General features: G+C 41.6%; 1 protein-coding gene across 1 annotated transcript; it reads left to right on the top strand.

The window, feature by feature from the left end:
• Positions 1 to 29,114: 29,114 nt before the first annotated feature.
• Positions 29,115 to 54,273, top strand: ASB4 (ankyrin repeat and SOCS box containing 4). The gene is made up of 5 exons (XM_038392522.2): positions 29,115 to 29,292; positions 33,666 to 33,965; positions 41,630 to 42,120; positions 43,913 to 44,026; positions 53,477 to 54,273. The coding sequence occupies exons 1-5, from the start codon at positions 29,115 to 29,117 to the stop codon at positions 53,663 to 53,665; spliced, it is 1,272 nt and encodes a 423-aa protein (XP_038248450.1). The 3' UTR covers positions 53,666 to 54,273.
• The last annotated feature ends 1,682 nt before the right edge of the window (positions 54,274 to 55,955 follow it).

The raw sequence follows: 55,955 nt of genomic DNA, 5'->3' as shown, positions 1-55,955 counted from the left end.
TTTGAACTTTCACAATACAGACACTCCCTGACTTACGCAATAGTTCCATTCTGGAACGTCTTGCGTAACTTGAATTTTGTGTAAGTCAGAAACTTATACCCGACCATTACGCAAAAAAACAACAACAAAAAACCCTCCTATTTCTAGCTTACAGAACTTTTTCTGTAAGTGCGGATTTACGTAAGTCGGGTCTTGCGTAACCCGGGGAGCGTCTATATCAACATTTTGCTATTTGAAAATTTTTGACAGGCTTTGTAGTTGGTTGAAAAACTGGGGAGAAATTGTAAATATATTGTTGACAATTTTCCCTTCCCCCCCTCAAAATTCAAGATGTTGAGAAAAATTTTCACCAAAATTCAAATCAATTTGACCAGTTTTAATAGACACTATTTTAAAATACTCCTCATCAGTTGTAAACTGTAGCTCCATTAACTTCAGTAGAGCTTTGCTAGTTTACACCATCTGTGTTTCTGAACAAATATTTAAATTAATATAGTCCCTTTAAGTTATCTGAATAGGACAACCCAGTGATGAATTTTGCCAGATGTGATCCAAAATAAATACAGAGGAATTTCACTTGATGTTTTTAACATTTTAACAATACTTTGTGAATGTTTTCCTTTGTTTAGTAAATATTTCCTTAAAATCCTTAAATGTACCTTCATTTTGGATTGCAAGATGGCTAGAAGTAACAAACAATGGATAGCATCTCTTAAATTGCCCCAGATGTCTGAATATATGCAAGGCGACATGTTAGTGACTTCTAGGTGCATACAGCTGAGCCATTAAATTTAGTTTAGTCAGAATCTACCTGAAGATATTTTCTCAGGCCTTCTAATATATGCTGCCTGTTTCATTTCAATTTCCATCAACCTCCCCCTCCCCATCCACACCCTCCCCCTCCCCATCCACACAATATGCCTAAAACAAAAAAATAATTTTGATAATTTGGGACTCTTAGCAGGCTACTGACAACATCTGTTTCCTCACAAGCTGACACAAAAATGAGACGGCTGGAATTGCATTTGCCAATCTATTTAATGCATTTTGAAATTCTCAGATGAAAAGCATCAAAAGAACAAAGTGATATCATTATTATTTGATTGTTTTATTTCTGTAACAAACATCCACACAGAGCTATTAATGAATCACTAAGCAATAAAAAAACACTGTTGGCCCATTTTTCTGTAAAGCTTATATATGTTTTGCCTAACAGAAATGTTTGTTCTTCTTTCTTGGCCATATGAATTTTCCACACTAATCTATATTTTAAAATGGAATAGTCCATCAAATGAAGAGCAGATGGACACCCTAATTAGACAGGGATATCAGTGATTTTAAAATCCTGTGACAAAGAATACATCACTTCATCAGTGTCCCTGAGGTACAGGGTCACCTACCATTTGGCCAGGTTCTTTGACACTGCTGAGCGACTCAGTTACTAAGTTGCGCCTTTGTTCATTGAGTCATGTCTCCAGTGGAGCCTATTTACTCTAACTTCTGCAAATGAAAGTGTTTATGCCATGTATTGAAACTACTTTCATATAGTGTAAAGCCACAGTGTCCATTCCAACTCCCACAAAAGTCAATGGAAATTCTCCTATTGACTTAAAAGGGAACTGTTTCAGCCCAGATAGTAGGAAGAACCTCAAACAAGAAACATTTCTTGCTTACATATTGCATTGTAAACCCTTTATTTCAATAAATCTAATTATATCTCTTACTCAAATGAACTGAGAGTGTTGTCAAGCCAGTTTCTGATCTCATTTTCTCTTCTGTAAATCCTAAGTAAATCCTCTGACTCCAGTGAAATTACTCTGGAGTGATGTTCATGTCCCAGAGTAGAATCTAGCTCTTTTAATGCCTGGGTTGGTAGAACCTACTGTATTTGCCTGTTTGGGCAATGACACATGCTGATGAAGGTTGAAATAGTCTGTTGCTAAATCAATAATCTATATGAAATCAATAATCTATATACAATGTGTAGCATCGTTCAGAAGTTATTTGATAAAAAGATGAAAACTACAACTAGAATACTGTGCTTCAGAGAAGTGGATGGAAAGGACACATGTTTTAAAAAGAAAATATGTAAGACTTGCTGTGATAAATGAAGCAGGTGGGGAGAGCTCCCTTTTATGAACACCCAGCCAGCCAGTAGCTATAAAATCCCTCTTAGTGGCTGTTCTCTAATTGCTCTACCTATAAAGGGTTAAAAAGTCTCACTGTGGTGCATAGGTAAACAGAAGTGAGTGGACACATAGCTAAAAGAGCCAATGAGAAAGTTAAAACTTTTTAAAATTGAAAAATGACTCCCCTTTTGTCAGTCTGTGGTTGTTCTCCGGGGAGAGGCAGACAGGGCTGCAGTTATGCTGTAAGAAGCTTGGGACCAGGTATGAAAAATCCTCAGTATCATACCTAGAAACTACTCATTTGAACCCCAGGTATGTAAGTAGATCAGGAAATGTCTAGGAAGACACGATTAGGTTTATCTCTTTTTATTTCTTTATGGCTTGTGGACTCCTCTGTGCTAACCCCAGGTGCTTTTGTTTTGCTTGTCATCTTTAAACTGGACCTCAAGAAAGCTATTCTTGGTTCTTAAGCCTTGTAGTTGTTGTTTTTTAAATCTAGCAAAAGCCTAAGTTCCCAGGTTTTTTTTTATTAATCGGATTTACCTTTTTTAAGAACAGAATTGGATTTTTGTGTCTTAAGAGGTTTGTGCACATATTGTTTAATTAGCTGGTGGCAACAGCTGATTTCCTTCCCCCCCCCACCTTTCTCAGCTCTTCCCCAGAGTGGGGGTGAAAGGGCTTGAGGGTACCCCACAGGAAGAAATTCCCAAGTGCACCTTCCTGGGTTCCAACGGGTTTTGCATTTGGGTGGTGGCAGCATCTACCTATCCAAGGTCAGAGAGAAGCTGTAACCTTGCAAGTTTAATACAAGCCGGGAGTGACCAGTATTAATTTTTAGAATCCTTGCGGGCCCCCACCTTCTGTACTCGAAGTGCCCGAGTGGGGAATCAGCCTTGACACTTGCATAGTCCTTACATCTCTTATTACTAATGTCAAATGAGAATAGATCAGTTCCAAAATTATCCTGATTACTGGAACATTATGCAATACAGCAAAATTATCTTTGCTTCAGATTGTGATCTGAGACGTTTTGTTAAGAACATAAGAACAGCCATATTGGGTCATACCAAAGGTCCATCTAGTCCAGTATCCTGTCTTCCGACAATGACCAATGCCAGGTGCCCCAGAGGGAATGAACAGAACAGGTAATCATCAAGTGATCCATTCCTTGTCACCCATTCCCAGCTTCGGCAAACAGAGGCTAGGGACACCATCCCTGCCCATCCTGGCTAATAGCCATTGATAGACCTTTCCTCCATGAATTTATCTAGTTCTTTTTTTAACCTAAACCTTTTCTTTGATTATATGCAAGCGGGGCTGAATGAGGTTTCCCCTGACAGCTAGTGATGTGCTGGGGGAAGAGACTTCAGGAGCAGGCCTTGTTTGCATAGACATGCCTACTCTGCCTTGGTGCACAGCAAGATGGATCTGCTTTGCCAAAATGATCAATTTGCGCTAGTTCGGGGTTGCAAATCACTCTAGTATTTTAATGCAGGGGTAATGAAATGTTGCTGTCCTTATTGTATGAGTAAAAGGCAGCAGAACTGTGCTTAGCATGCCCTGATTGAGGGGGGTCACGCCTAAGTGAATCTCATTTGCTAAGCAGGAGGTAGGGATGCCAAATCCCAGTGATGAGGACTTGGATAGGGATGGGTGTTTCTACATGGCGGTGTGGACTCTGACAAAAGAATCCTAGACACCATTGGACGTATTCCTCTGCGGCATTTAAAGGCAGAACTGATTAGGCTCAACTGAAGGCCCTTGTTCCTGGTTGGTGATTCCTGGAACTGACATCACTCCTAGGTGGGTCCAAGGGCAAAGCCTTAGACATTGCGTGGGGATGGTGTTGCCGCACAAGACAACACAGAAACTGCACTGGCAGTGAGGTTCCCCACTACCTACTGAAATCACTAAGAGTTGGGCTAACTGGCTGGAACACAATGTCACAGAGAGACGGTGGTTAGCAGCAGCAGCAGCAGCAGCAGCAGCAAAGAATGGTGGCCAATGCCGGCAGAGAGACAGTGGCAGCAGTGAGCAAGCTGGAGAGGTGGGAGCAGCAGAGGCATTTTTCAGTGGCCCCCTAGAGGTGGGAGGTGAACACACTGTGAACTCTGGGTCTTTGCTAACCAAGGACAGCCAATGGTGTGGCATGCAACAGAGTGAGAAGGCACGTTAAGGGACATTTGTTAGTCAGATTTTCACGTCGCTGGGTGAGAAACTGAGGCAAAGTGCACTGCCCAATGCACTGTGGGGTGGATATTTGCCTGTAGTCACATGCTTTTGAATTGTGGTTGTGGTGTTAATGTTGGGTCCCCTTTTCTCCTTTGAATATGTTTTATTTTGTTATGCACTGCTTAAGTGCTTGTGAATGGGGGAAGTATTGCTTCTTAGAGGTACCACTACCCAGGGGTGATGTTTAGTTTTCCTGTATTTCTGGGAAGGGGCTCAAGCTAGTTCTATTTTGTACTGTTAAGAGAAACCCTGAGGCATTGACTCCACCTGGCAGAAGAGTTATATATATATATGTTTTGGTCATCAGATTAATAGGATTTAATATTCCAAACAATTCTGATAAGCATATTGCTATAGTACCTAGGAATACTAAAGACATGAATTACTCTGTAGTGGTATCTCAATCAAACAGATTACAAATAAAATCATATTAGAATCTCTTTCAGTTAGTCACTAGTTCCAAAAACTCAGATGATTCCCTTAAGGTAAGTGTGAGTTTATGGCGGCCCAGCTACTGCGGGCAAAAGGTGCATGAGACCCATCCTTTACACCCCTGCAGTGCGTACTGATTGCATGGGTAGCAACACAGGAGGGAAAGCAATCTCAACTGAACCACTATGTCCCCCCTCTTATATGTGAGCAGGAGGGGGAAATGTGCCAGACAGCATGGCTGTGCCCCATCCCAATCGCAGTGTGCAAAGAAGGGATTGTACCAGGGATTGTACACCACATCACGTATTAAACCCAGCACATTTTACTCTCTCATTAATCATAATCAAGTCTTGTAGATCCCAATCCTGCAAATACATGGGTTTAACTGTATCCACATGAGAAGTGAAGTTAAGCGTATAGGTGTTTGCAGGATTGTGATGTTAGTTAATAAAAGCAATTTCTGGAAGTGAATGTTTAAAGAAAAGCAACAACAACAACAAAAAACGGTGAAGTACAGAACTGCTCATAAGTGAAAGGGATGGGTATGTGTCACATACCAGGGTACAATCTGGACCGATGAATAGCTGTGTCCCCTCAGCTCTCTAACCTGGGGTGCCTTTTACATTGCTTTTCTGTGAGAAAAACCACTCCTGGTCTGCTCTCACACAGCCTCCAGCATGTAAGATACTCCCAGTTATATTGTCTGTAGTGGCTGTAGCTAGCCACTCTTGAAGTACACAGCAGAGAGACACCAGCAAACTCCCAATCTCAGACTTTCCCTAGAAATGTGTGTCTTGTACTGCCCAGCTTTCTCCTGGACAATGCAAGCTCATATAAAATCTATCATTGTATTAAGAGAAAATGATATGCACAAATCCTATTATTGTAAATGGAGTTTCCCAAACACTTCAATTCAAACACACTGGTTTAGATAAAACAATAAAACAAGTTTATAACTGCAAAGGATAGATTTTAAGAGAATATAAATAATGAGTTATAAAAGTCAGAATTGGTTACAAGAATAATAAAAGTAAAATGCAACTAATGTCTAACTTAACAAACTAGAGTGAATACAAAGCAAGGTCTCTTTCACCACATTTTAGCAGCCCTACACTGGTGGAACTTCTTTCAGTCAGAATCCCTCCTCCAGTCCAATGCTGCTTCCTTTATTCTTCAGGTGTTGTGGGAAGAGAGAAAGAGAAGAATGATTTGGGGTGCCTGTCTTCCTTTCTGATAGTTGTTTCCCTTCATTGAGAAGCATCTCCAGCTGAGGTTCAGGAGACAAAAAGTTTGTATGGACAGGAACACCAAACTGTTTCTTTTTAAGATATAGATTTTTTTGCCCATGTTCCTTTTCCTGCCAATGAATAGCCATTTAGCGGAAGATGATCCATTTGACCTTATTTACACTGGCTGAGGCATCAGCTTGCCCTTTGTCTCTGAGGAACTGGTTTGGCTGCTCCCCAGACTTGGAATATGTCTTGGTAATGCCATACAGTGGGATCTTATAACTTTGTATACAATGTTGCCACACATATTTTATCAGGACAATATTGACCAATGAGTTATGAGTTTTCAAATGATACCTCACAAAGCACACTTGTACAAAGGTTATTATAATAGTGTTCAAGGGATGAAGAGAGGGGTACAGACCATCACAGTATGGGAATTTAGTGCTCGGGAAAACTCAGAAAGATCAGAAAGAAATGTGCAGCATGATCACTCCATAGAAGAGGTTGAGGATTTGAGATTCCACAATTAGGGACATTCATCCCCTGAAAAATGTGTAGTGAAAATCAGTACAATGTACTTCATTTCTTTTCCATCACCTTATCTTTGTGGGACAGGTTTATTACTAGTAATTTCTGATCATATTGTACATTTACAACACAAGAATTAGTTATTTAAAAAGGTTTTTTTTAATGTATCATTTTACTAGTACAAAACAAAATCAGATAGAAGAGCATTAAGAAAATAGTTAGATCATCATGTATCAGTAAAAGCATTGTATGAGATTAAAAAAAAAAAACAACTTCATAATATTTTATTATCACAAATGACAGATGCAAAATTGTCCCTGGATTCACAAAATACCACAGTAAAAATGGGAAAAGTATTTAAGCAATACATATGATATGTCATGCCAAAAAACATATCCCACGGCTCAGAGTTTTAGATATACCTTTGTTTATACAGGGTAAACTCATAAATGGTTTGCCCTCTATAACACTGATAGAGAGATATGCACAGCTGTTTGCCACCCACCCCCCAGGTATTAAGATATATTCTGGGTTAATTAATAAGTAAAAAGTGATTTTATTAAATACAGAAAGTAAGATTTAAGTGATTCCCAGCAGTAACAGACAGAACAAAGAGAATTACCAAGCAAAATAAAATAAAACACTCCAGTCTAAGTCTAGTACAGTAATAAAACTGAATACAGATAAAATCTCACCTTTAGAGATGTTTCAATAAGTTTCTTTCACAGACTGGATGCCTTCCTAGTCTGGGCACAATCCTTTCCCCTGGTACAGCTCTTGTTCCAGCTCAGGTGGTAGCTAGGGGATTTCTCATGATGGCCTCCTCCTTGTTTCATAGATATATAGATACTAAGGTCAGAACGGACCATTCTGATCATCTAGTCCGACCTCCTGCACAACGCAGGCCACAGAATCTCACCCACCCATCCTACAAAAAACCTCACCTATGTCTGAGCTATTGAAGTCCTCAAATCGTGGTTTAAAGACTTCAAGGTGCAGAGAATCCTCCCTCAAGTGACCCATGCCTCATGCTACAGAGGAAGGCCCTGGAGGAAAATTCCTTCCCGACCCCAACTATGACGACCAGCTAAACCCTGAGCATATGGGCAAGATTCACCAGCCAGATACTACAGAAAATTCTTTCCTGGGTAACTCAGATCCCATCCATCTAATATCCCATCTCAGGGGATTAGGCCTATTTACCCTGAATATTTAAAGATCAATTAATTACCAAAATCACATTATCCCATCATACCATCTCCTCCATGAACTTATTGAGTAGAATCTTAAAGCCAGATAGATCTTTTGCCCCCACTGCTTCCCTTGGAAGGCTATTCCAAAACTTCACTCCTCTGATGGTTAGAAACCTTCGTTTAATTTCAAGTCTAAACTTCCTGGTGGCCAGTTTATACCCATTTGTTCTTGTGTCCACATTGGTGCTAAGCTTAAATAATTCCTCTCCCTCTCCTGTATTTATCTCTCTGATATATTTATAGAGAGCAATCATATCTCCCCTCAACCTTCTTTTAGTTAGGCTAAACAAGCCAAGCTCCTTAAGTCTTCTTTCATAAGACAAGTTTTCCATTCCTCGGATCATCTTAGTAGCCCTTCTCTGTACCTGCTCCAGTTTGAATTCATCCTTTTTAAACATGGGAGACCAGAACTGCACACAGTATTCCAGGTGAGGTCTCACTAGTGCCTTGTTCTGTTCCACCCACTTATATATCTTTTGCATAAGGTGGGAATCCTTTGTCCTTCTGTGTTCCCACCCCTCCTTCTCAATGGAAAAACACCAGGCTAAAGATGGATTCCAGTTCAGGTGACATGATCACATTTCACTGTAAGACCCCAAGCCTTCATTCCTCCCAGCCTGACCCACAGGAAGGCCTGCCTGCAAACAGCCATCTAGTCAGTTGTCCTGGTTGATGGGAGCCATCAAGATTCCAAACCACCATTAATGGCCCACACTTTGCATAATTACTATAGGCCCTCAGAGTTATATTTCATATTTCTAGTTACAGATACAAGAGTGACACATTTATACAATAGGATGACCACACTCAGTAGATTATAAGCTTTGTAATGATACCTTACAAGAGACATTTTGTATTAAGCATATTCCAGTTACATTATATTTACACTCATTAGCATATTTTTATAAAATCATATAGAGCGCGTCACACTAGCTTCCAACTAGACATCGAGCAGTTGATCGCTACCTGTTGAGCCCGACAATCTAGCCAGCTTTCTATCCACCTTATAGTCCATTCATCCAATCCATACTTTTTTAACTTGCTGGCAAGAATACTGTGGGAGACCATATCAAAAACTTTGCTAAAGTCGAGATATATCACAGGGGTTTTCAAACTGGGGGTCAGAACCCCTCTGGGGGTTGCGAGGTTATTACATGGGGGGTTGTGAGATGCCAGCCTCCACCCTAAACCCCGTTTTGCCTACAGCATTTATAATGATGTTAAATATATTTAAGAGTGTTTTTAATTTATAAGGGAGGTTGCACTCAGAGACTTGCTATGTGAAAGAGGTCACCAGTACAAAAGTTTGAGAACCACTGATATATCATGTCCACTGCTTTCCCCATATCCACAGAGCCAGTTATCTCATCATAGAAGGCAATCAGGTTGGTCAGGCATGACTTGCCCTTGGTAAATCCACGTTGACTGTTCCTGATCACCTTTGTAGCCTGACCCAAAATTGGGTATATATAATTGTAACTTGAGGATTAACAGGTTCTTGTCCCAAGATCAGGCCCAGTAAGATTATTGTAAAATTATCATATAATTTGAGAACCCCAGTGTGCACAGATGCAACACTCACACCATAGGAACTCTTTATATATATATTTATACAAATATATGATTTATTAATAATTTAGCAAAGTTATCCACACACTTAAACTCAATAAGACAGATAGAGATAATACAGAAAGTACATTTGGATGGCCATACTCACACCCTTATCTTTCTTAACCTACTTCACCATTATCTTACATACTCAACTGTTATCTTACATACCTAGCCATTATCTTTCTCATCACCGTCATCGTCCTCATCTTCCCCGGTGGCCATCATTCTGGCCCCTCCCAAGGTCTACATCTCTCTACCTCTGCTGTCCCTAGGGTGTTACTTTTATAGTAGGTTATGCTGACGCTGCCATGTCCAATGCATATTCAATAAAGGTCCTTATTTGTATTTCCTCCCCTTAAGGTGTCCATTTTCTATAGGTTGGCGTATGTATGATGTTACCCTATTAGCATACACGTCAATTTGTTGTCATGGCACCTTTATTCTGTCTGGAACCTTCTGGATGCTGGTATCAGCTATGTTCTGTGGGTGGCTGATTCTGGACAAAATTCCCCCTCTTGCATGCTACTTTCAGTTCCCTATAACTTATGAGTTACTTAAATGTATCTATGCCAAAGGTTATAGGCCTCAAGCCTCACGCCATCTGCTAAAGCTAAATCTTAGAGGATAAAAGCCTGTAGGTTCCTTGCATTACTACTAAATATAATAAAACAGAATAACAAAGCAGTGGCCCACTGGGCTGCAGGCATCCCCTTGATACGGTGACTGCTAATGAACCCTATCACATAAATTAGGGCCTCACTGTATGTTTAAAGCAGGTGCCATATATACACTAGATGACTGATGGAAGCACCACCTGCCCAATCAAGATGTGAGTATAAATGCCTGTTGGGTGTAATAAAATTGAATCTGACCATACACTCGAATTGACCATAAAAATATATTGATATCTGGTCATTGCATTACTGGCCACTACTGATATATGTCACCCTATATATATACTTGGCTAACCAGGTAGGTTACCAATGATGAAGATGATGACAGATCCCCTTAGTACCTTCCTTCTGGCCACACCGCGGTGTGTTCACCTCAAACATTACTTTTACACTGATGTACTGATCCGCTTGTTAGAGCACCAGCCCATCAGTGAAATTTTTCACATTGGGAGGTATACCACCAGAGGAGGTACATTGCTGTGATAGTTGTAGACATTATCTTCGAGGTGACATACTGAGTGGAGCTGCCAAGTGACCAAATACATCCCCATCTGGATTGGGCCCAGTTAAGGAGGTATCATAATATAATCTTAGGCCTGGTCTACACTGGGGGGGATCAATCTAAGATACAACATCAGCTACGAGAATAGCGTAGCTGAAGTCGACATATCTTAGATTGATTTAGCTCACTTACTTCGTGTCCTCGCGGCACGGGATCGACGGCAGCCGCTCCCCCATTAACTCTGCTTCTGTCTCTCACTGTGGTGGAGTTCCGGAGTCGACGGCAGAGCGATCAGGGATCAATTTATCGCATCTACACTAGACACAATAAATCGATCCCCGATAGATCGATCACTACCTGCCGATCCGGCGGGTAGTGTAGACGTGGCCTTAGTTAAATAAGAGTCTTAATTAGGGTGTAGTGTCACAGACCCCGTTTCTAAGCTGCCCTCAGTAGAGAGCAGTGGCATTCCTCAATAAGGATTAGAGCAAGCGGCTCTTCCTGTTTCATATTTAAAAATAACTTTAATACCACTATTTTGCAACTATATATATTTTTGATTAAATGTGGGACTTTTTCAACTCATAATTATGCTATATGTGTACACTGTATGCAGAAACTGGTATGTGACATATGGTTTTCATTATATCTTTGATATAAGTGTAGCCACCTCCCACCCTGGAGTTATTGATGAAAGGATGGGTCTTTTTTCCAGGTTACTACAGGTGACATGGTTACATTTGTTAGCTGAGGGTTACACCTCTACCTGGTATACCCTTTTACCGTATGTTCAGTTTTCATACATATTATGTTCCAATACATATATATACATTGATATCATTAGTTCAGGCAATAAACTTAATACTGCTTGTTTTGATTATTAATTTTCCCTAAGTTTGGTATACTGCGGACGAGATCACATAGCTTCAGGGAAGGCACCAATGTACCAAAGAGTGTCCTTGCACCAGATCAACAAAAAAGGATCCTTATATCAGGCTGCTACCATTGACTCCAGACCATGGTTACTTTAGCATAGAGAGTTCATCATTTGAAGGTTTACAACAAAGTCTATTTTGTTTGCTTTCTTCACATGGTTCAAACACTGGAGCTTGTGAGTTTGCCTTTTTGAACAAGACTGCTGCAGAGAAGGAACAACGCTGTCAGCATAGTGCTGTAAACTGGATTTGGGTCCTCTCTGAGGGTCTTGTCTTATTGCTGAGTACCTGCAAAGACATGTCTCTCCTCTGGTACAGCACAGTGAGATTTTATTATAGCATTTACTAATTTAGCAATTTAGTTTCTTTTGCTATTCCTAAACAAAAACACCAAAATATTTTACAAGGGCAAATTCAAAAATAAGAAATAGCTAAATAGTTAACAAGATTACTTTTCACTAGACATATTCACCCCCCCCCCCCCGCTGCCTTGTTGGGGTGATAACCCTGATGGTTATTTTAATACCAGGTTACGTTAGCTATATTATGAAAACTAAGCAAAATATATGGCATTATAAAGCACTATAGTTATATATAGCTATTAATCTTACATTAATAGGATGGTGGTTTGCTCAAGGAACTTTTGAATTGTAATTTGGGTTTTGCCAAATAACTAGCCACATTGCCTGACAAATTCCAAATCAAAGCTAATTTTATATATATATAAAGAGTTAGTTTCACATCAATTGTTCATTGAGACAAACATACCTATATCTTTGACCGATTTTTGCAAAGATTGAACCACCCCAGGTGTCATAGAAGGACAGACACCATGGTGCTTAGATTCTAATTTTACTACTGAAATAGTGTGAAAAAATATTTTACTATTAATTGTGCAGAAGATTATTGTTGTGACAATAACTTCCCCAACATGTGAGGAGTCAAAAAAAATTGGTATAGTTACATGACACAAAACATAAAAATAAATTCAAAAGAGTAATAAGTTCAGAAAAACTTTAAACAAGTAATTCCAACATACCACCAATGGATTAAATATTTTAATTTAGAGCAGGTCTAGGAATCCTAAGGGTTGAAATTATTAATTTGTTCTAGGTATATAGCCTTGGTTTGCCTATAACATAAGTATGATTATTAAGCCAGGAACCTGCTTTTCTTGAATCTTTAGATCCTAGATTAAAACAGAAATGGGTGAAAAAAAGAATTAAAGTAGATGTTAATATTTTTCAGGAAATATGAAGGCAAAACTGTAATTAGATTAATTCCACATTTTACATTGATGAATTAGGACCAATAATGATAAGCACGGTTTATCTTGAGGGGAAGCAAAGTTTGCTACATGTTGAAGAAACTTCAGCACTTCCTTAAAATAATGATTCCTGCATAAAGCAAAAAGATTTTATGTTGCCAGCTTTCTTGCATATTGGGTAAGTCTGAAGTTGCAACTAACCTGATACCTATTTATGGAATAATAATACACAACTGATTACTTAAATTTAGAAGGTATGTAGAATACAAACATACAAATAGCAATTACTGAATGCTTGAACTTGTCCTAAAGGCATTACCTTGCTTGATTCCATCACTTACAGTAAAGGTATTAGTAAAGGTTTTCTTTACCTTGTACATACACATTAGACATATTAGACATAACTTTTTGTTTTAAAGGAATCTTCTTCACACTCCCCCTCTACAACATCCAATTGCTTATTTCCTAAGATGAAAATGTCTGGCTTACTCAACTCCTCCTCTAGCACTGTCGCCGGAGGACTTCCCATATACGATTAGATGTTTAGGGGGTTTTAATTTTAGTTAACTTTGAGTTAGAAGCAGTTTGCTTTGCCTATTTCCCTTTTTTCTCCCAAGCACCAAGTACAAAAGCACTTCCCCTTTTTAGCAACATATTAGCTGCTGATCAAAGCCTCTATGATTTTTGCTGCTGAGAATTTCTTTGACATTACAAGTTAAAGGCACAGAAACTGTTGGCTTGGTAGATTACATGATATGGGATAAAGGCATGGTTACAAAGTCTTTATGACCTGTGGGGGAAACAAATCTTTTGGTACCTTCTGGTAAGGGTTTTCCCTGATTCCTTTAATACCTCTTAATCAACTATTTTTATATTATTATTTAATTTAGCCTTCTGGGATTTTAAACACCCTGCTTAGGTGGAAGTTGGACTTTTATTTACAGCTCTGTTCAGACAGTCCTGTTGTTTTTTATTTATCTATTCACCAACAAGTGTTAGTTGGTACATTACTTTAGATGTATGATCATATGACATATTAGACATATGACATATTAGACATATGATTATATGCTACCAGTCAGTGTGATTGAAAATAGCCTGGCTATGGTGATGTTTCATTCGTACGAAATGCATGATCTTCTATATTTGTATGTTATGACTTTGGTTGACCACAGAACTCTCAGCTGACTCCTTTACTTTTTCAACACAAGTACATTATATTAACTAACTTTCCTCTAAATCTACATAAAAACACTAACACTACACACACACACACACATTATATATATATATATATATATATATATATATATATATATATATATATATATATATATATATAGGGATGTACCTCCTTAGATAATCCCTTAACTGGTTCAACAAATTACTAAACAAGTCCCAAGAAAAACAGAGGGGAAGAGGGTTCTGCTCCCTATCTCTTCCCTCAATGGATTAACTCAGTAAACTGGCCCACTGGGCTACACCTTCCTCTCCTCCAAGTGCTTCAATATGGTTTCCTTGATGACCTGCTCCATGGTTTTTCCAGGGACTGAAGTGAGGCTGACTGGTCTGTAGTTCCCCGTGTTCTCCTTCTTTCCTTTTTTAAAGATGGGGACTATATTTTCCTTTTTCCAATCGTCTGGGGCCTTCCCTGATCGCCACGAGTTTTCAAAGATTATGGTTAATGGCTTTGCAATCCCATCAGCCAAATCTCTCAGCACCCTCGGATGCATTAGATCTGGACTGATGGACTTGTGCATGTCCAGCTTTTCTAAATAGTCCTTAACTTGTTCTTTCACCACTGAGGTCTGCTCACCTCCTCCCCATACTGTGTTGCCCAGGAGAGCAGTGTGGGAGCTGACCTTGTCTGTGAAGACCAAGGCAAAAAAAAGCATCGAGTACTTCAGCTTTTTCCACATCATCTTTTAATAGGTTTTGTGAAAAATAAACCGTTGCAGTGTACAATCTTTTTCGCTATTAGGCTGTTAATTGGAATCTATCAAAGATGTGCTACTAAAAGTTAGCATTCTCCACCTCTTGCACTTTAATCCTCAAATAAATGGATATTAGACATTCTTAAGATGCTGAAACGTCTCAAAAAGGAATATTTTCCAACCATGACATTTTGGCCCACGTGTCCTACCCCTGTTCCGGCCAGAGGAATGCAGAAGTCAGCCAAGGAGCTTGAACTTATGTGACATGAATTGGCCTCAGTCCCTTTGTCCACATCACCAAGTCACCACCACAGCTGTCCTCTTGCTGGCAGAGAAGTCAGGGACAGACTAGGCATAGGTTTTACTCTTACACTCCTTTTCCCTCAGCAAGAGTGAATCTGGCCCCATATTAAGAAAACTGAGATGCCTAATATATATGTGCAGTGAGAGGTAGAACAGGTGGGACCAAACTTTTCTATGTGAGGCAGAATTTAAGCAATATTACATGAGTTTAGATTATTTTAATTTATATTGTAGTGACTAGTATTTTGTACCCTAATAACTACCTTGAGCATGGCTCACTCTGGTTTTCCTCAGAATTGCAGGAATCTCTACAGTAGTAAAACCACATTGCTTTTGGGGGACATTACAGTGCAAAGTCTTTCCCTTCTAGTTGAAAAGAAGAACTTTCACACTTGTACCAATCTGTCTGTTCACAATCAACTCAGCTCAGCAATCAGATTGTTGTTTTCACATGTCATGAACATTTGGCAGTGTGCCACCCACTACTGTGGAAGAATGTTGAAATGTTTTGCCGTTGTTACAGCCCTGTTGTGTTTCTCTAATTCTACTTGGCAATCTTCCAGCATTGCTCCATTTGATTCAAAATGTTTCAGCCTTGGTTTTAATCTAGATGTCACTCTCCTCTTACATTTCTTCTCTACCAAAGGGAGGCTATACTGGCTCATTGCAAACTATCATTAATTTAATAGTGCATATGCTGCATTCTTATTAGCTACTAATCGGTATACTACTAGTATGCTGCATGGCTGTTAAGAAACAGCCATATACGTATTATGCAAATTAGTACTCCTCAGCCAATCAGAATACAGAGCTTTACAACACAAACATGACCACACTACTGTAAGACATTTACAGTACACCTGTACTCCAGTTGCCTCGGACAATTCAGTTTTGGCAAATTTATATTATATTCCAGGATTTTAAAAAAACTGAATAGCTTCTTGTTGTTGGTCACTCATATCTAGGGTGACCAGATAGCAAGTGTGAAAAATCGGGACAGAGGTGGGAGGTAATAGGAGCCTATATAAGAAAAAGACCTAAAAATCGGGACTGTCCCTATAAAATCGGGACATCTCGTCACCCTATTCATATCCAGAATCAGCATGTTTCTCCATTTCTCAGGTCTCCTTCCATCTGGGTTTTTCTCCAGGCTAATTTCATGTACCTATCCTGCGTGACTAATTTGCTCAGGTCCCCGCTGGACTGCTCCACTCAGCCATGATCATCACTGGCATGAAGGAGAATGAGCCCTCCTCAGAGGGAAGGTGGTACAATTTATCAAGCAGAAAAAGAACACAAGGGGAGCAGAGAACTGAAAACCAAGCTTTAGATGAAAGGCAGCTAAGTGCTACTCAGCTCAGCTGGAGTTGAGAAAATTGGTCTTTATCTTCTGAGGCTCAAAGCATGTGCAACTTCCAGTCTAATCACTGTGGCCCAGATCCTTAAAAGTATTTAGATGCTTAGGATGGGATCCATGAAGGAACTTTGGCATTGCATGCTGAAAGTCACAGCACCTAACTTTTAGGCACCTGGAAAATAACAGGAAGAACACTGTTCCACAAAGCTGAGTTAGGTGTCTAGGCCCCCTATACAATGAACAGGGAGAAACAAGCATCCGATGAAGTGAGCTGTAGCTCACGAAAGCTTATGCTCAAATAAATTTGTTAGTCTCTAAGGTGCCACAAGTACTCCTTTTCTTTTTACAAGCACCTAAGAATGCCACCCACAAAACCAGCATGCTAGGCATGGAGCTGTCTGAGTTAGCCAATGGGAGATGCCAGCTAGAGGGCTAAACATCACATCTCTCTCCACATGTAAGTCACGTGCCTCTTTACAGCCCAATCTCTGTTTAGCAATCCCTGAATGGGAACTACACACATGGAGTCAGGCAGCTTAGGTGCCTCTTGGAGGGATGAGTTTTTACCTGTCTCACTCTACTCGACAGGGCCAGAGGTAGAGAAAGTGGTGCTGATACTACAACTTTTAGCGTAGTGGTTAGAACTCTCACCTAAGATGTGGGAGACCCAGGTTCAATTCCCGCTGTCTGCCAGAGAGGGAAAAGGATTTGAACAGGGGTCTCCTACCTCTAAGGAGAGTGTACTAACCACTGAGCTATGGAATATTCTAAGGGGGGAAGGGCTCTCCCTCTGTATCTCCTGATGAAGCTGTTCCATGGTGGATAAAGAATGATTGGAGCAGGGAGACTGGAGCTGGGATCTCCACATCCCCACATGCCCCAGCCACTGAACTATAGAGTAGAGTAAAAAGCACATATAAAAACAAGAAAAAAAAAAGGCAGTCAAAAGAGTTTTGGAAAACGCTTAGGTAACAGTTCTAAACTGAAAAAGCTATTTCTGTTGTGCCTGGTTGAACCCTAATAAAGGCAAAGAAAATTCAGACGACACAGGGTTGTGTTTTTCCAATTCCTGCATTATTATTTCAATGGAAAGGCCAAGTCATGTGATCTTTATTCATTTTATCACTTAGTCAAAACTCCCGCTGACTTCTTTGAGAATAAGCCTGAGTGTGGACAGAGATAAAATTAGAGTGAAAATGGAGTTAAGGTCCTGGAGGATTTGGCCCATGGAATATAGAAAAAATTAAAACAAAGTAACAACAAAACCTACACGTAGTTCCTTATGTAAAGAGTTTCTTATGCTTCTGAAAAAGCTGCGATTGGTCACTATGGCAACTGATATGAAACGGAAATAAAATGCTTTTAATACAACAAGCTGACTTCTCCCCTCAAATTTAGAAACTGTAATCAAAACAGGCTGGAGCAAATGTGTCCTTACAATATGTACTTTTTAATATTAAAAAAAGGAAATTCAAGCCCAACCAGCATACAGAGAACTTTGAAATGTCAATGTATTTTACCATTTTAAAGATAGGATCATTCAAAAGGCAGAAAAGGTATTTTTAAAGGAATCTCTTTTAATAACCCTGACTTATGAAGAATTTAAGCTTTACATGGAAAAGGTTTCTTTCTGTTTGCCTGAAATTTGCAGTAACTTTAGGTGCTCATGAAGGCACCAGATTGACAGATCTGAACACAGAAATCCTCTCTGGGGAATTGAAGAATCAACTGAATTCAATGATTAATTGTAGTGTAGAGCATCAACTGATAGCCAATGTGAGTGCAATAGTTCACAGGTAAGTCTTGCGATCCAATCCTCATGTAAAAAGAAAAGGAGTACTTGTGGCACCTTAGAGACTAACAAATTTATTAGAGCATAAGCTTTCGTGAGCTACAGCTCACTTCATCGGATGCATTTGGTGGAAAAAACAGAGGAGAGATTTATATACACACACACAGAGAACATGAAACAATGGGTTTATCATACACACTGTAAGGAGAGTGATCACTTAAGATAAGCCATCACCCACAGCAGGGGGGGGAAGGAGGAAAACCTTCCATGGTGACAAGCAGGTAGGCTAATTCCAGCAGTTAACAAGAATATCAGAGGAACAGTGGGGGGTGGGGTGGGGGGGAGAAATACCATGGGGAAATAGTTTTACTTTGTGTAATGACTCATCCATTCCCAGTCTCTATTCAAGCCTAAGTTAATTGTATCCAGTTTGCAAATTAATTCCAATTCAGCAGTCTCTCGTTGGAGTCTGTTTTTGAAGCTTTTTTGTTGAAGTATAGCCACTCTTAGGTCTGTGATCGAGTGACCAGAGAGATTGAAGTGTTCTCCAACTGACAGCAGGATTGTCTGGCTATGTAGACTCCCTCCTCAGGCCCTTCGTTACCAGCACTCCCAGCTATCTTCGAGACACCACCGATTTCCTGAGGAAACTACAGTCCATTGGTGATCTTCCTAAAAACACCATCCTAGCCACTATGGATGTAGAAGCCCTCTACACCAACATTCCACACAAAGATGGACTACAAGCCGTCAGGAACAGTATCCCCGATACTGTCACGGCTAACCTGGTGGCAGAACTTTGTGACTTTGTCCTGACCCATAACTATTTCACATTTGGTGACAATGTATACCTTCAAATCAGCGGCACTGCGATGGGTACCCGCATGGCCCCACAGTATGCCAACATTTTTATGGCTGACTTAGAACAACGCTTCCTCAGCTCTCGTCCCCTAATGCCCCTACTCTACTTGCGCTACATTGATGACATCTTCATCATCTGGACCCATGGAAAAGAAGCTCTTGAGGAATTCCACCATGATTTCAACAATTTCCATCCCACCATCAACCTCAGCCTGGACCAGTCCACACAAGAGATCCACTTCCTGGACACTACGGTGCTAATAAGCGATGGTCACATAACCACCACCCTATATTGGAAACCTACTGACCGCTATTCCTACCTACATGCCTCTAGCTTTCATCCAGATCATACCACTCGATCCATTGTCTACAGCCAAGCGCTACGATATAACCGCATTTGCTCCAACCCCTCAGACAGAGACAAACACCTACAAGATCTCTATCATGCATTCCTACAACTACAATACCCACCTGCTGAAGTGAAGAAACAGATTGACAGAGCCAGAAGAGTACCCAGAAGTCACCTACTACAGGACAGGCCCAACAAAGAAAATAACAGAACGCCACTAGCCATCACCTTCAGCCCCCAACTAAAACCTCTCCAACGCATCATCAAGGATCTACAACCTATCCTGAAGGACGAGCCATCGCTCTCTCAGATCTTGGGAGACAGACCAGTCCTTGCTTACAGACAGCCCCCCAATCTGAAGCAAATACTTACCAGCAACCACACACCACACAACAGAACCACTAACCCAGGAACCTATCCTTGCAACAAAGCCCGTTGCCAACTCTGTCCACATATCTATTTAGGGGATACCATCATAGGGCCTAATCACATCAGCCACACTATCAGAGGCTCGTTCACCTGCGCATCTACCAATGTGATACATGCCATCATGTGCCAGCAATGCCCCTCTGCCATGTACATTGGCCAAACTGGACAGTCTCTACATAAAAGAATGAATGGACACAAATCAGACGTCAAGAATTATAACATTCAAAAACCAGTTGGAGAACACTTCAATCTCTCTGGTCACTCGATCACAGACCTAAGAGTGGCTATACTTCAACAAAAAAGCTTCAAAAACAGACTCCAACGAGAGACTGCTGAATTGGAATTAATTTGCAAACTGGATACAATTAACTTAGGCTTGAATAGAGACTGGGAATGGATGAGTCATTACACAAAGTAAAACTATTTCCCCATGGTATTTCTCCCCCCCACCCCACCCCCCACTGTTCCTCTGATATTCTTGTTAACTGCTGGAATTAGCCTACCTGCTTGTCACCATGGAAGGTTTTCCTCCTTCCCCCCCCCTGCTGTGGGTGATGGCTTATCTTAAGTGATCACTCTCCTTACAGTGTGTATGATAAACCCATTGTTTCATGTTCTCTGTGTGTGTGTATATAAATCTCTCCTCTGTTTTTTCCACCAAATGCATCCGATGAAGTGAGCTGTAGCTCACGAAAGCTTATGCTCTAATAAATTTGTTAGTCTCTAAGGTGCCACAAGTACTCCTTTTCTTTTTGCGAATACAGACTAACACGGCTGCTACTCTGAAACCAATCCTCATGTAAAACTCCCATTTCTATCGACTGTAATTTTTCCATGAGCAATGTAAGCAGGATTTGGCCTGCAGCATACCCTACTGAAACAGTACAGCGCCTAATACTACAAATTCTTATTCAGCGCAGCATTTGTCACATCATTACTTCATAGTACTTCTCACATGAGTAAACATTTGCATGATTACATCCACAGAAGTAGAATGGTAGTAATCTCAGTGAAAAGAGTCCATTTAACTACAGGCATGACCTAGGCAGGCAGTGGGACTGTTCTCTGTTAGGCATAACATGTCTATTTATTATTAGTTCATCTTCCATCCTGCCTCATCTTTTGGGAATTTCTTTCACCTGTTGTACCTTGTCATTATTCTAGATTGCGAGTTCTCTAGGGCAGGGACTATCTTGTTTACATGTTTGTACATGTACATGCCTAGAACAATGCACATTATGCACTGTTGACAGTGAGGCAGGGTCATCCAGGAGGGCAGTTTGCCCTGCCACCGCATTTGAGAAGGCCCCCAAATTGAGTGGTGCTGCAATCTGGCACACTGGGTCACAATGCTACTCACTGAAATTTGGGCTGACACAACAGAGTGCCGCCATTGTAAGTTAAAGTGAGAGTGGTTCAGTTGTGTGTACAATGTGCAAAAGTTCTGGGAAAGCCCCTGTTTCTTATATATCTTTATTAGGAAAAGTCTCTCATATACCGCTTCAGTTTTTCATAAATGTAATTTTCACAGACCAGACTAAAGTTCCTAGGAATAGCTTGTTATGAACTCCTCTTCTTCAGTCAAACTTTAAGACTCCTGTTTAAGCCACTTCTGTTATGAAAGTTGGCGTAGTGAGGCCAGGCAGCTGGTGGTTGCACTTGGGAAAAGGGATGATTGAGACATTCCCTGTTGCAGGGTCCTTTAAATATACAAGGAATTCTGTTCATCTCGTTGCTATGAGATGACACTTGTTTACGAAGAATCACCTTTTAATGGCTTCTCTCGAAATGGAGTCCTTTGCCTCGTGTAATAGAACATGATGAAAGGGTTGTAAAAGAAGTTCCAACAGTGGAATGTCACATCACAAGTTCAATTACAAGAACTCCATGATATTTTAAATAATGCAAAATGCTGTGGCAAAGCTGCAGAAAGGGGAGGGACTGCTCGTAACACAACTATTCCATAGGTAAGATTTTTATGGAGCATTCATGATATTGGCAAGAGTTTTTTGGTTCTTGCATTTATAAATGCAACACTGAGGGCTTGTCTACATTGCCCACTGGATCAACGGGCAGCAATCAATCCAGCGGGGGTCGATTTATCCCGTCTAGTCTAGATATGATAAATTGACTGCCAAGCGCTCTCCTGTCGACTCCAGTAGTCCACGGGGTAGTCGGGGAGCATCTGCTGTCGACTCACCGCAGTGAAGACGCTGCAGTAAGTAGATCTAAGTACGTCGACTTCTGCTATGTTATTCACATACTGAAATTGCATAACTTAGATCAATCCCCATTCCCCGCCCCCAGTGTAGACCAGGCTTCAGTTATCCTCTAGTATGTGGTAATGTCAATTGAAGCAAATATTCTCAACCAAGCTGAATCTAGGGGCTTCATTTCTAGGGTACATTGTTTATAACTGCTGTTTTACACAAAACAACAACAACAACAAAAACCAATCCCCCCCATTTTTCGCTTTGGAACATAAGGAAGAGATGTGGGTATTAAAATAAAGAATGAAACTCTGATTTCTCTGCAGTATGTTTGATCTTGTTCTGTATATACCTCTAAGGGAAATAAACTATTCACTGTTTCAGCTCCAATTTAAACAAGACAACTTATCTGTAAATTAAACATAATATTTCAACACTTCTCATACCCAATAGCCTCTGGGCATCTTAAAATAAATATGTAGCACCAGAAAAAACTTAATTCTCTGGAGCAGAAGTTATACAGAAACACACCAAAATAAAATGAAAACCAAATAAGCTTCAGCTAGGCCACTGCCAATCACTTCATGATTTGTCAGAGCTAGGAGACAGATGTCTCGGCACAGAACAAAGCAATAAACTTTCATTACAATATGGATCAGGCATAGCAGTGTCAGCACTCTTGATTTTATAATGTACATGTGGCTTCATACTAAGCAGATGCAGTTTTTTAAGCAGAATCTTCAAGAGCTGAAAACTCAAAGGCAGTTCTTGCTGAATGGGAACATCACTGCAGCTCGGCAACAGTTAGTGACTATATTTGATCCTGACACCAGTGCCAGATACAGGAAGAAAAGTTAAGCATGTGCATAAATGATTAAATGATTGGGGTCCCAACTTCTTTACTACTTTATTGGAATGAAGGAGAGAAATTAAACAGTGACAAAGAGAAGGCTAACTCACAACTAGACAAATAAAGAGAACAAAATGGAATAGAAGAAAATGATTCATTTCCACTTTTCCCATTCAGACCTATTCTGCAACAGAGCTAACAACTTAACTACTTCACTTTGGAGTTTGCTTTCGGCCAGAAACAAGTGTATGTGAAGTGATGTCTTGTTAGTCAAAGTATCGTCTCTGTATGTATCTTAAGTTACATCCATGTCACAGGCTGTCCTGAGCCAGTGGAGCATCTCACAAAGCAGGCTCGCCTTAACTTTAAAGTACTAAACTGATACTTAATTCAAAATGGCCACCTGGGCTTTACATTCCATAACAAACAGTCTGCTGGTCCACCCAAAAAATGGAGTCAGGTTTCTTGGCTTAAGATAGGGTAGCTAATTCCTCCTCTCTCTCAGCTACATCCAGAGCTAGCCTGTAGGAGTGGCAGCCATCCCTTTTTATTTTGTCTGCTAGGCCTTGATTGGTTTCCACCCTACCAATCCTTCCAGCAACTGGAGGATCAATTCTTATAGGTCATTCTGGGTGGCATTTCTACACAGCTCTTGAAGGTCTGAACTTGCTGTTCTTTTTCTAGAAAAGGACACCTTTTTGGGTGGAGTGTGCTCAGGCAGTAGAGGCTTTAGCAAACACCTGATACACCCTTCATAATCTATTGTACTGACAAAACCAAGTTTTTAGTTCTGTTACTATTACAGAACCAATGCAGCTGTGGAAGATTACAGTGGATTTTATTCTGTTTTGTGAATTGTCAGCAATATTTTAATTGTATATAATTGCAATGTTGTATTTTTAAATAAATCAGTCAGAAGATTGAAGAATCTTTCTTACGGGTGATGATGCAAGAGCCAGAGAGAGCTTAGCATCGTTTTAAGGTTCCAGTAGAGAATTTAGTGTTTTCAGTCTTCAAAATAGCCTTTTTATTTGCAAACAGAGTGAATCTGGTATGGAAGTAATCGAGAGAGAATAGATATGGAAGCCAATTATGCCATTTTGCTGACTTTATCGTCTCTTTAATTTCTGGCCCACATTACTGTAGTATCTGAACATCTCATAGTCTTTAATGTATTTTTCCTCACAGCACTTCGGCATCCCTATTTTATAGATGGGGAATGAGGCACAAAGAATCTAAGTGACTTGACCAAAAACACCTTCCTTACCACCCACCTTTTGGACAGCATTGGTCCGAGGTGGGTCCCTCAGCAGAGAGCAGCTACTGTGCTTCTCTGAAATGTCCTGCTAGAAGACTTTTCTACCTTAGCTGCCCTTATATACTGGTTTATACTGGCTTACAGATCTAAATGCATCTCAAAAAGTACAGAGAGTCTAAATAATAAATATGATGAAATTTTAAGTGCATCTCCAGTATGATAGCTAGAGAAAGTGCATTTCTATATTTACATTTCATCTAAGCTTCTCTTTGTATGCAATCCCTAACCAGTTCGCAAAGACCTTATCAACTTTCCATTTACCCTTTGACTATTCCACTCCATCAGATTTTGCACATATGAACAATCATAGCTGAAAATGAAAGGAGCTGTAGGCAAACAAAATCATCTCAGAAAGCTAAGAATCGGAATGACATCCTTGGAGATAGATTACATAATCAAGAGCTATCTATTACATTAAAGGTGGTGATTGAAGATCCTTTGTTCAGTACAACAGGATCATTTTAAGAATAGGTTTCAGAGTAGCAGCCGTGTTAGTCTGTATTCACAAAAAGAAAAGGAGTACTTGTGGCACCTTAGAGACTAACAAATTTATTAGAGCATAAGCTTTCGTGAGCTACAGCTCACTTCATCGGATGCATTTGCAAATGCATCCGATGAAGTGAGCTGTAGCTCACGAAAGCTTATGCTCTAATAAATTTGTTAGTCTCTAAGGTGCCACAAGTACTCCTTTTCATTTTAAGAATAGTCTGTCTATCTAGAAGGCTACAGTTTAAAACACCTCCCACACTGCTCTGATTATGTCACTCCCATTCCTTTGAGTTTCTTTACTGGCCTCCTGTCTGCTTCTGCATCAAGTGCAAACTCTTTGTCTTTACCTTCAGTGCTCTACACAACTGTGCATGTGCCCCTTGCTTCCCATTTCATTTTTAATTGGAGTGTAGACATACCCTAAGTGGCCTCCCTTTTGTCTTTGAAATCCCACTCCACAGCTCAATACCTTTACTTATCCCTGCTAATTTCTATTCTTCTGCTCTCTACTCCTTCCTTCACCCGTGGTCAAAAAAAGACAAGTAACAAGGACTCCCACTGACTTCAGTGAGCTTTGGATCCAGCCCAAAATAATCTTCTTAATTTGAAAAAAAAACCCAGCTCTAACATTTGGTTCCTGTTCCTTTTGAAATCAGTGACAAACTCCTATTGACTTCAGTGGAAGTCAGATTGGGTTTAAAAGCCTGTGTTCACATTTACCTTACTTGCAGTTGTCTTCTCTGTCTGTTCCCTCTCACCTTGGTCTGTTGTGATCATATATTGTTAGACGTTTAATTTACACTGTAGCTCTTCAGGATAGAGATCTGGTTTTCCTACAGAGTGCAGTGTATCTGTAAAATACCAGTCAGACCTACAGTGCTATGGATCCAAACCATAATAATAATAGTAATAATAATAATAATGTTGGGCTATTGTTTGGTGTCATCATTTTCAAAATATTTGCAGCATTCGGGCTCATCAGACATCAGTCTTGACTTTCAAAATCAAACTGCCACCTGGTGGTACAATTTGAGAGAAGTCTGTAGAAAATTAGATCTATAGAGATCTGGGATTTTTTGCCCCTCCCAGGGGTCTTCAGAGTTTCACCTTTTCTTTCCAAACTAAAAAATACAAGATACACTACTCCACATTTGGAGATAAAGTTTTATTATGATTATTTGTCAATCCAAAAGATAGGGCGATTTCTAACAAAACTTTACTCATACAAGTAAAATCACATTGAATCCAGTTGGATTAATCATATAACCAAGAGATTGTAGGACCAGGCCCATACACACATATAACATAACCTTATAATTAAGGCTACGATTATGTCATGGAAGTCACAGAATCCGTGACTTCCAGAGACCTCTGTGGCATTTTCTGCTTCAGCCCCAGGGGCTGCGGGACTCTGGAACTGGCAGCCAGCAGGGTCCAAAGATCTCAGTTGCTGCAGGTGGCCTCACACCTACCGGCCGCTGGCCCCGCAGCTCCGAGCTGCTGTGGGGGGACCTCTACAGCTTCGAGCAGCGGCCGGGGTATCCTAGAGCCACAGCAGCAGTAGGCGCTGGACCCCCCTTTCCCCCCGCCCCATTTTGTCACAATTATTTTTAGTAAAAGGTCATGTCTACTGCTGGATAGGTCATGGGCTTCCTTGAATTTTTGGTTATTGCCCGTAACCTGTCTGTGACTTTTACTAAAAATAACTGACAAAATCTTAGCCTTACTTATAATTATATCTATTTTTTTCCTGCAAAGTCATCAGCATTTTGAGACTGCTATATATTACAATCAGTTTCAAATCTAGGGTCTAATTCTCATTAACACTAAGGTTCCAGATATTTATGCCCATTTTAATACCTTTTACGCTGCCAGAGTGATATAAAGGGATTTTAGCATAAATGAGAGTCAGACCCATAGAATAGATCTTTCAACATCTCACTCAATAGGTTGCAAGACTCTGTATACATCGCAGATCAGTGATTTATTTAAACTAGATGAAAAACTAGTACTGCATATAAACACAAAAGCTTTGTTAAGGTGAAGTTATGATTGCAGCCACCTATTAGTATTTTGATTGTATAGCATCTTTTGAGAACCTAGTCGTTAAAAATGTTAGAAACCCAGGAAATGCAGAGGATGTAGCAGAGCCATTCACCAATGAGAACAAAAGAAAAAGAGAACAATAGAAAAGACATGATGATTGTATGAAAAGTCCTTCACTGAAACTAATCTTAAATTAAAGCTAGGCCCAAACAACTACCACAAGCACACACCAAAGAGCTAGTTTGATCCTTCTGACCACGTGGCAATGGTAGAGATCTGAGCAGTCCCTTACCTCAGTCCCTTACCGGCCTGGATTGCATCCAGAACCTGAACTGTGACAGACAAAGTCCAAATTTTCCAAAATGACTAGCGATTTGGGGTGCCTCAGCTGCTGGATGCCCAATGTGAGACACCTTAAGACGGCTTGATTTTCAGAAAGTGCTGGGCACCCACCTGCTCAGCTTTGTAATACATAACTGATTTAAGCATTTCAGAAAATAAGATGTAGGCTCCTAAATCAGTTAGACATTGCAACACTGAGTGCAGCAACACTTAATACCTTTAAAAATTGGGGCCAGTGTCTAAATGGCACACTGAAACCCATGACAACATCCATAGCTTCATCCACTCGTCACCCATTTTGGAGCAGGTTCCTCAGTCTGCTCTGTAGTTGCCTATGGTGTGAAAATGTCAAGTGGTTTTACATCTACAGTTTCAAAATTATCTTGGGTGCCCAATTTGAGACATCTTGGGTCTGATTTTTATTGCTGGTAAACACCTGCAGCTCCCACTGAATGTAATTGGATTTGTGGGTGCCTGGGACCCTTGAATTGAAGCAGTGGGTGTTCAGCACTCTGAAAAACACTTCCAAAGTGTTTCCAATTGAGCATTCAAAGGGTGAGTCACCTAAAGTAAGTGACCATTTTTGAAACTGTGGTCCTCAACTGTGTGTATGGCAGACTGTGTACAATTCTAGGCTTTATGTGTGAAACTACAGTGGGTAACGTTTTTCAGTGCTATGCCATGAGGATTTTGTACTGCAGTTCTGTGACAATGAAGGTTTATGTGTCAAAAGCAGAGCTGGGCAGAAATGGTAATTCTGTTTCCTGGAGGATATTGAAATCCGGGTTCATTCCAATTCAGAACAAAAACCTCCCACACACCAAAAATTTTGAATCTCTCCACAAAACACAATCACGGTTCTCTTCCCAGCTCTACTGTCCTGGAGCCAGGAAGCCCTGCAAGCCCAGGCTGCTCAGGAGCTGTGAGCCGAGAAGTTTGGGCTCTTAGGGCTTCCAGGCTCTTGGCTCCTCATCAGCCTGTCAGGCAAGTTGCCAAAAAGCCTCAGCTGCCAAGGAGCTGGCTGGGAGACCTGGCAAGAAACCTGGCTGGTGTCCAGTGGGATTGTGTTGACATCAATGTAATCACATAGAACGTTTGACCAAAAAAAGTGTTGTCAATTTTTTTTCAATCCAGCTCCAGCAAAAAGGCTAATATGGAAAGTGCTGTAATGGGTCTCGTTACTTCAAAGTAGAGTCCTGGCAAGAACCTTGCTTATAATGAAGACCCACAGGTCTTGAACTCAGGTCTGTTGGCAGCTTTCGTGTCCTGGTCGCCATCCGGTGGCTTGCTAATCACTAGCGGGCTGAGTGGCTAATGGAACCCTGACCCCAGCAAAAGCACTGCTCACGGTGTCTTGACTGGAAGAGCGCCCAGTTCTACCTCTTGATTGGACCATGCTTTTTAAGCTGGAAGGAGGCACAGGAAGTTGCCTGTGCAACTGGGCAAATTCCTGGCTGGCTGCTACCTTGGACCCTGCCTTCTTGCCCTCCTGAGCCTAGCTATTCTGACTTGTCCCTAATTCCTGCTTTGTTGATACTTGCCTCAACTCCTGAGGCAAGGCTCAGGCTCTGACCCTTGGGTTGACATCTGACTCTGACTCCTGCTCTGACCACTAGGGCTGACCAACAAAGCCCTGGTCGTGACGCTTACTGCTTTCCCTGAGAAATGATACCAGAGCTAAGCACCTTTTAATTTAATTTTAGTATTTTTACATAGGATAAAAGTCTGATTAATGAAACTTAACTTATGTGGACCCCTTAATGATACTTCTTCAAATTGGTCTCATAGCCACGGCTGTCTGTGCTTGCTTTCACGAAACTCAGAGTATGGTGACATCCAAGATAGGCATTTCAATGTCTGAAATGCTCCTTAAATAGAACAAACAGATCAGCATGACTTAGTGATAAAATTACCTTCTGGTTCACAGGCTCTCCAGCATGCAACTGCACTATAGGGAACTCAGCACACCCCTCTGTGCGTAATATAAACAAACACAGTTGAGAATAGACGTAAGTGAGACATATACAAAAGGAGAGAGCATGGAAGAAAGGATTACTCGGGCTGCAGCTGCCAAGTTAATGAAAAAAGATTTTCTTGAAGCTCTAAAATCAAATGACTACAAAACGCTGGAAGATCTTTTGTTACAAAAGCAAATAGATGTGGACACAGTGTTTGAAGTGGAAGATGAGAACCTGATTTTGGCATCGTACAAACAAGGTAAAAGCAGCAGCTGCTGCTGCTGCATTTGCAAAACCTAAGCAAACTGGTCTTAGTAACTTACTTTTGCAGAAGCAATTGTCATGTTTTATCCCTTCAAAATGTTATCGCTTAAATTGACTCATGAGCTATGACCTACATAACTAGTCAAAGGTAGCTCAGCCCTATGCTTCTTAGAGTAGCCGCTGATGATCCCAAATATATTTATATGGAGATTAAAAATGAATGGGTTAATACTGCTCCCTTCTCTGTGGCAGTGTAAGTCACCAGGAGCTGAATAACTGGTGTGGTACCGCTGCAGTATGCCTCCTATTTCAGAGGCTCCTTACATCATGCCTGGTGGTTTAGGTTGGGGGTAGGCCCACCACCATCCTCAGAGCTGTAGGTTCAGGAAAGCCTGGAGAAAGGATTCCTTTGCTCTTCCCCCACGCAGAGATCCCTAGAGCACAGCCAGAATATGTAAATACATTGGTACATATAAATTCCCTGTACATACCCAATCAATCCACATGAAAAAGCCTACTCAGAAACATAGGTTGTTTCAAGCTTCCCATTTTCAGCTTTACAGATTCCCTTTAATTCAATCCCCAGGAAATGCCCTAGGCCTTGAATGTTATTTGATGGGAGAGGTTTTCTTTTTCAAAGTCAGAATTGAGATGCCATAGTCTATTGTCAAATCAGAATAAATAATCTATTGTCACCCTGGGAAACCAGTCAAAACAAACACTTCATCCCTAGAATCCTCTTCACAGGGTGGAAAAAAATAAACAAGCTCATAGCTAGGCCCTGACCAGTTTCCAACAAATTTATGTCTGAAAGCAATAAAGCAGGTTTTATGCTCAGCTAGCATCAAAACATCCCAATGCTTATTTTCTACGAGATTTCTCTCGTGAATCTAAGATGCAGTAAGTAGCTGTCTTTTCCAGTTATTAAGCACACATGGAAATAAACATCTTCAGCTCAATCTTCTCAGCTAGTACAACAAACAACAGCTAGTACAACAAACTTCTCAGCTTTTCTTGTCCATGTCTGAAGGGCTAATCTCTCCTTTGCCTATTTCCTGGGTATCTTATACATGGTTTTTGCTTCTCTGGTTTCAAAGAGACAATGGTGATGCACAATCAATAGTTGTTTTACTTGGATGGGATCTGAACAATCTCACACAGCGATGAAGATAACAACTTAAAATATTGTCTCTTGTATTGCTCTAAGACTAAAGGCTAAAGAAGGTTTGTGTGTTCCTACAAATTTAACCCATCTTATTTAAAATGTGCAAATTGAATGAAGACGGCCATAGATCTATCTCCTTTGGAGGGGTCTTTCCTCCCTCATGAGGCACATGCACCTGTCTCCCCAGATCATTTATTCTCTTTGTTGGTTGAGGGCATTCCACTGACTCTAGGGGAAATCCTGCCTTTGTTGAATAGCCTGAATAACTAGACTTTGATAAAGGGAGATCCAGGAGGGCAGAAAGAAACGATCCTCATGAAGACCCTGATCCTTCACCATTCAATTCAATGGGAGCTTTGCCAGGAGCTTTGTAGGATCAGAATAGGATGCTACTGTATCCCCATGGCTGCTCTGTTTCCTCCCTTCAGCAAATGGCTGGTGGATTCAGGTAGGACTAGTCTGCTCTGCCCAGATTCTTTCACTTTCCTGTTCCTGGACCACTCCTGCAAATATCCTGTGCCTTGGGGCACAAGCAGCCTCTATGAAGCAAAACTATAAAAATGGTATAATGGTGTTTCATGCTTGCTCTTGTGTTTTTAGCAAGAGCTTCCATATCAAATTTGTACCATTTATAGTTTACAAATAAGAATTTTCTAGCCACCAATTCACAGGCTCAGCTTGGTATCTGAAAAATCAAAGCAGGGCTCTTTCTGTACACCACAGCTCATTGGCAACAAGAACGTCTGAAATATGAATCTAGCTGGCCAACTTTGTAGTTGATATATGAGTCAGGCAACTTGCTCTTCTGCATCTATTTAGGATGTGCCATACTGGCTGTAATAAACGCTTGTATTTCTCTGCAAAATAAATAGATATATCTTGTAAGCTGATAGGCGCAGTATTAGACTGCTGCATTCAGAGCTACTTTTATGACTAACATTTAAATGAAAATCAAGCATTTTATAGAGTTTGTTTTTAAAAACTACATTACCGAACAAAGCATATTCTAGATATGTATTTGCCAATTTAATTATGAGGAGAATGAATTACACTCACTGGAAAAGAACAAACATTACAAGAAGAGGTTATATACTACCCATTCCTATTTTTCCCTCTCTCTAATACAGTATATTTGTCTAATGCAACTATGTTAATGTTACATTAAGGATGAACATTTAAAGCCATGCATCCTAGGAAATGCAGAAATTAAGGTTCCAATTAACTTGCTCCCAATGTACATCCTGAATATTTTTTGGGTATGCATTTTATGCCATAGAAGTATTATCCACCATGCAGGGAGGAGAACGGTAGGGGTTGGGGGAGACAGAAACAGAAAATGTTATATATGAGCAATGAAGTGCAATCTTATATATTACATTTCCTGAATTTTAACTGAAAACGTATCTTTGTCTTAATGTACATTTTTGTACTTAGAAGGGGTATTGGTTAGAGAGCAGGACACTAACTCTGCTGCTCCTGCTCCAGATTATTATTTTATTTTACTTTTATACAGATTATTAAAATCACCACTTCTGAGACGGTCTATGTGCAATCATCAAGAAACAGCCATGTTTTGGGTACAATATGGGGATGCTGATGGGGAACACACTAAGTTCACTATGGACGCTGTGCTGTGTGGAGAAGATAAAATAGTTGTGCACATTTCTAAATTCTGCTTTTTTAATGTGGGTGCTGTCGTGTCCTGCTGAGTGCTGGCCAGTAGGTTTGACCTAAATTCCACCAGACATCCCCTTGTGAACCTCTTGCTTAACTCAGGACTAGCAAAAAATGACACAACATTTGATTTAATGCCATTCTAATTTTGGTGGCTTGATGACCGATGCGACTAGGAGAATCCACCTCAGAACAGTAGTGAAGACTGGTGATCAGGCCACTGTGTTTAAGAGCACCACGTTCTGGTCAGTGTTGGGGGAGAAACTGGGAGAGTGAGATGGGAATCAGGAGCAGCAGCAACCACCCTGCTCCTTCACCCTCCAGGCCCAGAAGGAAAATGTCAGTGATGGCCTTGATGCTGTTTTCATGTGTAATGGGTTCCATAATGTGAGCCTGTGTTTCAAAGGAAAAAAAATACCACTGTTGCAAGATATTGCTACATGACAAAATGTCAAGGGAAGAGAGGGTATCAGCAACATTGCCAGAGAGAACAGTGAACATTTTTGGAACCAAATTTCATGCAAAAAATGTCATTGCCATCACACGGACCTACACACCAGCTAACTTACTGCATTCTTGTAACACCCAGCTGTACATCTGCAAAGGGTGGCAGGTGACAGTACGTCTGTAATACTGCTGCAGCTACGTTGCAAGGGGGCAGCCGTGCAACATGCATCATGAGCCCTTCCACAGGAAGGCAGAACCCAGACCCTGATGTGAAATCCTGAGATCTCCTACCCAAGAACAACATGATGTGCTACCTGTTGAGTCAGAGGTCTAACTAAGAGCCTGCATTAGAACCTAGGGGTGCGATACTCAGCTCTCATTAGACATACTCATGCTAGCTCTCCTTGATATGATGTGCTAAAAACGGTAGTGTAGCCACAGTAGTAAGGGCAGCAGCAAGTGGTGGCAATGGGCTAGCTAACCTGAGTACAAACCCACCAGAACTCCCCCGAGCAGGTACTTAGCACAGCTAGCCAGTGCTGCCTCTTGCTGCTTCCCATCCTACCCCAGCTACACTACTATTTTTAGCTCACTAGCTCAAAGAAAGCTAGTGCGTGTCCATCATAAGCTGGGAAGCACACCATCAATTCCTAGTGTGGACATAGCCTGAGTGCTGCTTTTTATTAGAATGTAGTGTTTGCTCAGCTCTTTCCAGATCAAAGATCCTATTCTCCCCCCTCTCCCCCCCGCCGTATGTTTTAGCTGGCATTTCAAAGGCTTTAGGACTTTTTATTCAGTCTTGGAGGTTGCAGGAAGAAAAAACTACCCTTGGAGTACAGTTTCATGGCAATTCATCTGTTCAGAAATCAATCCATTCAACCTGCATGCTGGCAGTGCTTAATGAAAGTAAGGTTATTACTCCAGAGCACTTTGCATACACTAGATCCTAACTGATTAAATCACATTAAAATAAATTAAAGCTTAACACCAACACCCTTCCGCCCCCCTCCAATTAGTCTTATTTAGTGGCTCATCTGGAAGATTCTTATTCAAGGCTGGTAATGCATCTTCACTTTTTACAGGATATTGGCTGCCTAGTTATAAGTTAAAATCATCTTGGGCCACTGGACTGCATATATCAGCCCTATATGGATATCTGGAGAGCCTCATGGTACTGTTAGATCACAAAGCGGCCGTCAACTACAAGCCAAACGGGAAAGCTGCTATCCACGTGGCATGTGATGTGGCAAATGTTGAGTGTCTCATGATCCTGTGCAACCACGGAGCTAACATTAACTGCTTTTCACTGAGCGGCCACGCACCCTTACACTTCTGTACCACAAAGGCCTCTGTGCCTTGTGCCCAGCAGCTTATTTGGAGAGGTAAGTCAGACTATAACTTAGACAGTCAAGTACCTCTGAGGTTTAGCAGGAGTTTAAGGATCTGTATTATGTTGTTCAGAAGCAAATAATCATATTTAATGCTTGTATAGTCCTCTAGTGCTTCACAAATGTTACATATAGATCCCCACCAAAACACAGCCAACTCTGAGGAGGGCAGCAGTCCAGCTGCAGCTTGGAGAGCAGGAAATTTCAATCCAGGGCCCCAGGGCAAACCCTTTCTCATGCCAAAAGTGGTCTTTAATGCCCACACAGAGTATGCAAGGCCTCAGCTGTAAAAATAAATGCACACAGCCATAATATGCACTGGCATTTGTATCTTTGATAGATAAACTGAGAGTGTTTTTCATTTGAGTTCACCCACCCTTAAAGCCTACAGCTTTGTCCTTATCCTGAAGTTACAGGAAGTGTATGTGTGTGTATGTATATGTATGTGGGGGGGGAAGGCAGGGGAGATTCCCCTTGACTTCAATGTAAGTAGGATAGGCCCTTAAAATAACTGCAAAGGAAGAAAATAAAATCAATATTACTTACAGCCTCCCATCCCCACCTTGTCTTCAAATTCTCAAAAGTTAGGAAATACCAGAATTAATGTTGCCTGTGCAAAACTTGTCTGGTCCCTTTGTACATATATGTTATGATACAGTCTATAATTACATGATCCCAGGACCTCTGCCTCCTTAAACACTGAATGGATAGTACTCGGAATGAATGAACGAACAGCTTATTCAGTCGCTTGTTTTATTCTTGTTAATTGTGTGGCCTGCGGCTTTATTTATTGCAGACTCTGGGTCTCCGTCCAGGCTCTGAAAGCATGCTCTGAAGACAATTATTGCTTTCTGTCATGAGGTCTCTCACCCCACTGGTGCCTCCTGCTGGCCATTTTGGGAATTAGCTCTGGTCAGCAGGTATGCCCTCTGGTGGGGTGGGTCTCCCATCCTTGTCTCTGCCTGAAGACCAACTGCAGTTCCACTCTCACTGCCTCTGCTTCATGGCACAGCCCTCCGGCCATGTCACACTCCAGGTTCCCCCCTTCTGGGGGGACTTCTTTTGCAACAGTCTAGCTGCTTCTTGCAATGGCTTGGCAATCTATAGTCCGGCTGCTTTTTCAGTGGTGAGTGGGGGGGTCCCAGCCCAGGGACCCTGTAAATAACAGCTTTCCACTACCCCTCCTTTTTCTCCACCAGTCTGTCTCAATTCTCTGGGCCACTTTCCTGCAGCCCCAGCACCTTTGGCTCCTGCACCTTCTTCCCAGAGCATCAGGCCTGCAAGCCCTAGCAGCCCTATTCACAGTGCTACTCTGTAGCCCTCTAGGAAGCTAGCCCCCTCCTTAGGGCTTCCAGCAGCAGACTCCCTTGGTCTGGTTGGCAGCTTCCTTTCATATGGGCCAACTGGGCCCTGATTGGTTGATCCAGCAGCAGCCCTAATTGGCTGTTATCTTGCAGCCCTCCAGGCGAAGTTTTAACCCTATCAGGGGCAGTGCAGGGCAGATGCCCTGTCACACTTTTCTTCTGGGCTTTTCTATGGCACTCATCTGTATAGTATCTGAGCACTTCACAAACACTATTGAATTTATTTTCACAATACCTCTGTGAGATGAGCTGGTTTCATTATCCCCATTTTACAGATGGAGAATAGAAGGGCAGAGAGACTAAGGTCAAAAGTGTCCACTAATTTTGGTCAATTTGAGACTGATTTTTCAGAGTATTTAACACTATATAGCACTTTCTATGTTCAAACCACAGCTCCCATTGACTTCAATTGCCGCTGTGATTACTCAGCATTTCTGCGAATCAGACCTTAGGGTATCAAGTCAGGCATCTTGAAAATGAGGGACACCCAATTAGTGACTGTTTATGAAAAGTTTGATGCAAGTGATTTGCCTTGTATCACATAGGAACCCTGTGACAGAGACAGGGATAAAATCCAGTTCTCCAAAACAGTATTCAACTGTCTTAACCATGAAACCATAGTTTATCTTCCTGCAGTCCCTTGCATGCCTTCTGGCATGGCCAGGTCATGGGTGACCAGACCTAGTAGTTGAAGCCCGAATCTGCAGTCACGAGCCAGGACTCCTGGATTGGGATACTAGGAGTCTTAGAAGCAGGAGACAAACTGGAGATCAGAACCCCAAGTTGGGAACCAAAGTCTAGGATGGGTCAGGCTACCAGCGGATCAGAGGCAGGAGACAATCTGAAGGTCAGCAACAACAGGTCAGATGCCAGGAGTCAAGTTGGGTCGGAATGTCAGGAAATGGAGCAGGGTAGTACAAGCCGCACAGCCCAGAGCAGGGTGAAACTTAGTTGTTCAGATAGCTTCTTGTTCCTGCTGCTGGCTAATCAACCGCTTTGTGACTCTGCCAATTGGACCTCAGGGTGGGCCCTCACAGTGGGGCTGGGCTTTATGGGTTTCAGGTAAGCTATCGCTAGCAGGCTGTTAGATGGAGGATTGGTGCAGGGCTACACCCAGGAACCTTGCGGGCTTGTGTTTGAGACTCCTGAGTGATAGTGTCTTCTGCAATAAATGAGTAAGGGTACTGCAGATAACACTTTCTTAATTTCCGACCTCTGCACTGAATGAAGCAGGGATCTCATTCATAAAAAACAAAAAGTGATCATTCAATTAAAGTCTGTATTATAATGCATACGCACAGATAACCTGAATTCTGCCATTGATTAACTTTTGAGTGTTTGGCTTTGCAACCATAATATTTTAATACAGTTTTGTGTGCATAATTTCCCAGGTTTTTTTAAAAAGCAACTGGAAAAACAGATATGCCATCATACTGACACCCACATGGGTCATCAGCAGGGTTGAACCCTTTAGATGCACTACATAGAACTCTGCCACTTGAGTTAACGGAGTAACTGATAGCAGTAGTAGGTTGTTATCCTCCTTGTGGACCGCCACTAGCAGGGAATGAGTCACTTTGCAGGAGGGTTTCACAGATATCTGCTGACACCAGAGAAATAGTAAGATTTCAGAGATCTTGGGTTCCATTCCAGTCTCCAGTCCATTCCAGTCTCTGGAGGGGATTGTGCTCTACTGGGCACAGACTATTATGCCCATTCCCCCAGACATGGCCAAGCTGCAAGTCTCAACTGAGCATGTGCAAACTGTGATTTTTAAAAAATGTATAACTTGGCCAAAGTTGGGCCGGTTTTCATATGGATGGGAAAAGGCCCAACCTGACACAAAGGCCACCCCCCTTGCCAAATGTAAAGTTCTTGCTCTAAAGCATGGGGATGCAAGAGCTGCTAAAAGAAAAGGTAATTAGAGCCATATATTTTTCCATAGCTAAACCATTCTGGCTGAAATTTTCCAATAAACATTCAACCTTAGACAAACACTCAGCATGGGAAATTTCAGCCCAAATGCTTGAAGCATGGCAGACTGAAAACAGTCTTATAATGGAAAGAGTTGGGTAATCTAAATAATAGGCAGTGCTATCAGTCTCACCTATTATCAGAATCTTGGCAAATGCAAGTGATTTGGTTTCATTTGCTATATATGTCATTACTGCAGACCTTTACTTAACCTGAGTTTTCAGAGCCAGCGTATGCTCTGGGCAAAGCAATCTATGATCCCAAATAAATTACCACACCACTTTTCTTTGGCTGGAAGACACCTATTCTTTTGTTTAGTAGAAAAGAAAATTAATGCCATCAATTTTATTTTTCCTGAAGCCAATAATCCTGACAGTGGGTGTTAGATTCGCTACCATAGGAAAGCATAAAAAGTCAAATGTGCTCTTGCAAATGCAGTGTAAGATGCATGTAAATGAAAGTATGTATTCTAAAGGCTTCCTCCTCCCATTTATCACTAACATAATAATACCTTACAATTACAGAGCCTCCTTTCATCCAAAAGCACTTTATAAACTTAAACTCCTATGCAAACTAAATATCGAGACTACACAAAATGGAACCACCTCTGGGGTGAAATATGGCAGCTGGTTAACAGGGCATGGCAACACTACACAATCAGACATGCCTTCTACTAACATGCCTGTACTGAAGGCTCAGAGATGTACCTCTCACTCTTGCCCTCACCTGACTCACATCACCAGTTGTCTCTGTTACCTCTGCCTGCACGTCCTAGCAACAACTCAAGCTCGGTGTGACTAAAACTGAGCTTTTCATCTTTCTCTGTTTCTCCCTTCTCTGTTAATGTTAGCAAACCTCCTGTCCCTTAGCCTGATGAGCCAGACCTAATTTTTCACACAGCTTTCTCCTCATCCATTCTTGATGCTTGCACAAAATCCTGCCTGTGCTAGCAAGGGTGGAAAATTTTACCGGAAACAGCCCACTGTAGACATACCCATGTAGGGGCTTCCATAGGACTGAGCACCAGGAAATCTCCGATGCTTGCACGTACCCTCCTCTGTGCTCCCGATTCTGCTGAGTTTGATTCTCCTCCATTCTAGGAAGTGGTTTCAGAGTAGCAGCCGTGTTAGCCTGTATTCACAAAAAAGAAAAGGAGTAGTACTTGTGGCACCTTAGAGACTAACAAATTTATTTGAGCATAAGCTTTCGAGAGCTACAGCTTACCTCATCGGATGCATTCGGTGGAAAATACAGTGGGGAGATTTATATACACACACAGAGAATATGAAACAATGGGTTTTATCATACACACGGTAAGGAGAGTGATCACTTAAGATGAGCTATTACCAGCAGGAAGGAGGGGGGGAAAGGAGGAAAACCTTTTGTGGGGGGTGGTATGAGGGGAGTGGTGGGGGGTGGGGGGGGGGGAGAAATAACATGGGGAAATAGTTTTACTTTATGTAATGACTCATCCACTCCCAGTCTCTATTCAAGCCTAAGTTAATTGTATTCAGTTTGCAAATTAATTCCAATTCAGCAGTCTCTCATTGGAGTCTGTTTTTGAAGTTTTTTTGTTGAAGGATAGCCACTCTCAGGTCTGTAATCGTGTGACCGGAGAGATTGAAGTGTTCTCCGACTGGTTTTTGAATGTTATAATTCTTGATGTCTGATTTGTGTCCCTTTATTCTTTTACGTAGAGACTGTCCAGTTTGACCAATGTACATGGAAGTGGAATCTGTCAACTTGTTTTATAAACAATGTTTAATTTTGCTTCTGCAATGGCTTGCAATTACTTGGGGCAGACTGTCTGTAGCTAGGATGGAGTGAGACGGTCAGAGACTCAGCCACAGTAATCAGAAAATAAAGACACCCCCAATGATTTTGGCAGGAACATCACAAATAGCAAGACAGACTTTATGCTCCTTTTCCTTTGGCCATCATTCGGAAGCTGCAGACGCTGATTGCCCAGTAGATGGTACTGTTGTTTCAGCAGGAATATTAATGTAGCCCCGAATGCTGCAGTTATACCAATCCTATTTCCAGCTTGAAAAAAAGGGCCTGATCTTCAGCTGATGCCTTACGTGGAGATACACTGGTTTACACCACCTGAGGGTCTGGCTCAAAGTGCTTTTCCTCCTGGACTCCCTATTAATAAGATGCATGCAGCAATCACTGTCAAGTGTGTTGATTTGTAAGGGGCTTTCTACTGGCATTAGAAGTCAAAAGTATCCCCTTTTCTTCACTGCCTAATTTATAGTAGAAAGAATTTCAGATCCAGATTTGGACCTGAAATGGACTGAACTCAAAAGATAGAGATAGGCCCAAGCTGGGAAGCTTGGATCTGGAGCTAAATGTGGATTTTTTTAAAGCTCATGGGGCTTTTAGCTCTATGGTGGAGGCACCGGAAACTCAGAGGCCATTGCCATGGACCACGTGGAACACGTATCTTTCCACACAGCTTCCCAGTCTCTTTGAAAGGTTGGCTCCAAAGTTGGCCACTGACTGTGCCCCCTCTTCTGTACCTGCCCTATATTCTGCTCCAGGGGAGGGTGTGAATTACTGCAGACTTCACTGGTGGTAATTTCCAGCAGATTTTTGGAAATTTGCATGGCCCTGACTCTGCTCCCGAGTAGACTTGGTTGGGAACTTTTCAACACAACCAAAACTTTTTTGTGGGAAGATATCAATTTCAACTAAACTTTTGTTGGGAAAGCTTCTTAGATCCAGGATGGAATTCCTGGGCAGAAGAGGGAGCAAAAGACCCCAGAATAGCAAATAGCCTGATGATTTGGGCATTACTGTGGGATGTAGAAAACCACATTCAAGTCCCTGCTTTGTCTGATTCAGACCAGGGATTTCAATCTGCATCTCATACAGCCTGGTTGACTGTCTTAACCAATGGATTACTGGCTATTCTGGGGCAGGTGTCTTCCAGTCTCTCCTATTGGAGCTGTTCTACTTTGTGTAAATAATTAAATATTCAGTGGGCAGAAAGCCAAAGAATGATCATAGCCCAGTGGTTGAGGTGCTCAACCGGGATGTGGGTGACCAAGGTTTAAGTCACGACTCTGTCTGATTCTCCTACCACCAAGGTGAGTGCCCTAACCATCAGTTATTGCTAAGGCTGTGAGTTTGTTACAGAGGTCACGGAAGTCATGGATTCCATAAGTTTCCGTGACCTCTGTGACTTCTGCAGTGGCTGGTGTGCCTGGCTCAGGGGCAGCTCAGGCAACCCTTGTGCCAGTCGCACCAGCCGCTGCTGAGACAGTCTCGGGTCACTGTGTAACCCATCCGCCAGCAGCAGCAGAGTTTGGGTGTGGGGGGGGCAGGGGGTTGGGGGAGGAAGCAGGGGGCACAGGACAGGGCTTACCTGGGGGCTCCACGGAAGTGGCAACATCCCCCTTGCTCAACTGCTAGGCGGAGGCATGGCCAGGCAGCTCTGCAGCCAGGAGGCTATTTTAGTCTATTTCAATCTTATGGCTGGAGCCACCAGGTGGCAATGTCACTTAGTCTTACAATTTCTTTTTCTTATCGTACAAATAGTGTTCAGTCTTTGAAGAAATGCTGTATTGTTGTTAGTTGTGCTTTGAAATATCTTTTTGGGGGAGCTGTGGCAAGCAGTAAGGCAGTTTGCTCTCTGCCTTAATTCCTCTAACTAGAGTCAATTCTTGGAAACAGAGTTGCTCTCTAAGAACTGGGCAATGATTCTTATGCTGAGGTTCCTGAAAGAGGGGATTGCCTGCATGCTGTTTGTAACCACCTCTGTTCAAGAACTTATGTATATAGTGTAAAATGAACAAGCTGAACTAAGAATATACCCAGACTCTCATTTCTCTTCCAATGGGAAGCCAATCTGCAAGGCCTCTACAACTTGACTGAGAGGTGACACAGTTCTGATCTATTCATATTCTGATCCTCTGCCAGTTAACATGGTATTTGAGCAGGAGAGCCACTGCTCTCTTGACACATTTTTATCCTTTCTGCAGCATGCTGTGCAGAAGAGCATGTGGCCCTCTGGGAGGAATTTCTGAGCCAGACAGGCAAGCAAGGTGATATGTGTGCTATAAATACTTAGAGAGACAGCCCAGATGAGATGTATACATCTCTAGAAAGAAAGAGATTTTTGTGTTTCCTTTTTTATGAAAATCTAGATAGAGATATATGCATAGAGAGAAGAGACTAAGAGGTGGGGAAAGAGGATATAATAAGTGGACCTTTGATTACAGAACAGAGCCATCATGTACAGTAACTTTGTGAAACTGGCTTAGAAAAACAATGTGTATTTGTGTAATTGTCTCCCTTGATTCTTCTTCTTAACAGGAGCAAATGTCAACATCACAACAAACAATCAGGATGAAGAGACTCCCCTGCACACAGCTGCACGTTTTGGTATCCCTGAACTGGTGGCATTTTACGTGGACCAAGGAGCAAATGTTGATGCTGTCAATGCCCACATGGAAACTCCACTGGCCAGTGCAGCTTACTGGGCCCTTCGCTTTAAAGAGCAGGTGTACAGCATGGAACACCACCTAATCTGTAGGATGCTGTTAGACTATAAAGCTGAAGTTAATTCTCGTGATGAAGATTTCAAATCACCACTCCACAAGGCTGCCTGGAACTGTGACCATGTGCTGATGCATGTATTGCTTGAGGCTGGGGCTGAAGCAAACCTGATGGACATCAACGGTTGTGCCCCCATACAATATGTTCTGAAAGTGACATCTGTGCGGCCAGCTGCCCATCCTGAAATCTGCTACCAACTTTTACTGAATCATGGAGCAGCTAGAATATATCCTCCACAGTTCCACAAGGTGAAGGATGTATTTGGTGCAATGGTGCTACTCTAGAGTAAAGTTAGAGTGAAGAGATGATATCTTGATCTGGATTAGCTTTTTGGGACTGATTCAAAGTTCAGATATGAATTCAAATAAGGTTAGGGTTTGAATCAGGATTTGATGGTGCCAAAACCTTGTGACTTGTTCTTGTGAGACTTTGACCCAAAATGACAAAAATCTTACAAGATCAGCTATTCTCATGATATTTTCACCTTCTCATTGTTCCAAGAGAGCAGCTACTGATGTCAGAAATAGACCCCTTTTGGTTTTGGAACCAACCAGAAACCAAAACTGTAAGTGTTGGTTCAAATCTAAGGTTTCAGATCTTCCCTCATTTCAGATATACTGATATGCCTTAGTCAACCCAAATTACTGGGCTCAATATAGGGGGAACCAGTGATATTTAATGGCTTGTGATGTATAAAAGAGGCTGGACAGGGTGATCTACCTCCTGAGATGACTTCCTGAGGTCTCTTTCAACCCTAATATTGTATGATTCTACCAGTTCCTTCTGGCCTTGAAATCCATGAATTTATGATGAATCATTTACCTCTGAAATTCAAAGGCATCACTTTTGAGTTTTAGTCCTCTTCTAACATGCAGTATAAATGGATAAAGCCAAAGAAGATGGTTGACTAGAGGGTAGTGGGGAGGAAGATCAAAATATGTGCAAGATATCCCTCAAAGAATTTCTAAAAGTCTGCAAAGTCCAGGGCACTCATCAACATGGGATATATATATATATATATATATATATATATATATATATATCATTACTCCAGGTGAGGAGAGGGCTTTCTGTACCGAGTATGGAACACAGTATGAACCTGTCTATGCTAGCACCTAAAGTGTTTTCACCACTGTTTGAGGAAGTTCCAATGGCAAGACCAGCTTGTTTTCATAGTATAGACTGGGCCCTCCCTTGAGAGAGTATTGCATAGAGGACTCAGAGTCAGGCCTCCTGTGTTTTATTTTTGTTTCTGCCACTGACCTGCTATATGATGGTGCATCAAGTCTCCATGCCATCATTTAACTCCCTGTAAAATATGTAATGTGATACTTTAGCTCATAAGGTGTACATTATTAATGAGGCGTACATTATTAATGCCTGCACAAGGCTGTGTGGAAAGGTAAGCATGCAATAAATGCAAAGTGATATTGCATGAATGTGAGCAAGGGCAGGATTTGGTCCACTCTCAATTAACAGACCAAATTAGAGTCAGAGGCTCTTGCATGATTTAAAAGCTTGACTTTATACCTATTTATAACAGTGTTATTTTCCTTCCTTCCTTTTACAGTGTTTATCGGGGCAGGACATTTGTTCATATTCAAGGACCTGTTCCCTGCTCAGGCATGAATGAAACTCCTGTGATTAATATTCATCAGAGTTATGCCCTGTGTGGGGGAAGGGGAGTGGGGGAATTGTTAGTACATTTGTGACTGACAGCCTTGAGAAACCAGGGAGAAGATTGCTTCCATTCATGAAGGTACACTCTAACCCAGATGTGGTCTAAGGGATAACGCAGTGGGGTAGGAACTGTGAGAACTCTTTTCTATTCCTTACTGTGGCACTGATCTGCTGTGTGACCAGGGGCAAGTAATTCATCTCTTTTTCTTCTCCAACCTTCAGTCTGCCCTGTCTATTTAGATTGTAAATGGTCATCTCTTACTATGTATTTGAACAGTGCCCTGCACAACAGGGCACAGATCTCAGCTGCAGCCGGTAGGTGAAATTTAAAGAATCATAATTTCTGCTTCCCTCTTGCAGGTGTTGCAGGCCTGTCATTCCCACCCAAAAGCCATTGAGATTGTCATTAATTCATACGAACACATCAAGTCAACATCAAAGTGGAGAGCAGCTGTACCTGATGACGTCTTTGAGGTAAGCTTTTAATGAGCTTCCACTTGTGTTTGCAATCTTTGCCTCCCTAACATTTCCACCCAGTCACAGAAAAGTTACTGTAATTACAGATAATGCTTTGGAAAGCCTAATCCAAGAGGACAAGATGAGTATTTTATAAAATGGCTTGCACACAGAAACAGGAAAGAGAGAATGCCGTGCTGGTTCTAAGCAGTAGCACTGAGAATTTCAGAGCTATGTGGAATATTCAGGCTATATTGCAACTTTAAATCACAGTTCATTTTTGAACAGGGTATCGGGGGGAGCACACAGCAGGAAAAATAGAGATACTTGTCATTTTTCATGTGGAAAGTTTTCTCACAGAAAAATACTTTATGGTCAACAACGATATTTTTTCTTTGTCAGAAAATATACATTCTGAGTCAAAAAAATGGAAGGAAAAAATCTAAGGGAAAAAATTTCCAGCAAGAAATATAACCAGCATTTTAAAATGAAATGACAAGTTTTGTTTCATTTGGACATAAAAAGTCACCATGTTTCTGATTTTCAGTTTAAAATAAGTAAACAAAAGGATTTGCCGCAATAACATGTTGCTTTGAAATGACAGATTTTCAGTTTTGACATTTCTGAGTCAGAACTTTTCAGAATTTGTCATTCTGTTAATTTCTTTTTTTGATATTTGAAGTTCCTATTTGGATTTGGAACAGAAACTAATTTCAAAATGTCAAAATTTCCTGTGGGATGGAAATTCCATTTTCAGAACTTTTCTAAGTAACAGTTCCTAGAGGTTTCAGAGTAGCAGCCATGTTAGTCTGTATCCGCAAAAAGAAAAGGAGGACTTGTGGCACCTTAGAGACTAACAAATTTATTTGAGCATAAGCTTTCGTGAGCGACAGCTCACTTCATCGGATGCAATATAGTGGGGAGATTTATATACACAGAGAACATGAAACAATGGGTGTTACCATACACACTGTAACGAGAGTGATCAGATAACACTTGATCAGGGAACACTTCAGTCTCTTTGGTCACTCGATTACAGACCTAAAAGTGATAATTCTTCAACAAAAAAACTTAAAAAACAGACTCCAATGAGAGACTGCTGAATTGGAATTAATTTGCAAACTGGATACAATAAAGACTGGGAGTGGATGTGTCATTACAAAGTAAAATTATTTCCCCATGTTTATTCCATCCCCCCACCCCCCACTGTTCCTTACACGTTCTTGTCAACTGCTGGAAATGGCCCACCTTGATTATCACTACAAAAGGTTCCCCCGCTCTCCTGTTGGTAATAGCTCACCTTACCTGATCACTCTTGTTACAGTGTGTATGTTTCATGTTTCATGTTCTCTGTGTATATAAATCTCCTCACTGTATTTTCTACTGCATGCATCCGATGAAATGAGCTATAGCTCACGAAAACTTATGCTCAAATAAATTTGTTAGTCCCTAGAGGAACTCTGGCTGAGCTAGGCACAGTTTCTTGAGGGCATGGGAGCTCCATTATCCTTTAAGTCAGTCTAGCATGTGTTGATCATGCCCCGGTTCATCTCTGCTGGCTAGGATGGAGGGAAGCGGAAGGCTGTGGCTCCTTCCACTTTGGAAAGCTTAGTGCCATTGCTGCTGCTAGGTTCATGCAGTCTTTGCTGTCAAGGAGAGCAAGGATTGTGACTGTGGCTGACCTATCCGCAGGACCCTCAGTGGGTAGATTTCTAACATCAGTTAATGGTATAAAAATGCCATGTTGCATGTATGTGACACTGCATGTTTTTGAGCCCTGTTATGGTATTTCTGGCAATTTGGTCATAGCTCCAGAAGGAGATTCATGACATGTATAGACATCCATGAATAAGGCTGCTGGATGAAAACAGAAGGGGCCTGGAGTGGGGGTAATTTAGATGAAAAAATTCAGCGTAAACGTACCCTGAGTCTCCTCTGAAATCAGGAATAACTCCACTGAAGTCAATGGAGGAACATCAATGTAGAAGCTGGTATAAATGGGATGAATATTTCAGAGTAGCAGTCGTGTTAGTCTGTATTCGCAAAAAGAAAAGGAGTACTTGTGGCACCTTAGAGACTAACAAATTTATTAGCGCATAAGCTTTCGTGAGCTACAGCTCACTTCATCGGATGCATTTGGTGGACCAAATGCATCCGATGAAGTGAGCTGTAGCTCACGAAAGCTTATGCTCTAATAAATTTGTTAGTCTCTAAGGTGCCACAAGTACTCCTTTTCTTTTTGGGATGAATATTGTAATAGAATGAGCAACTATATTATACTATTCTGCCACTAGGTGGCACTGTGTGTAAAATACTTTTTTTAAAGGTAATCTTACACATACCGGGCAGGGCATTACAGGATCTTATGATGAACACATCTGGTGTAGATAAGCAAGCTCTTTAGGTAGTCCATACCTGGTACAGAAGTACATGACATGGTATTAGCAGTGGGATTAAGAACAGAAACAAAAGGAAAACAGCAACAAAGGTTGCAGACAGAGGGAACAAAGATTGAAGGATCTAATCAACATACCACTCTTCAATGCCCCGGAGAACTTCAGCTTTGACACATTTTCAGAATGGACAGACTGGAAGCAGTATTTTGCAAGATTTCACATTGCTACCAAGCTCCACAAGGAAACTAATGCTATACAGGTATTTTCTTTAATATATGTTGTGGGGAAGCAATCAGAGCATATCTTTAAATCCTTTTACTTTACTGATGACAGTCACAAAGATGACTATGAAAGGGTTCTGGCTATGTTTGATTCATATTTTATATCTAAGAGAAATATGAAAAAGCATGTTTTCACCAGAAAATTCAAGGACCAGGGGAAAATGGTGAATGTCTTATTGCAGCTCTGCATGCAGTGGCTGAAGACTGATTTTGGTAAAGCAAAACATGAAAATACCAGAGAAAGTCTTTCACAGATGCTACAATGAAGAGAGATCTAACTCTAGCCACAGCTATTTCAAATAGCAAAGCAGCCTGAACTGGTGAGGCAGCAACATGGGTAACTTGCTAAACTTTACAAATAAGACACTAAGTTGGAAGCTGTGAACAGATGCAGCAGGAGTGCTAAAAGTCATTACCATAAGGCCTCTGATGAAAAGAGAAAGAATTCTCAGGCTAAAAGGGACAAATTCCAGCCTACATGCACAAGGTGTGGAAAAAGTCATATCCTAAGAGATGCTGCATGTCCATCCAGAGACAGATAGTGTATTAAATGCAAGAAGTATGAACATTTTCAGCTGTTTGGCACACCAAAGCAGTCAGGGAGTTGACTCATATTACAGACAATCAAGAGCCATTGTTTCTGGGATCTATTATGTGTGAAGACATAGAGCCTGCCAGGAAAGTGAAATTGAATATTTGTGGCAAGATTATTTATTTTAAAATTGACTCAGGACTTGACATCACAGTTAGCTCAGAAAGGATTTACAATCACCTTCAACCCCTCCCAGGACTAAAGTCACCTGACACAGCTCTGACTAGCCCTGAGGTATTCTGAATTGCATGGGCCAGTTCACCACAGAAACAACTTACAAAGACAGAAGCTATGCATTTAGAGTGCATGTGCTCAAAAAATCAAAGACCAACAACTTTCCCAGCCACAGCGTGGCAGCCATGATGGGCCTAGTGAGAAAGGTGGAAGAACTGGATGGAGAATTTGATGATCTTGAACTTTTGAAAGGAGACCCAGCACAAATCAATGTAAGAGACAATCTGAACAATACAGTGTAGTGTTTTCCCCAGGAAGTGAAATTAGGGGAGGTATTCAAATTTACGGGGTGGGGTGGGAGGTACGGGAATCAGGGCCGATGATGGATGAGACCATTAGGGTGAAGGTGGGTTGTATGGCACCATAGTAAAAACTGAAAAATGTTTCATGACTATTTTATAGATTTAACTCATGTTTTAAAATCATCACACAAATTAAAATTGGCTACTCAAGCCTTCTATGAAGCACTATATCTACATCCTTCTTGGTTTCTTGTTATAATTTTGCACAATTCTGTTAATGAACTTCTTGAATGCAATATGTTCATCTTCTCGTGGCTTCTCGTGTGTCTGGTACTTCCATTCCTTCAATTGATATGCTCATTAGTTCATTCACATGATCAGGCAGAAGGTGACTTCTTTCAGAACACAAAATTCTATTCAATGACAAAAAAGAATGCTCAACTGTAGCTGTTGTGACTGGGAGTAGCAAGAGATGAATTCCTACTTCTTTCATCCCGGGAAACATAGCACAAAGATCGATTCAAGCCACCAGTGATGATAAAAAAGAAGTTGAAGTCAAATCTTCATTCATTCTGTGTTCAAATTCTCTATTCTGTCCTGAGCACATGGCAGCCCCATTGCTGGTAGTGTCTCACTCCACTCAGCAGTCAGTGTTTGAAAAGGACAGGGATCTGTAAAAGCTACGTAGAGGTTGAGTAGAATGTAGAAGTCACTGTTGTCGATTTTTAAGAATCAAGTCTGTGTACTTTTTCAGTTGTCTTAAACACTTCTTGTCCTCTTCACTTAAGGATTTAATATAAATGCCTTCATTAGTCAACTTCTGGACTGAAGTCTTTGCTTCTTCCAGTACTTTTTCAATTAATAGCTCTCTGATTGATCCAAATGTAGCTTCTATTGCTGGACAAAGATCTACTACTGTTGTAGCAGATGCCTGGATGGCATTGTTTAATGACCCCAGTGGTTTCAACAGTAGACTTACAAGAGAGAGAATGGCAATAGTCTTCTCTGAATGTATCAGCAAAAGTAATCCACCAGCCTCATTACTTAAATCCATCCCATCTTGGTAGATACTTTCCAAAGCCAGTAATAATTGCTGGAGTAATTTGAAGACAACAGCCAAGGATCACTCATGAGAAAGCCAGAGGGTTTTCCCAGGTTGGACTAATTTGAACTTCAGTCCCAGTGTATCTTCTATATTTTCCAAGATATTCAGTCTTTTTGGACTCTTGCTGAAAAAACAATATAATGAAGACATTAAATGTATAGTTTTTTGAATGTCTTTTGAAGAGTCTGCAGCTCATACTAGCGCTAGTTGGAGTAGATGGCCTCTGCAGTGTGTATAAGAGAGATTAGGGTTACACTTTTCTCTGAGCAAAGCTTGTACTCCACTATGGCTTCCAGAGAAGTTTGCAGCTCCATCAAATGCACAAGCAGCCATCTGTTTGGGGTCCAATTGACAAGCATTTAACTCTTCTAAGATGTGGATTGTCACAGATGCAGCTGATGTGTCTTCTATAACTTGAACATCTAGAAATGCATGTACTGGCCTACCACTGACATCAAGATAACATACACAATCACTTAATACTTGATGCCCATTTGCATCTGTGCATTCATCAGCCAAGTATGCAAATTTTTTGAATGTGGTGAGAGAGTTCTTCACTTTTTCAACTGTTGAGTCTTTCACTGTTGCACCACATGCTTCTAGCCAGTCAGATGAGTTTCTTGCAGAAAGATAGTGAGCATCTGCTGGTCTTGTTCGGAACCAGTGTTCAACTTCAGGATGAACAAATAACAATGCACTTAACATTGGCCTCCAGTTTGTAGTGTGTGGTATCTCCTGCTTAAATAGAAAGTATGATGCCACAGCGATGTTTGTTTGCATGAACGGTGTTGTGTCTCCAGCATTCTTAACAGCCACATTAACACTCATCGGTGTTGTCCTGGGTCAGTGAAGACTCAGAGTTCAGAGGTGCTGTCACATGAGTTCACCTCCCAGATGGGAGGCAAGAAGGCACCTTGCTCATTCCTCCAGCTGCTCACTGTTCGCTCTGGCCACTGTTGTTCATTGTGCCACCGTTCACTCCATTGATCTATTGCGAATGGCCCTGTGCCATCACCTTCCACTTCCACCTGACACTGTGACCGCTGCAAGTTGGTCTCTTGAGGTTCCACCCAGCTCTCAGTGATCTCAGCTGAGCTCTCAGTGGGGGAACCTCGCTGCTAGTGCAGACTGGGCCATCTCTTCCACAGAAACACTGTCCCACAGCAAGTCTAAGCACTTAGACCTGATTATCAGTGATTTCAGCTGTAGTGGTCACTTAACAAAACAAAAGACTCTCTATGGAGCCTAATCAGTTCTGTTTTTAAACCGTGGAGAGGAGCAGGTCAAATAGTACTTGTGGCTCTGGCAGACCACCAAGCAAAACACCTGTCCCCACCCTCTCTCTTGATGCCCATCAGCACAATTCTACTGCCCTTTACTCCTACAATAACAACAACAACATTTCATTCCCTCCCTCCCCTGCATTCAAGTGATTTGTAACCCAACCCCAGCCAAAATCTATCATTTGGGCAACACAACTCAGTTTGCTTGATACCTAGGCAGATTAGGTGTGAATGTAAATACAATCTGGTCCTGAAGCCTTTCCCCCCAACCGCCAGCTCATCACTAGCTGTCAGGAAGAGCTCATTTAGACTTTGCTTACAAATCATAATTTGAAATTATTAAATTGGCCAACATCACCGACATGAATGCACTGACATTGTCATAAAAAACAACAGCTGTATAAGGAAGCTAGTCTATGTTCATATTTTTCAAATCTATTATACTTTTTCAGATACACATATTTTATCATACACTGTATATGCTTTTAGAGTGTGTATTAATATTTCAATTTCAATTCAAATGTACAAACAATCACTAAATTGGCAACACTGCATGTAACTAGTTCACAAACCTGCAGGGTGAGGTGGGGAGGTTGGGGAAATTCAGGAGGGATGTTGGGAAATCCCTGCGTACAAACACCTCTACCAGAGAGAGCTTGGAAGAGACTAGTTACAGATTCATGCAAATTCAGAGGACAGCATTACCTGTTCATTGGGGACTGTTTTTCCAGCTATATAGAAATTTTGTACCTGAAAGACATAATATGTCACAGTCTTATTGAGAAACTGAAGTGCATGGTTGCTCACATCAGTATTCCAGAACAACTAGTGATGGATGATGGACTACAATTCACTACAGCAGCATTTAGGACAGTCCAAATGAAATATGATTGTGATCATATTATTAGAAGACCACATTACCTGCGAATGGAGAGGCTGAGAGTGCTGTACAGGCAGCCAAGAAAATCCTACTGTAGGAAGATCCATTCCTTGCTCTTCTGAGCATAGGCGTAGTTTGACTTCTATATTTGGGGGGGGGCAGGGCCTGACAGGGCTGGGGCCAGCTCCACATGGCAGGGCCTGGAAAGGGAGTGCCACCTTCACCCCCTGACTCCTCTTAGCAGGCCACCCAGCCTGTCTGGGTTGGGCGGGGGGCACAACCAAAAATTCTAACTCAAAAGGGGAGTCAAGGGCTCAGCTCAAAAACTTTGAAAACCACTGAAAGGGTGCATGCAGGGAATAGCTAGGTGCTGTGTGCAGTGAGGGGTATAGCTCAGGGTGCAGGGAGGGGGCTCACTTGGGGCTGTGTGCCAAGAGGGCCCTCTTGTGGTAGCTGTTCCCTGAGGGCTCTGTCGACCCCAGAGCCTGGTTCTGCCCTGCCTGTGGGCAGTTCTTACCCACTGCTTGGGCAGTCAAAAGGGGCTGGGAGTTTAGGAGCATCCCACAGCCCTGGACACCAGCAGTAGGAGATGGGGAAGCACCGCATCCGCCTGCTCCATGGCATCAGCCAGAGAAACAGTCGCCCTGACTGCCCAGCTCTGGTTTCCTGCCTCCGACCTGACCATGGTGTGGGGTGTCAGGGAGGGGAAGAAGAAGAAGAAGAAAGATGTGTGTGTATGTATGTGTGTGTAGCTGCCCCTGGGCCTGTCCTGCTGTGGTTAAGGCACTGCAGGTTGGGGGGACAATGCCCCCTCCATGCCTCCCCCAAATGCCGCTCATGCTTCGAGTTACAGTCAACACCAATAGTGGCTACTAGATATAGTCCAGGACAACTCCTGATGGGAAGACAACTCAGAACTACTCATCCTATTTTGGAAAAGAACCTATCTCCATAGTGGCCAGAAAGAGAGTAGCCAAATCGGATAAAAGGGTTAAATGAGTTTATGAACACTTTTACAACAGATGTCACTCAGTTAGAGAACTGCCGGGTCTAGAACATAGGTGACTGTGTTTATTGCAAATTGGATGGAGAAAAAGGATGGACAACTCCAGGTGCCGTAAAGAGAAAAAATTCAGCACCCAGATCAAATGCAATCAAGTCCAGTGGTGGAGAGTTCAACAGAAGTCATTGACATGTACAATTTGTTCCTCAGAAAGAACAATCAACACGGCAAACTCTACAGGTGGCAAATACAGAAGAAGACTCAAGACTGTCATTGCAACTAATGGAAAGCCAGATGACCAAGCTGTTACATGTTTGGGTCATGTAATTAGAAAAGCTGCATGATATTGAGACACTAACAGACTGATAGGTACTGAACTTCAAAGATAATGTGATAGTGTAAGTTCTGTAAATGGTAGGAAAGTAGATCTTACAGGGGGAGATGGAATGCCAAACTGTATTATACTAGTTTTTAGAATAGCAGCTGTGTTAGTCTGTATTTGCAAAAAGAAAAGGAGTACTTGTGGCACCTTAGAGACTAACAAATTTATTAGAGCATAAGCTTTCGTGAGCTACAGCTCACTTCATGGGATGCATTTGGTAGAAAAAAAAAGTATTATACTATTCTGCCTCTAGGTGGCACTGCGTATAAAATATTTTATTTAAAGCAAAGGAGGACTTGTGGCACCTTAGAGACTAACAAATTTATTTGAGCATAAGCTTTCCTGAGCTACAGCTCACTTCGAAAGCTTATGCTCAAATAAATTTGTTAGTCTCTAAGGTGCCACAAGTACTCCTTTCCTTTTTGTGAATACAGACTAACACGGCTGCTACTCTGAAACCTGTCTTTATTTAAAGCTAATCTTATTAAAACCATGCCTGACAGTCCATTAAAGGATTTTATGATGACCACATCTAATGTATATAAGCAAGCTCTTTAGCCAGGCCATATCTGGTACTGAAGTGCATGACAAATATCATACCCAAAGATACTTTCAGCTGTTTTTAAACTCAGGCAACCCTGAAAGTCTGAGCCAGATGCAACAATCTCACTTAGGGTATGTCTGCATTTCAGTCAAGCTAGTTTGGGTACTAATAGCAATGAAGCCACATAGTATGGGCTTCAACATGGGCTGTACAAGCACACCTGGAACCCGGAATAATTATTGCAGCAGCTGGTCTACAATAAAGTCTGTGCTGCCGCAGCTTCACTATTACCAGTATTTGAGCTAGATTAAAGCTAGTTTGGGTGTGTCTACACAAGTTGGAATCATGCCCGTGAGGTGGTGTAGACACACACTTAGATGCCACTGCTCAGTGAAATGAAGATGTCATTGCTGCAAAATGTATCATTGAACCATGAGATGGTTATAAGTGTTTTATCCAGATTTGCCTAGTTGTATGGGAGATAGGATCTTATTGACCTAAAATACATTTTGTTTTGTCTTTGCAGAGGCACAGAGATTTCTACGACTCTCTGTTCACCGTGTGCAGTAATTCACCACGGTCGCTCCTGCATTTATCTAGATGTGCTATTAGACGATTATTGTTCAAAAGATGCCACAAAGGAGTCCCTTCACTTTCCATTCCACCTCCACTGAAGAAGTACTTGCTTTTAGAACCAGAAGGAATAATTTATTAAGCCTTAGCAGAGCAGACTCAGTGATCTGATAGTACCGGCAATCTCTGGGTCTGCACATATGTGGAGGGAATTACCATCAGGGAGTTTTCACTAGGGAAACTCAAAGTTCTTGGCAAAATTCTTATGCAAAGAAGGATCTGGTTTCATAAATACCAATGCCGAACTCTCTCTCCATTATATATACTGATCCTTTGTTCAATCTAGTTTTAAATTAGCTGAACCAAGTGCGACTTCCACCACTTCACTTAGATAGCGATTCCACTGTCTATTAGATATCACTGTTGAGAATGTTTTCCAGCTATCCAACACAAAGTGCCGTTGATATTGTTTCAATTTAATTTTCTTCAACCATCATCTCAGGAAGAAGGAAACAGGATAGTGTCAGAAAAATATCTCTCTCATCAGAGTCAGCTACATCTTTCCTCAGAAATAAAAAGATCAAAGGGATTTGAATGAGGCCCATAGACTGAGTTACTGTACTTTAAAAAGTTTTCCTATTGATTGCCATTGAATTGGATGTTAGTTTATTATATGCTGCATTGCATCATATCATATAATGTTTTGTCATTCACTGTAATTGCATCATTGTGCAAGTGGAGCAAAGAAGAGATGAGTAGTGTTTACATTCATATCTGTGTGTGATGAAATTCCTACTTGTGTGTGTAACATGTATCATTCACTAAACTTGCACGCTGCTGAAGAGTTCACCATCACTGCTGAACTGCAACATATGGTAACTGCGGCAGGTCACCATTTCAGCTCAGCCCACAGCTGATAAATTCAGGTCCTAGAGAGGAATCCGGAGAAATTGCTGAGTTGATGGTACTGCAGATCTTTTTATTAGCTGTATCTCTTGTTTGTCCACATCAGGCTGGATCCTGCATGGTGCCAAAGAAGAGTACATGATAAAAAATGAAGAGTAGGTCTGGGGCACAGAGAACCTCATCCTGAGGTAATGAGAGTGATGCTGTATCCTGCCTACTAGCAGAAAAACAGGCGTAAGAGGGGAATGCATAGCAAAGTGTCTTTTTAGGATGTTGAGAATCATGCATAAGCTCATGTCTCCTCAGAGCCATATCAGGGGCTTGAGTCTTAGTGCCACATAGGGTATGTCTACACTACAATTAAAACCTGCGGCTGGTCTGTGCGAGCTAACTCAGGCTCAGGGGGCTAGGGCTGGTTCATTGCAGTGTAGATGTTTGGGCTTGGGCTGGAGCCCAGGCTGTAGGACCCTCTGAGGGGGAAATCCTCAGAGCACAGGTGGCATCCCGAGCCTGAATGTCTACACCTCAGCTAAACAACCCCACAGCCTGAACCCTGCGAGCCTGAGTCAGCTGTCACGGGCCAGTTGTGGGTGTTTAATTGCAGTGCAGACCTACCTCAGTGCACACTATGCCTAGCACTTCAATTCAGATGCACCCCTGTGTACCCTCCAGTTGCATCTGTTGAAGAGCAACAGCTTACCATAGCCTGCTGTGCACCGCTGACAAGAACTTACTGGATCAACCCTGAAAAGTAAAGCAGAATAACTACAGCACGCCTGGCTCCTTCTTATTTATCCTGAGCAATAGGAGTTACATTTCAGTCAGAGAGGTGGTATGGTCTGAGAGGTGAGGTGCCTCCATTTTATTCCTGGCTCGCTACTGAGGTTTTATCTAATCCTGGGCTAGTCACTTATCTCCCCTATGCTTCAGTTTCTCCATCTCTATAAAAGGGGCAAAAATTTCTCCTTCACTGGGTGTGATGGGTTATACCCCTTAGGAAGCCACCTGATGTGCTAAAATACCACTGAGTCTACTTGTTCTTCCAGCATGGGCCCCCTTAAACCTGTCTTGCTGAGCCAGGCTATTAAAGCCTCCACTAACACACACACAGGCAGGGCTACACCCAGCTGCAGATCAACTCTGGGAAGACTCAGCGTAAGGGACTTGCTCCAACACTCTGGTGTTCACTCCTTTTAAGGGGTACAAACCCAAAGTTTTTATGAATTTTGCCTCCTCCCTCAATGTGGAGAAGGTATGCACACTTCTTACCCCCCACCCCCATTAGAAATTACAGAAACTGGGTTTAATAATAAAGAAAACAAATTTTATTAACTATAAAAGGCAGATTTGAAATGGTAAAAGGGGTAACAAACAGAACAAAGCAGTTTACTAAGCAAATGAAATCAAACATGCAAACTAAGCTAGTTTCACTAAAGAAATTGGTTATAAATAGTATTTCTCACCCGAGATATTGTTGCAGCAACTTTGCAAAGTTTCTGTGGTTCAGAGTTTCAGTTATATTCCTT

Source organism: Dermochelys coriacea, chromosome 2, assembly GCF_009764565.3.
Source record: "Dermochelys coriacea isolate rDerCor1 chromosome 2, rDerCor1.pri.v4, whole genome shotgun sequence".
NCBI lineage: Eukaryota > Metazoa > Chordata > Testudines > Dermochelyidae > Dermochelys > Dermochelys coriacea.
Note: the sequence above shows the minus strand (reverse complement) of the source record. Positions and strands in the feature narration are given on the sequence as shown.

Excerpts from the sequence above, each read along its gene's own strand:
- ASB4 (XM_038392522.2), top strand. The coding sequence starts at position 29,115 with ATGGAAGAAAGGATTACTCGGGCTGCAGCTGCCAAGTTAATGAAAAAA. Across the intron at positions 33,966-41,629 it reads CCAGCAGCTTATTTGGAGAG|GAGCAAATGTCAACATCACA; the intron begins GTAAGTCAGACT and ends TCTTCTTAACAG. Across the intron at positions 44,027-53,476 it reads TACCTGATGACGTCTTTGAG|AGGCACAGAGATTTCTACGA; the intron begins GTAAGCTTTTAA and ends TTGTCTTTGCAG.